This window comes from Borostomias antarcticus (assembly GCF_949987555.1).
Source record: "Borostomias antarcticus genome assembly, chromosome: 7".
NCBI classification, from domain to species: domain Eukaryota; kingdom Metazoa; phylum Chordata; class Actinopteri; order Stomiiformes; family Stomiidae; genus Borostomias; species Borostomias antarcticus.
Genome location: NC_140240.1, coordinates 23320700 through 23392788, shown reverse-complemented (window position 1 = coordinate 23392788; position 72089 = coordinate 23320700). Strand labels below are relative to the sequence as shown.

The 72089-nt window shown below is 45.8% G+C and overlaps 4 protein-coding genes across 6 annotated transcripts; 2 read left to right on the top strand and 2 right to left on the bottom strand.

The window, feature by feature from the left end:
• Positions 1-7161: 7161 nt before the first annotated feature.
• cygb2 (cytoglobin 2) lies at positions 7162-20891 on the bottom strand (the record flags this gene model as incomplete). The annotated part of the gene is made up of 4 exons (XM_084441388.1): positions 7162-7326; positions 9386-9617; positions 20010-20328; positions 20867-20891. The coding sequence occupies 4 exons, from the start codon at positions 20889-20891 to the stop codon at positions 7162-7164; spliced, it is 741 nt and encodes a 246-aa protein (XP_084297514.1).
• Positions 20892-26742: 5851 nt separating this feature from the next.
• On the top strand, positions 26743-31057 carry LOC311311547 (uncharacterized protein). The gene is made up of 4 exons (XM_084441288.1): positions 26743-26771; positions 27429-27687; positions 29640-29854; positions 30059-31057. The coding sequence occupies exons 1-4, from the start codon at positions 26756-26758 to the stop codon at positions 30400-30402; spliced, it is 834 nt and encodes a 277-aa protein (XP_084297414.1). The 5' UTR covers positions 26743-26755; the 3' UTR covers positions 30403-31057.
• Positions 31058-31531: 474 nt separating this feature from the next.
• LOC311311407 (phosphoribosyl pyrophosphate synthase-associated protein 1-like) lies at positions 31532-45307 on the top strand. 3 transcript variants are annotated; one of them, XM_084441106.1, is made up of 11 exons: positions 31532-31872; positions 32301-32404; positions 34732-34784; positions 35206-35272; positions 36446-36618; positions 37103-37218; positions 37485-37540; positions 37940-38091; positions 42452-42522; positions 43370-43516; positions 44728-45307. In XM_084441106.1, the coding sequence occupies exons 2-11, from the start codon at positions 32322-32324 to the stop codon at positions 44884-44886; spliced, it is 1077 nt and encodes a 358-aa protein (XP_084297232.1). In that variant the 5' UTR covers positions 31532-31872; positions 32301-32321; the 3' UTR covers positions 44887-45307. The 3 variants fall into 3 exon arrangements, with proteins under 3 accessions (XP_084297232.1, XP_084297231.1, XP_084297233.1); XM_084441105.1 differs by having other exon boundaries at positions 31532-32404; XM_084441107.1 differs by lacking the exons at positions 42452-42522; positions 43370-43516; positions 44728-45307 and adding an exon at positions 38606-40916 and having other exon boundaries at positions 31532-32404.
• Positions 45308-48037: 2730 nt separating this feature from the next.
• Positions 48038-48670, bottom strand: LOC311311205 (GTP-binding protein Rhes-like; the record flags this gene model as incomplete). Its single annotated transcript, XM_084440877.1, has 1 exon — positions 48038-48670. The coding sequence occupies one exon, from the start codon at positions 48668-48670 to the stop codon at positions 48038-48040; it is 633 nt and encodes a 210-aa protein (XP_084297003.1).
• Positions 48671-72089: the final 23419 nt, after the last annotated feature.

The following is a 72089-nucleotide window of genomic DNA, read 5'->3' as shown; positions in this document are numbered from 1 at the left end:
GAAATGCACGGTCAACAGTTCAGTCTTATTAAATCAGCAGCCACGCTGTGTGTAGGTGCGATGTAAATTATGAATAGTCACAACATGCAGGACATGGATAAAATCGCTTGCGCAATGCTACTAGGTCTAAAACAGCGTCAGTGGTAGTTGCCACTGGTTTCAAGTAGGACCCAAGTCCTTTTAACAGAGTCAAGTCTTTTTAGTCAGAAATACTTAAACAGAGTGCATTAGTCATCGTCAAAACCAGTCGGGCTCGTCAGTCCATGTAATCTTGTCAAGTGGAGCTAGCTTTTGTCTAATGAGGGTTGTCTGCTAAATCAGGGATAGACTCTGCAGTAGTCTATTACCAAGCAGCCTTTGTTTATTTATCATTAGTAAGTGACCAAGGTAATTAACCTGCTCACGCACCAATTAGATTTAGGTCTTAGAAATTCTATGGCCATTTCCTAAAATAAAACAACATATTCGTATCATCAAACCATGAGTCCTTGTTTCTAACAAGAAATTGTTATTCAAAATAATCATTTAAAAAGGGGAGCGCCAACACATTATGTAAAACAGCGCCCTCTAATGGTGAAAACAAAAATTCCCTTAAATCAGGGTGAACAAATGGAAAAAATGCATTACTCAAACCAAAACAATAAATGAATAGCTTCATATGGGGTTCTCAAATCATGAACAAATATCATTTATCTAAACCGCTCTCAAAAGAACACTATGGGTGTTATAAGTTGAGCTCAAGTTCAATAACCACATTTCTGCATTTTGAGGACATAGGGTTATGAGCACTCTTAGGACGTGATGGTTCCTTGGGTCTGACAACCACTTGGTTACTATTCTTAAATTTAGCCCAGATCATATCTATCTCTTACCCACAGTCAGTTGGGCAACGTGGGGGTGAGGCGGTTGACCAGCGTCCCCACGAACCAAGTTGTCAGCCCATATAAATGGGAATTCGGTTACTCCGGTTGTATCCAAGTCTTGGAGTAGCCTCCATCACTCGTCCCGTGCCTGTCTCTCCTCTGTAAACAAACTTCAGAAATAATACGTGACACATTTATTTTACCATTCAGCTGTCTCTGTGGGCCATCAGACTCACAGACAGAGCTGCATGGGCAGTTTACATACAATAAAAGACAGACAAAATAAAAGACATTTCAATTTCTCACCACTCTTGTGGGTAACACCAATTCTTAGAAATTATGCGCCGGAGGCACATAAACATAACAAAATAAATCATAGACCGCAGTTTTGATTAATTGGAGTGATGTCTTTTCTTTTTTCTTTTTTTTCAAGAATATGTATCTGAGCATATTAAGTTAACATGACAATACAGTGAATTGAGGTTGAAGTTAGCATCATCTAACACAACTTTAAGTGGCAGTCATTTCAAATTATTAAAATACTTGCGGTTCCAACCGGTTTGGCATTTATCCGGTAGTCCAGGAACGTCAATTCTCTGTAAAACTCAAAACCAATGAATGTGCATCTGAAATCAGTAAAACATGAAATCTTAAACAAAACAAAATTCTCAAAATTGGGTTGTCAGACAAATGTATCAGACTAAGATATTGGCAAATATGAATGATTTTTCTTTTTTTTTCTCTTACCTCTACCCTCCCCCCCCCCCCCATGTCACGTACACTCTCACTCTCCCTAGAATGGGAGAGGAACCAGAGGGAGGTGTCCCAGAAGAGTAATACCCTAGGGGGGGCGTTATTTCAGACATCCCTGTTTGGGGTAAGGGTATGTAGCAGCCGTAGAGATGACAGTTGGTCGAACAACAGGAAGGGACGTTTGGACAGGAACAACGGACGTGGCCTGAACCAACAAAACTGTTTGGATAGGTGTCACAACAAGGAGGGGCCAGTATTGGGGGTTGGTTGAAATAGTTTCTTAACAAGGGACATGGCCTGAAACAACAAAACTCTTGTTTGGATAAGAGGTCAGAACAGGAAGAGGCCTATCTGTCCCTTCACTTCTCACACACACGCTTCAGTGCACTAAAAATAACTCCCATTTTAAAAGAAAATATGAGAACAAACAATGTAATAAAAAGTTACAGAAAAAAAACTAAACACGTTTAGTCAACCAAATTACTGCTGTGCTGAGAGATACTTGTTTGTTTTTTTTATCCTGTTATATATTTTTTTCCCAAGATGGCAGCCATCAGAAGCCAAAATGGTCGACCCTCGAGAAGAGAAGAGGGAACAGGAAGTCTCTCTTTTTTTTTTTTCACACAAGCAGCCACGCAGGAAGTTTAACCACGTGTGCACAGAGTTAGCTAATCACGTGGGCTAATCAACATGTGGATGAGGCAGCTAGCACATTGAATACAATAGAACAGAGAAGATAACTAGTTTGTAGCTAGTTTGAGCAGAACAAAAACAGTAGCCTAGCTAGAACGCAGCTAGCACGAAAATCAATCACAACTGTACACAAACCAAAACCCAGCATAACCCCAAAACACCCAGCATAACCATGGGTTTCAACAGTTTAACAGGACCTCAAATCCCAAAACAAAAACAGATCTACCTTGGCGTAGACTCAAACATACAATGGACCAAACATTGAAGAAGCCTCAGCTTCACATGAAACACAAAACGCAGCACAAACAAAATGAAACAAAACAAGGCCTACTCGACTCACTTAACAAAAGCAAATCACCCGGGGTTTAAAAGTTCTCGAAGTGTAACAGCCACCTCCGTGTAAGGCTTTTCGAGAGTAATAACGCTGTGTAGTACTCCACTATTCAGTACTGGGAACGCTGTAAAATGCGTCGCAAACAAAAACCTAACCCTGGTTAGATATATAGGGCAGGGAGAACATTAGGCATTTTAAGCGGGCACGCGGTCAACAACCGGCTTTTTAAGAACAGAAATGCATGTACAGAAATGCATGTACAACAACCAGGACACGTGTGCGCGACACCGGCTCGAATAAACACTATTGTCTAAGTTTTCACACAGCTGAACAAACAAAAGGACCACTCTTAACTAGGTTCAAAACAACGTACCAGACTCCAGCAAATTCCAGGCTGCCTCGGGTCTCGGGGGAAAACCGCACCAACTAGACGCGTCCCCGAGATTGAATTCCCCCCGTCCTTTGAGAAAAGGACGACACGCGTCCGTGAATGCAGCCCAAAACACACACGAAGTCCAGCAGTCGTTCCCTTTTAGAGCATTACCGTCGCCATATTGTAAAGGATTTTTATCCTTATTTTAGTTAGATTGTCAATGAACACGCTGAGTGGTCGATCAAGCTGGTTTTAAACAAAGTCAATAGTTTATTCTATGTTACGATTCTGCAGAAGCGGACCCTCGCACCGGAAGTGATTCCAGGCAAGAGTGCCGAACGTGAATAGGGTTCGTTGGTTTATACAGGAGAAGAGGAAGTGACAGTTTCAGGGGAAAGACAGGGAAGTGATGTCACACAGGGAGGGATCTGTAGTTCTGACAGACTGATCTATGAGAACGAACTACAAGGTTTAGAATTACAGTCTAGGGGGAAAACAGAACACACTGTTGAGACTTGAAATTCATTCACAGTATATATTAGACTTCACCTAAGAAGCTGTTTAGACTATGTCATCCTCTGGATTCTGTTGTTCTTTTTAGACATTATTATCTTCTGTCACGCGTGTGTGCATCTTTATCCTGACGGCAGGCTGGCTGCCCAAATGAGTCCCGGCCTCCAGCGCTCCCTGGAATGACAGTTGACAATGACAAGATGTGATGGTGACAGTCGGGGTCCTGCCAACCACGTCAAATACAGAGAGCTCGAGGGAGAGAGACGGCGTTTTCCCCCGCTAGAGTCCGTGAACCACAGGTGCCCGGCAGACGGGGTGAATAGATAATCTGTTTAAGTAGGCCTATTTAAGGGGCTATATACAGGTATTACGTATTTTGTTTCCGTGATAGTTATGCAGAGCATGAAGTGTCACAGGTGACTGACCACGAGTTTTGGCTATTCTATGCAGCCTCGCGGCGCTAGGCCCGCTCGCAAAAAAAATGAAATTGCGTCGGAGACGAGCGACAGTTATCTCTGACGGTTGTGAGAACACTGCTCTGGTTTCACAGAAAAGGACGTCGAACGACATTTCTTGGGTGGACGGACGATGCGCGCTGCCTGATAGCCGGAGAGTTGAATACATAATAGTATTCCCAGAATTGAAATATGTGTAGGCCTACCTATTCCTCCCTGGATGAAGCTCCCGCCTGTTCCTCCCGATGAAAAGCAGTGCTCGGAGGTCCAAGCGGCGAACAGGCAGTCATTAATCATTGATTCGGAGCATTTAAATGCCATTATTTAATAATCAGAGCTGCCTGAAACTGAGTATGTGCACGGTAGCCTACTCCGACAGGAGGGGGCCTCTGATGTAGTTGCTAGTTAGTTTACCCAGGGTCATGTGAAAAAGAGAAACAGATGAGAAATTTAAATGCCATGGCATTAAGCATAATAGGCTAATTAGGCTACATGCGGTCTTCAATAGTTAAGGTTACAGTAGTCTGACTCAATGGATGTAGGTTTTAGGGATCAGCCTCGCCATTCGATAATTACTGCCCAATCAGTGGCTATGGATGTTCCCCCGCCCAATCAAATTCAATCCAGACTATGTGAAACAACAACAGTCTAGCAACCGCTCCACTGAAGCCAAGTGTGATTGACTAAAAGAAATACTGTTTTTTTTGGTGTGTTTTTTGTCCCCTATCTCCAAAAGGTAAAAAGTCCAGCCAGGCCTTTTTCCAGCGCTGGCACAGCGTAAACGGTGTGTGGAGATGAGGTCTGGCTATGCGAGACTAAGGTTACAGTAATAGTTACATGTCAATATGCTGTGCATGCAGCAAAGGCATACATAGATCTACAGGATTAGAAATAGTCCAGACATTCCAGGACCAGTGTAGGTAATCTCTTTATTGATAGTTTTATTAATCTTGGCCTGCAAAGATACATGGTTGCAACACTTTAGGCTATGCAAGCATTGTGGTACAGCACAAAGCCATCATCATTCGGACTGCCACCCAGTCAACAATGTAGTTAAGCAATTATAATGCTAATCATCATACAGTTTTCAAGAACGTATACAGATCACATTGTTGATAGGCTTAGATTTAGAAAAATATAAAGTTCAAACTTTACAATTGACAGAACATTTCACAACTAACATAACTACCCTCACATATGTGAAGACACCCTTATTTGCTGAAAGTGTAAAATGCGTATATGGATGTACCGTATATGTGTTATTTTATGGAAAGGTTTTCGAATAAGGTTCTGCTATATTTTGCTGTAGAGCTATGATTATGCAACAGTCTGCAGGAGGGAGATATGCAAATTGTGTGTGTGTTTGTGTGTGTGTGTGTGTATTTATATGTGTGTATGCATGTGTGTTTGTGTGTGTGTGTGTGTGTGTGTGTGTGTACATGCACCAGCAGGTGGGCAAAGCCCTCTGATGGAAACATCTGTCAGGAGAAGCAAACCTAGCTGAGCTGACAGAGGGGGGCGGAGCCAGCAGCTAGAAGGGGTTGGAGGGAGGAGCAACCGTAGGTGGCCATTTTGTGAGTTACATTCGGGTGACATGCCACACGCAGTGTTTAATAAACAGTCTGTCAGGGGAGATCAGCCAAACACAAACATCCCTCCTTGGCTGCCTTTTTAAAAACTGAGGCTCCTGAACTCAAAGGGGGTTTGGAGTCAAAATGTGTTGCTGACGTCAAATGTTTTGGTCGAGTGAGGCGAAGTGTGTGGTGTATTGTACATATTGGCAAGAGATGATTTCTTACTACTGGCCACTGCTACTGGTAGCACAGCTCTTAATTTCTCTATTAGGCATTCCTCGTGGTAGAGGTGACAAGAGTTTGCCATGCGGATTAAACCACCTGACAGTTATGAGCTCTCTCTCTAAAAAACAAAACAAAATCACGACTCTCTCCGCTATATTTGTTTTACAATCTGAATAACTACTCCTTGATGTAATAGTAGTAGCTCCACGCAATCAGCGATCACTTCCTGTAAAAGAATGCAAAAGCAATGATAGCAATGTTGACCGGACACAGCAGCGTTTGGCTATTATCGTCCAGGGGAACGGATATTTGGTGAATGGCTGGATGAGGAAGCGTTGGAGCCTCATTAGCTCCGCATTAATGCTAAATGAGGATACTGAGAGGGACCAGAAGGAAGATACGATACATCACCGGGAGCAGAGGCCCAGAGAAGATTTGATCTAGCGGCCATTTTAAATAGATTTGCTGCGTGTCCAGGGGATTGTCTGGGGCAGACTGGACTTGACGAGGTGACTTTGGATGGAGCAAGCCAATCCAAACGCTAAACAACCCTGAAGGGAAAGCGATGCTTATGGCTGGGTTGTACAGTGCTAACTGAGCCAAGTTAGTTGTTGTAGATACTTTTTGATGCTGACACAAGTTCATGCTGACACAAGTTCAAAGGACTCAATGACAGAATGAATTTCTGAAACCCTTAGTGGAGGCTTTAATGTGTGTCTCTGTCATGGAGCTCAGAGTCGCACCATGCAAGCCAACTGGCATTCCTACTGTATACATTTTACTTTATTGTGTGTTTGTGTGTGTGTGTATGTGTGTGTGTGTACGTGTGTGTGTGTATATGTTTTGGTGGGTGTTCAAAGATAGTTGCTACAGGATTCCTCTAATATGTTACTCTATTCAATTACATTTAGTACGACTTGTCAATAAAACCTTCAGATTGTCTTAAATGCATACTGTTCACAGACGGATACGTACAGTAGAATCGATAGAGCCGGGAGTTCAATGGCATATGAGCTGGACTTTAACGTCAGTGTCAAATGCCTAAAATGCAGTCACGATTCCGTTCAAAAAGCCCAACTCAATGCAGTGTCGGACGAGGCCGTAAGAATACATACGCTCACTCACTGTACAACTATACAGACGACAACTTGGGGGAAGTACACACAGTACATAAACAGTTAGAGATGGGGGGAGAGTAGAGAATACGATAATAGCTTCTATTAACAGTCACGCCTCCCAGTGCCCTGTATAAACCACTGATCTCCTCAGTCCTTTAATCAGTCCCCAAATGGGTCGGTACACAGACCAAAACTTCCTTTTGAAACCCCAGAACTCGCACGGTCCACAGAAGCACCCCCTCCCCATCGCCTGGTTCTCCTCAGACTGCGGAGCTGGAGAGCTGGACCCAGCCCACCTCCGTGTAGGCGCCCGTCACGTGCCAGTACACCGCCCCCATGAGTTTGGTCCACACCATTTGCACCTCCGCCGTGAAGCATTCTGGGAAGTCCTCTGACAGCACCTCCAGCATCACGCCACTCAGGATCTGCGAGAATGAGAGGGAGGGGGGGGGTGGTTGAAAGAACGATGAAGACGGGTGGTTGAAAAGGTGTGAGGAAGTGGATGCGGGTACAATAATGATGTAGAAAGACAGGAATGCAAAGGAGAAGAAGGAGAAGACAAATGAAAAATGAAAAAAGAACGACTGAGAAATAAGGAGGACATAACAATCACACCCTCAAACAAATAAAAATAAAAATGTCGGAACAGCAGTCTGACTACGGGGGTTCCACAAGGGTCTGTCCTGGGTCCTCTCCTTTTTTCCCTCTACACTACATCTCTGGGTTCTGTCATTCGCTCACATGGCTTCTCCTATCACTGCTATGCCGATGACTTCCAACTGGTCCTGTCACTTACCCCTTCTGACACACAAGTGGAGACACGCATAGCTGCGTGCTTGGCTGACATCTCAGAATGGATGGAGACACATCACCTCAAGCTCAACCTGGACAAAACTGAGTTGCTGTTCCTCCTGGGGAAGGGCTGCCCGCAACGGGATCTGGCCATCACCATTGAAGACACAGTGGTGACGCTGACTCAGACTGCGAGGAATCTGGGTGTGACCCTGGACGACAAACTGTCACTCTCCGCACATATCACATCCGTCACAGGCTCCTGCAGACTCCTGCTCTACAACATCAGGAGGATTCGCCCTTTCCTCACTGATGAAATGGTGCAGGTGCTCATCCAGGTCCTTGTCATCTCCCGCCTGGACTACTGCAACTCCCTCATTGCTGGGGCCCCGGCGTCAGCCATTAAACCCCCTCACACACAACTTCCCTTCTCTGTTCCCTACACTGGCTCCCTGTAGCGGCTCACATCCATCTTAAAACTCTGGTACTAGCCTACAGGGCAATGAAAGGAACAGCCTCCTCCTATCTCCAGGCCATGGTCAAACCCTATGCCCCCCCCCCCCCCCCCCCCGACTGCAACGCTCTGCTACCTCGGGGCGACTGGCTGCCCTGTCACTCAGAGGCCCCTGCGGTCGACAGACACGGTCACGGTTTTTCTCTGTCCTGGCCCCACAGTGGTGGAATGAACTGCCCACTGATGTGAGAACAGCAGAGTCGCTGCCCATCTTTTGTCGCAGACTCAAAACTCATCTCTTCAAGAAGTACAACCACAATCCTCCCTCTTAAGCACCTATTGTATTTTAGATTGCTATTCTTGCACTTTGCCTTCAGCACTAGATTATGCTTTTAGTCACTTGTTTTAGAAAGGAGATGCACTTGTGAGTTCTGGCAAGTAGTAGTACATTGGCTTTTCCTACGTTAAATGCAATTATTGTTAGCCGCCTTGGATAAAAGCGTTAGCTAAATCACTGTGATGTAATGTAAATGTAATGTAAAATCGACAAATTAATATAAAAAAAATCACTCAGGGGCTGCATTAAAAGTCATATAGACATTTTTTTCATGTAGACAAATCATTTCAAAAATACAAAAACATCCACAGAGCTTTCAGGAAGATTCAGAATAAAAGTATTGCTTCCCCCAAAAAAAATTCTGAAGTCTGAATGTATTAATTTAAGAAGTTTTGACAGGTTCGACAAGAACGTCCTGATTACCTCTGTCTGGTTTGGTTTGGTATCCGCCTCTAACAAGGCTGGGCCAATAGTAATACGACGTTGGTACCACATGGTCTGCCAGGAGTCCTAATACTATTGGCTCACAAGCCTTGGTAGAGGTTTTTTTTATCTTTATGACTAGATGACTTCTTACAGTAAATGACCACATCGAAATCTTGACTATTGTCCCTTATGAAACAAATATATATTGTGATATATTGGAAAATATAATGTAATATATCAAACAATACATTTCCACATACAGTATAGGAAACTAGTGGTTATATTTTCCAATATACTGCAATATATGAAAAGCAGAAATTCCTTCTGTATTATTAAATATATTATGTATGTATCATATATTATTCTGTATATTTCCTCCATACATACTATATAATATATGGACAGCTAATATATAGGGGAATCTATTTTCTTTGCATAAGGGGTACTTTTAAACACTGCGGCCCTCCCCTCTCACCTTGAAGTACATGGGCTCCACCTTGTGTTTGACGGCGTGGGCCTTGCCCACCAGGGCCAGCACGGAGGACACCTTCTCAGGGTCATGGAGGTTCTCCACCACCGTGTTGATGGCGTTCATCACCCGGCGGGCGTGCTGCCTCAGCTGGCAGCTGCGCTCCATCTCCTCCGGGTCCTCCATGTCCTGGAACTGGCTGAAGTAATGCTTGGCCGAGGGGAAGTTCACGAAGAACCTGGACGTGGGCGGAGGTGAAAAGAGAGGGGGAGGGAGAGAAGTTGGGAGGTTGGTGGTGAGAGAAGCGGGCGGTGGAAGGCAGAGAACACAGTGAGCAGGCCATGAAGAATGCACTCGATAGATAGATAGATAGATAGATAGACAGACAGACAGACAGACAGACAGACAGACAGACAGACAGACAGACAGACGGATAGACAGATAGATAGATAGATAGATAGATAGATAGATAGATAGATAGATAGATAGATAGATAGATAGATAGATAGATAGCAGGCCATGAATATTCTGTTTTGCACTCTATAGTAGGCTAGTGAATGTGTGTGAATGTGTGTGTGAATGAGAGGCCATTAAAGCACTTGGGATAAAAAGTGCTATACAAGTACCGTTCATTTACCATTTACCGTTTCAAAAGACGGAAACATTTGGAACTCCTGAAACTCCTGGAACTGACATCTTTTAAAACAAGCTGTGAGAGTTTTGGAGCGGTGCAGCCGCTTCAATAAGTGACACATGTCCGTCCGTCAGTCTGTCCATGTGTGTGTCAGTTCAACGTATGGATTTTACACACATCAACCAGCAGAGGGCAGTATATGGTAAATGGACTGCACTTACATAGCGCTTTTATCCAAAGCGCTTAACAATGAAGGCCTCTCATTTACCCATTCACACACCAATGGCGGCAGCTGCCATGCAAGGTGCTAGCCTGCTCATTGGGAGCAATATAGGATTCAGTAGTCAGGAGGAGCCGAGATTCGAACTGCTGACCCTAAGATCATTGGACAACCCGCTCTACCTCCTGAGCTACAGCCCCTCACCCCCCTCATAGCATAGTATAGATTGCTCATAAACCAGCACCGCTTACTTCACCGCCTGGGTGTGATTTTTTTCAGCTCATACAATTTTCTCACAATCCTGTCAGATAGTATCAACAAGCCCATGTGATGAAATGACGCCATTAGAAATCTCTAATGAGGGATGGTGTAGTCTATATATCATGTCAGTTAATGGGCTTGCCAGGACCCATTATAGTCTCCTGATTAAGTAACTGGGAGCGTCCTTAATGGGAAGCGCATACGTTTCATAACATTTGGCCGAGCCATTTAAGCTTGATTAAATAAGAATCAACTCATGAGATGAATACCCCGTAGCCATGAAGTACTTCCCTGTCACACTCCATGAAGTCACTCATGGAATCTGCGACGCGCATACAGCTTTTTTAACATATTATAACCCCGGAGCTACAGTAGGCTTTCTTAATGCACAATGTGCACAGAGTTGGGCTCCCGGGTATCTGGGTGATTGGGTTTGCAGCTGAAGTGATGTTCTGAGGGACGCCGCACGTCTGCGGAGGGGGAGCCTGCCAGCGGCGCCGTGGCGATGCGGGATGATTGGCAGATGGGAGATAACGGTGGAATGTTGCTGATGAGACAAGGGTCGTTATCAAGAATCGTTAAGTCTCTCCGAGGATAATTAGAGGCAGGTGCTGGAGAATGGAGGAACGAGGACCAGGTGGCAGTACATGTTCCTTGTGGAGATCTGTGTGTGTGTGTGTGTGTGTGTCTGTGTGTGTGTCTGTGTGTGTGTGTGAGTGTATGTGTCTGTGTGTGTGTCAGTGTGTGTGTGTGTGTGTGTTTACTTGATCCCATACGTAAGTGTAGGAAGGAGCACCCTCCATTTGAGTGCTTTAATTGGCATTGATACAGTAGGAGTCACGTACAGTACAGTAACACAGGCCATGACCACACTTTCTCAATAGTTTAAACACACCGCTTTATGTATGACGATAACATAATAGCCACAGAGTCTACAACCTCTGGCTGCCCTTTGCTTCAAAAGGGAAGTCCCACTCTAGGGATTATGGGGCTTCGCGCAGAGACCACACCGACTGGCGTTTGTGACGTCTCTGCACCAGGCTGAACTCGAAAGCGTTTACACAACGAGCTATTTTAGCTCCTTACAGCGAAGAACCCATTCCACCACCTCACTTTGGAGATGTAAGCAAGGATAAGGTGGACTAAGACTGCGGGACTCCGGCGGAAAACAAACTTTCTTTTGATTGATTTTGAGCTACGGTTACGTGCCCTTAGTCACAAGCTGACCAAACGCCAAGTGCACCAAGTGTGCACCTCATGCAATCAGAAAATACTGACGTGTGCCCCAGTGAGGCCATAAGAAGGTTTACACCATTTGTTTAAGGAAGGGAAATATCTCTTTTATCCCCCCCAAACCTTCTGTTGAAACCATTCTACCTTTGGGTGACAGGGGTGACAGACCATTCTCAAGGATAAAAGTTGAATCCAAACATCTTAATGGAACCAATCACATGTAGCCTACACACACTACAGTATCTCTCTCTCTCTCTCTCTCCTTGTACCCACACACTCCTGCCTTTGCTAACACCTCCTGACCCAGTTTGACTACACCCGTGTGACATGCTACGCTAGCTATATAAGCGGTCTCTAGCCCCCTGGCTGTCCTAGCCGAGCTTTCCCAGCTGTCGCTATGTCCACCCTCTGAGAGGAACGAAAAGGCAAGCTAGCCGTTCTTCCTGCTTCTGGAGATAAACATGAAACGTGCTGCCGCAGCTCCGTGCAAGGTGAACAACGGGACATACTCTCTTCAGAAGTCTCTTCAGGGATTTGTTCTGTGCATGTTCAGTATCAGCCCTCTACAGTTAACCTACCGTACGGCGTAAGGTGTGTAAAATTCAACACACACATTGAAAGAGACACACATATTAAGTGTGGGTAGGCAATACACTACACAAACATACAATTCATAGGCCACCATTGACAGACAGACAGTTGTGCATTTTGTCCTTCAAAAGACAGCCATGCTGTGAAACATTGCGCCCAGCGCTGGAACCTTCAGACTGGAAAACCAACATTCTCCAATATGCACAGTTACTGTGCCTGGTTGTGTATAGTCCCTGTTATTTCCCTTTTTATGCTGCTACCCCATTATCTAGTGTCTTTTTTCGTTATTCTGTATCTAGAGTCCTTTTCTTTCAAACCTTGCTGTAATTTCAACTGTTGCAATGCCAAATTTCCCTTGGGAGATCAAAGTCTGTCTATCTATCTATCTATCTATCTATCTATCTAACTAACTATCTATCTATCTATCTATCTATCTATCTATCTATCTATCTATCTATCTATCTGGTGGGGATGGGGTGCTGGAGAGTGTCAGACGTTCCTCACACTCGCTACCCCCTGACCTGACGGCGCATTTAAATGAGCACACCAAAGCAGCGCCATTAGCAGACTTGGCTTTTTTAAGTCATTTTCTAATTCTCCTAGTCTTCGGGGCTTCTCTTTTCCTGGAGGCGCCCGTCTGATTCTTGGAGGGTTTAGTGGTGCCGCGAAAATACTCACCTCCACCAAGGGGGGGGGGTGAGCATCAAAAAGTCTAGCTATGACCACTATCCCACCTCAAAACCATCACGAACCCACTCCTGGACCCCCTGCAGTTCTACAGAGCCAAAAGGTCTGTGGATGATGCAGCAAAATGGCCCTCTGCTTCATCCTTCCGCACATGGACCTACGCCAGGATGCCATTTGTGGACAGCTCCGCCTTCGGCACCATCTTCCTGCCCGGACTGGAGGACAAGCTCTCCCAGGTGCTCGTGCCTGACTCCACCTTCAAGAGGATCACCGACTTCCTCTCTGACAGCAAGCAGCACGTGGAGCTGGGGAAACACGTCTCTGACTCTTCTCCCTGAACACCAACAGCTGCACCTCACGTCAGCACTCAGTCAAGCTCCTGAAGTTTTCGGACAACACTGTCATAGAAAATTGTAATTCACTTCTAATTCACCACCTCCCTCAACCTTTCACATAGCTGTGTTAACCTAATTTATGACAGGATGACCTATCTTCAGGAGGTCAACACACCTAGACTTTGTCTGGCCTGAATAACCTTTCTTTGTTCTATTGTCCCTACAAGATTGTCCTTGCGCTCGTATGTTTTCTCAATAAACCAGACTTGACCTCTTTGAGCGAACCTTGGCAAATCCTTTTTGACTTTAGATAAAATAATTCTTCTACATACCACCCTCAATGGGCTCATCTCGGATGGGGATGAGTCTGCATACAGGTGGGAAATTGACCATCTGTTGTCCTGGTGTTGCCAAAACAACCTGGAGCTCAGTGCTCTAAAGGGGTTTGGGGAGATGTTTGTGGACTTCAGAAAGGGTGGTTGGCAACCTGCCATCCCTCCAAGACCTGCACACCTCCAGGGCCCTGAAGGGGGCAATAAAGATCATGGCCGACCCCTCAGACCCTGGACACAAACTCTTTTAACCACTCCCCTCTGGCAGGAGACTGTGGTTCATCAGGACCAAAACCTCTCGGCACAAAACCAGTTTATTCCTACTGCAACTGTAGGTGCAAGCCTACTCGGCTAAATACAATTCTTAAACTGAATCTGAAATCTTGCAGAGGTGTATGTTTTACCTTTGATGAATTTACTGCTACTCAAGTGGACATTTCTACCCTAAAACAGATACCCAAATGTTTTTTTTTTTAACCATACACGACTGCGATAGCAATTGTAGGCCTTAGAACCCATCACTGATAATACTCTCTTCCATGTCATAACTGAATAAACCATTTTACTTGTGTTATTTTGCTGATGGAAATGTACTGTAGACAGGGACAATTGTTTTGGGTCAACCATTTAATTTCACAACTGTAGAGGCCATCTTGTATGAGGGGTGGAAGTAACAAAAATTAATAAATAAATATGTTGTCGATTAAAATGCAATTGAATTAAATGTGTGATCGATTAAAATGCAATCGAATTAAATGTGTGAATGATTAAAATGCAATCAAATTCAATTATTCATTAAATTAATCATTCAATTAGTCATTAAATTAATCGTTAAACTGCACTTTTATCATTTGAGTGCGCTTTTATCATTAAAGTCCCAGTTAACCAAAATCAGAGATTTGCTTGAAAACACATTCTATGTGTTAGTGATGCATTGCTGATAACATGTAAAAATGGGATGAACCATGTGTAGTACTGAATTGTGAAGTTAGACCAGTTTTGTGTTTTTGACCAGTTTTGATTTCTGGATTTTCTGGGCGGGCTTAAAACGGTACCGGATGACGTAGAGCGGTGTTCTTAGCATATCCCCGCCCTAACACTATATAAAGCTAGAACGGATTTGAATCTTCGGTTCTCCTGCTCAATCTTGAGTCTAGAATTGGCTAGTTTTAACCAACAGTCTAGAATTAGCTAGTTTTTCTTAGTTAGCAATGCCTATGCATAAAACTAAACGAAAATGCATCCTTCCTGGATGCCAGCAGGAATGGGATGATAAGATCTCCTTCTTTCACTCCCGAGTTAAGCTGAAATGAGAAGCAAATGGTTAGCATTTTTGAAGAGCCATGGTGTTACAGAGTCTGTCACCGCTAGCGCCCGCCTCTGCAGCAAACATTTCACTCCCGAAAGCTTCTGCAATTATAATATGAGGCTTTTGGGTTTCACGGACTCACGACTGGTCCTGGTGAATTCGGCGGAGCCAACCATCTCTCTCCCCGGCCTCCATTCTCTTCCTGTCGCATCAACCTTTGGTGCCGACACCGCTGCCTTGTGTGCTTATAGCTAATTAACGTTATAACGTTAGCTAGGTAACGTAAGCAATAGGAAAATACACTGCTACGTTAATCTACAAAATGTGTCTTGACATTTATGTGGTAATGTCAGCTATGATGAATTATATGTAATCTTAGGAGGAATTATAGCTAACATTAGCTATGTAGTTTGTTGCAGATGGGAGTGTGTATATAACCTTAGTCTAGCTAACATAGCTAGCAGCACCGACCAGGCGACCACCCACCAAATAACGTTACGGATGATATATTATGACTATAAGCGTTAACTATACAGAAACTGCCTGCCATATTAGTGGCACCTGATGTGCGTATGGGTTCACCGGTAATGGTTACAGTATATTTCTCCAGCGGGAGACCGGGAAGCGGGAGCGAGGGGGATGGTTAGGTAGACCAGCTGAGCGAGGGGGATGGTTAGGTAGACCAGCTGAGCGAGGGGGATGGTTAGGTAGACCAGCTGAGCGAGGGGGATGGTTAGGTAGACCAGCTGCAGCTGGAGAAAGACGCACCCTCTCCCAGTGAAGCGGTGCTCGGCGGCTACTGGCTGAACATTCCAGTTCTGTTGGATATGAGAGGGAAAGTTGAAGCCGAGTGCTCGTTATTCTCACACATAACATTGCCAACGAGAGTGGATGAGTCTGTCCCGATTATCAACTCCGGTAGTGTACGCTTCTTCGCGCTATCAGCGCTCTTCAAGCCAGTGACTAAAAGGTACATTTTAAACAACTTTTTCCATTGATCCCAAGGGACGACAGGATCGCCTGGGAGGGATAGGAATGGGTCCGGAGGTGGCAGGGAGAAAATAGGGACAGACTCATACATTCCTTGTTGCCTGTTTTTGTATTTTGCATCTAAGGGCAGTAACACTGGCGCGTTGGTATAGAGTAGCTACAGTTTTACCTGTGTTGTTTGTCAGGAGGTAGGTTAGGAGGAAGCATCCGTGCGTTTGACTCATTAGACAAGTGTAATTTCAACTCCTCTCTGTTTTCACAAAGCTGTGCCTTCCTACCACAAAAGAGACGGCGTGCCAGTGTGACAATATGCAGACCAGAGAACGGTACTATTTGACAGGTTCTTCCCTCCACACCCCCTCCCCACGCAATTGGGTGTGGCTTCGGTGCCTTCAGCAGACACGCCCCCACAGTCTCAGACCAGAGAATGCTGCTGATTTTTAACCGATTTTGAAGCCTTATTTTATATACTTAGCGACATTTTTAATCACTCAGATTTGGCTGGGTGGTTAATGACATGTTTTCCTGTGGTGTGTGAAGCTCATAACAAAAATTTGAACTGGGTTAACCTGGACTTTAAAAGTGTGCTTTCATCATTAGTGTGCTTTTATCAGTAAACTGCACTTTTATCATTAGCGTGTGCTTTTATCATTAGATTGTGCGTTTATCATTACTGTGTGCTTTCACTTTTATCATTAGACTGCGCTTTTGCCCTTTCCCAACACACACCACTCTAACGATAAAGCCTTTATCATTCGACTGGCGTGTGTTGTATGTGTCAATCACCTGACCACGCCCACAGGCGTACAACCAGGCTATCCTTGTTGATTGGACATGTCTTTTGATGAAAAATGTCATGCGCATGACCGCAGTTTTCAAAAAATGGCGCAGGCAGCCTCTGATGTGCAGGGTTTTATTGTAAATAAACTTCGAGTCTGTCGAGATCTTGCTATCAGCGGCCCAAGCGACGACGTCCTCCTTTTCAACTTGGAATGGCTAAAATGTTTTCTTGTTAATGCACAGGCTAGCGGAGTTCAAATAAATCCAAGGGTGGTCGAGCTAGTAGCTGATGCTACAAGCGAACTTCTAACGTTACAGCTAACTGAAGCCAGTTTTTCCCATGGACGTACATGCAGACAGACGTGGTTTAGTAGGGAGACCACGTTTAAACATTTCTCAGGAAACGTTGGAGTGGTTTGTCAATTGCGGCTATTCCGCCTTTGAATAGCTGAGTGCCTTGGAGTACACCCCAATACCATCAGACAGTGATGGTAGCTAGCTTTCATTAAATCGTGTTACCTTTCTGAGGGGGAGTAAAAGAATATGTGAGACAGCCAAGTTCAAATACCTTCTAGTAAAGTTAGCTAACTGCTTGCTCCTGCAGAAAGCAGTGTCAGTGAGCTTCTGTGGTGGACTAAACCATTTTGTACATTTTGTTAAGGGGTGTGTAGGAGGCTCAACTATTTAGGGGATAAAAGATCAGTCTCTCAGACTATATTTTCAATCAATTTTAATTTAGTTATGACACTGACTCATTCATTAGAAATGACACAAGTCAGACAAAATCACAGGGGTGGCACCTGGGCCACCCCCTAGAATCGCCTGTCTGGTCGCGGTCGCAAGACCAGACATGTCCAATCGACAGGGATAGCCTGGATGTACACCATGGGCGTGGTCAGTTGATTGACACATACAACACACGCCAGTCTAATGATAAAGGCTTTATCGTTAGAGTGGTGTGTGTTGGGAAAGGGCAAAAGCGCAGTCTAATGATAAAAGTGAAAGCACACTGTTATGATAAACGTACAATCTAATGATAAAAGCACACGCTAATGATAAAAGTGCAGTTTACTGATAAAAGCACACTAATGATGAAAGCACACTTTTAATAATAAATCGCACTCAAATGACAAAAGGGCAGTTTAACGATTAATTTAATGACTAATTGAATGATTAATTTAATGAATAATTGAATTTGATTGCATTTTAATCATTCACACATTTAATTAGATAGCATTTTAATCGACAACATATTTATTTATTAATTTTTGTTACTTCCACCCCTCATAATCTTGTCTGTGTTATGAGTTTAGTTAGGCGCAGCTGCAGAGATACAATAGGCATAACAATTATCTGTTTGACTTCGGTAATGCCTTCCTGCTTCGAGCGTAGCTAATCAACAGTGCATTGTTATGATAAACATGTATAAGAATGTCATTATGATCCGAATGATTGGGACTTTCGCTGCGCTCACTGGGGAGAGCGCGCTGGCTGCAACCTTCTATTAAATCTTAGGATTCAAACTAAGCGTATACGTCTTCAACTTTGCTTTCTTCTGGGTACATGATTACGAAATGTAGATGCTTGCCGCGGTAAATATCCACGACACTACTCGAACCTTGCTCCTTGATTTCATGAAGCTGCAATATGTAGTGAGGGGAGCCTGGGGTGCCCTACTCATTGGTGCAATTGCATTTGTACGCCCTGGTGACATCAGCTCAGGCTTCCACTCTCTCTTCTCTCCGACTGCCCAAGCGGAAGGGCAGACATGCAAATAAGCATCTACGGTATACTGAACGCTCTGCTGAGATCACATACCGTTCGCCAATTGAGTATACAGTAGGCTAGCCTACGCCGTTGATCTACAGTGGTATATCCACTCGCAGAAGTGTGGAATATGACTTTGCGTGAGCACTGTGGGGTATTCGTGGCATCCGACAGGACTAGGCCAAAACAACCCATGGGACTAAGAGAGAGAGAGAGGGAGAGAGAGAGAGAGAGAAATGAGCACTGCAAGAAGGAGATAGAGATGGATGGATGGGGAGAGACACAAAACAGAAGATAGAGACAGTGATGAGAGATGATGCAATGGAGCGAGAGAGAGAGAGACAGACAGACAGAGTGCAAAAGCTTGTTGCTGTCATCCTTAGATAAGAATGTCACATGCACACACACGCACACACACACACGCACGCACACACAGGATGCTCTCAGCCCTCATCTGAGCACTCGCCTCCCGTCACCCCTACCCCAAAATAAGATCGAGGGGCCACTGTTCCATTTACGCCGGTTGCCCTGGCGACGGCACGCTGTCCATTTTAATGAGCCCTTCAAGGCGTTCCTTTTCTGGAGCACGGAGGAAAAGCGGAGATCAGAGACAAACCACCAACCTCTTTCTGAGGCACTGACACAAACATGACACGCAAGACTCCGCAAGACACACTCAACGCGAACGGTGTCAGTTCCTCTAAATATTTATATAATATTCTATACGTCGCAAACACAATTTGGAGGATTAGATTTCAAATGATTTTGCTAACGGGTATCGTTGAATGGTCAGGAGTAGCCACACACCTGTTCATCTCGTGGATTAGTGAAGGAATTATAACGTCAATGTGTGTCATTAGTGTAAATCGGATATTTTCACAGGAATTGGATTAAGAACTGGTTTAAGAGGCGTTATTAAGAGCGTTAGATGAACAGACAGAGCAATATGCTTAATGCAAGTGAATTCATGGGGCAGAATTTGGGTCTCTATCCCCTGTAGCCTACATGTCAACAGACTCTTGAGATAAAACTGAGTGTCCCCAAAGCATTTTCAATGAGGGTAGAACTAATGTTTTCTGTCTAGAACAGATTTGACAGCTCAGGTGCTGACGACAAGCATAGCAGGCGAATACAGAGCATGCAGGTTTATGTGTGTGTGAGCGTGTGTGTGAGCGTGCGGTCCAGACAGCCTATGTGCAAGCCTCCAACCTCCCAGCCTCCTCTAGTGGCAGAATGTCATAGCATGAAGTGCCCCCCCCCCCCCCCCCAGCTCTGCACAGACACACAAAACAACACGCTTCCTCGCGTGAGCGACTGCCTGTGCCGCATCTCTCCCTTTCCGCCTATAAGAACACCCTTCAACCACTCTCCTTTGAACCCTGTCCAACCCGTCCCCATCCCCCATCACAAACTTTCACACACTCTTTTAAGTCCCACCTTCTCGGTGGCGAGGTACCCCCCCCCCAGCCCCCCGTCCGCCGGCAGACCTACCTTATGAGGACCGACACCCCCACGTCGTCGCAGCTCTCGTAGACGCGTCCCCAGGTGTCCCTGACGATCTCTCTCTCAGCGTCCGTCAGCGGCTCCGGCCGCTCCGGCCGATCCCCCCCGTCCTCCTCCTCCTCCTCCTCCTCCGTCTCCCGCTCCTCTCGCTCCCCCGGCGGCGGCTGCGGCGGCGACTCCATCCGAGGCGCGGCGGCGGCGCGGGCGTGCCTGCGTTGCTGCAGCAGCTCGGAGGCGCCCAGCAGCGCGCGGGGGACGTAGGGGGCGAGGGAGGGGGGGAGGGCGACGGAGAGCTGAGACCCCACGGCTGAGTTTGGGCGGGGCGGGCGGAGGTAGGGGGTAGTGGGGGCGGCGCGCGCGGGGGGGCGGCGACCGAGTAGCGGGGGGGACGGACGATGGAAGAGGCGGCGGAGAGCCGACGGCACGCTGCCCCGACCCCCCACAGCCACCCACACCGCCACGACCACTCTCTCCTTCTCTCTCTCCTTCTCTCTCTCTTCCACCGCTTGGCTTCCCCTCCTCTTGCCTCCAAAACTTGGTCGCCCCTGTTCCTCTCCTTCTGTTTCGCTCCTCTCCTCCACTTGTGTTCTCTCTCTCTCTCTCTCTCTCTCTGTGTAACTCCCTGGTGTGGGGAGATGCTTCCTCTCTGAACTTCTGTGGTTGTGAGGACCTGATGGAATGAGAGAGGGAGTGGGAGAGAGAGGGGTGGAGAGAGGAGGAGAGATGGGTGGAGAGACAAATAGAGAAAGGGGGAGGAAGAGAGAGAGAGAGAGAGATAGAGCACCTAGGATCCTTCCTCTCTCTCCTTCCCTCCCTCTCTCTAATTGTCTCTAGCGAGCACGTACACATAGGCAGGAAGGACACGTACATGTACACACATGCGTACGCACACACGGGCACGCATGCACACACACACACAGACACACACACACACGCACACACCTCAACTGTTATTATTGACGTGATGCAGCTGTGTTGGTTCCTGAAAGGGCAAGGCAAACAAATGAGATGTGGTGTGTGTGCATGACTGTGCTTGTGTGTGTTCGTTTGTGTGTGGGTTGTGGTAGGGGACTTCTGTGCTGTCTCAAAAGGAAGCCTGTACCTACACAGGGTGACAAAAAAAAAGAAGAAAAAAAAAGAAATGTCAGTCTCTCCCTAGAGAGACAATCTCAGAACACAGCACCTGGCAGCTTGACAAGTAGGGGCTGGTGAGAGATAAGCAATTAAAGGCTTAAACGAGTAGTTTGGTATGCGCATCAATTGCCAAATTCCCTGTTATAAGGTTATTTATACTCATATACAACAGTCCATATAAAAATGTTGACCGACTTTGCACTCTTGAGATATAGCCTAGTGCTCATTGCTCATGTCACGTAGGCTACATGTAAGTATGGATCTGTCATGTATATGCTCATAGAACCATCAGCTGACCATATAATGAATCTCTATCTGGGCATATGTGTACTAGTAAGCTGTGACAATGAGCACTTATAACTCAAGAGCGCAAAGTCTGTCAGTATTTTTTAGATGGACCGTTGTACAGTATATGATCGTAAATAACCTTATAACAGGGCTTATGATACTTAATACCAACTACTCCTTGAAAAGATCGGCTGGACTTGTTCTGAGGGATGTAGCCTGTGCCATCGTCACTTATTGAAACCCTGTTTGAATCTAGCAAATGTCGCATCACGAGAGAACACTTTCCAGCCAAGACTGAACACAGGAGCGCCGTTGTGATGATTGAAGCCACTCGCTGCCGAGGAAGACAAACGTTTCACCTGCCTGTCTCCGATCTGGGCTACAGATAATCTTAGAGTAGAAAAAAAAACTTCCACATTTGACATTCCCTCACTGGCACGCCACAGAGAGCGCGGACGCTTGATAAACCGCTGGCTAGACAAAAGAACTGAGACGAGCATGTGTGTGTGTGTCAATGGGATGAGCATTGACAGGTCTATTATGCTACGGGCTTGCTATTGAGATATAGCTGCCACAGCCGTTTGAAAGACGACAGCTTTCAGCACAAAGGCGAAGGGGGCGTGTCCCTCTGTCAGCAGGCGGCGAAATAAGTCCCCTCTGTCAATCACAGATGTGACATCGGGCTACAAATAAACTCAACACGGTCATATGTGTAAATACTATTCTATAGTGATGTTTACGTACCCGTGTTGAGAGTAGCCTAGCCTACGGCTTGCCCGGGGCGGGATTCGAACCCGGTTCTCCCGCTTGTGAGGCGGACGCGCCGACAGTTCCGCCAACAGGGACGTCCCTCTTGGAGGTAGGCCTACCGTTAGTGGAGGACGCTTTCTCGAGTTACATTTACGTGAAATTTGCTCTGTAATCTCATATTTGTGACACATTACCTTAGCGGTTGATCTAGGGCTGTCATCAAAACAATTATGCCGACCCCCCCCACAAAGGATCCCAACATACGATTCCCGTATCTGCCTCTTTCCGGCGAAATATTATGTAGAAAGAGATAGGCCTATGAGTCTGTCATCCCCCAGTCCCATTATCATTTTGCCCCTTATAACTCCTTATTTCCCCATCCATAATGTTATGTTCTGTTTATATATTATATTCATGTGTCATGTCATTATTGTAATTTAATTTTCGTTATGTTTGTGGATTATTTTGGATTCTTTTAGTTGGGGCTGCAGTCTGGAAAGCGTCCGTTAAGTTGATTGTATGCTATTGCTACTGTTTGTACAGGTGGGCTACATTTTCACAGATGTCCTTACATTCTCGAATGTTTGCTGTTAGTTCTTGTATTATTTGCTCAGGTGTTGTGCCTAATTCCCACTCCCCTGCATAATCTCACTCCCCTCACGTGAACGCGCACTCGACTTTTCCGTTGGTTGTCAATGCAGCTTTGTCATTAGTTCGAGCTGCGCTATTCTTCCAACAAAACGAGTGTTTCTACGTCTCAGCAAACACCAGAACGCAGAGATGCTCAATTATCACAAAAAGCGATTGTAGCATATAATGGGTTTGAAAATGAAGACATCGTAATGCGAACATCACCGTTGGCGACCCAATGTAGCCTACGCTATAATCTTCACGCCACATAGTTTTAACGAGGCAGATATAGTTGTGGTAGGCTAGGCTATGGTTTCGGTAGTGAAAAGATACTCAAATGCAAATGCCCTCCCACAGGGGTGATTAAAGTATCTATCTATCTATCTATCTATCTATCTATCTATCTATCTATCTATCTATCTATCTATCTATCTATCTCTCTCTCAGCTTTTTAAGATCTCAGCTTTTTAAGTAAGATATGTCAGGCTCGTCCACTCCCACTTGTATCCACGACGGATGTAAAACAGAACAATTTCTGAATATTTGCTGTTATAGTAGCCTATTACCTACCCACTTCTTCAGTCACTCGTCACCACTAGCCTACACCATTCCTAGACAGCACACTTGTAGTTACAACAGGGAGCATTTTTCAGGGGGAGTCATAATTTGGCAACTGCCATGTAATAATTTAGTATCTCTATGCACTGTTTTTGTATTGTTTTTTATGAGTGTGTTTAGTTTATATTACAGTTTTCTCGATTGCTTTGCCTCATTTCTTGAAACAGAAATTATATTCTCAAAGCTCTAGGTGCATTTGGCAATATAGTCTATAGGCCTATGGTTCAGCACAACACCATAGCTCAGTTGCAAAATGTCATATCTCTCCCAAAACAGTTAATTTGTGTGTCAAAACGAAATATTTGTTTCATATAAATAGTCAGTGCCACCAAAATGCAAAGTCCCTTTGGCATTGTGTAAACACTTTTGGTCAAAATGTTTAGCTGTTTAGTCACTATAGCAGTGGACCATGGAGATATACCTCATGTCCACATTTCAGTCTCGGCCCAGTCCTTCATTGACACTGAATGGTTACTGTACTAGATGTTTTTGTCTGCTAACAGAATACAATTGTGCACCAAACTGAAAAAAAATTATTTCAAGAGTAGCCTACAAGGTTTGACATCACACATTGCACTCACACTGCCATGGAAATTGTTACTGTATTTTTATTCACATACATAGGCCTAGTGTAAAGTAACATAAAGTAACTGCCATACATCACAGTAAAACAAAATGTACAATATACAGCACAATACTGAAATGTACATACTGGAACTCTTTCACTCTATCAGAGTCCCTCTCAAATGATACCTTGCACAGTTGTTTCATGCTCATCTGATGCTTGTTCAACACCCTGTCTATTGTTGTCACCACAACAATTTTGAAGTGTTTCAGACTGTTTTTAAAAATGTTAGGGAGGGGGGAGTGAGATTTCGGCAGGTGTTGCCAAAATCTCACTCCCCATGCTAAAATGCTCCCTGTTTTAACTACAGGCTTGTAATAATAATAATAACTTTATTTGTAGAGCACCTTTCCAGAAATACATCACAAAGTGCTGTAGTCACCTCCAGTCTCCTAAAGCCATATACCACAACAAGTTTGAAGTGTGTCTGACTTTGCAAACAGTAGATGGGGGAGTCAGATTTTAAATTCAATGCAAACCTTTGTTTAGACAGGGAAACCCATTGAAACCAGGGTCTCATTCATAATGGTGCTCTGGTTACAACAACCAGTGAACATTTAGGCCTACAATAAACATGCATTACAATTATATCATAAAAAAACAATAATATAGGGCCTAAACAAAACACACTCATAAAAAACAATACAGAAACAGTGCATAGAGATACTAAATTATTACATGGCAGTTGTCAAATTATGACTCCCCCTGAAAAATGCTCCCTGTTGTAACTACAAGTGTGCTGTCTAGGAATGGTGTAGGCTAGTGGTGACGAGTGACTGAAGAAGTGGGTAGGTAATAGGCTACTATAACAGCAAATATTCAGAAATTGTTCTGTTTTACATCCGTCGTGGATACAAGTGGGAGTGGACGAGCCTGACATATCTTACTTAAAAAGCTGAGATCTTAAAAAGCTGAGATAGATAGATAGATAGATACTTTAATCACCCCTGTGGGAGGGCATTTGCATTTGAGTATCTTTTCACTACCGAAACCATAGCCTAGCCTACCACAACTATATCTGCCTCGTTAAAACTATGTGGCGTGAAGATTATAGCGTTGGCTACATTGGGTCGCCAACGGTGATGTTCGCATTACGATGTCTTCATTTCCAAACCCATTATATGCTACAATCGCTTTTTGTGATAATTGAGCAGCTCTTGTGACGTTCTGGTGTTTGCTGAGACGTAGAGACGTAGAAACACTCGTTTTGTTGGAAGAATAGCGAAGCTCGAACTATGACAAAGCTGCACTGAGAACCAGCGGAAAAGGCGAGTGCGCGTTCACGTGAGGGGAGTGAGATTATGCAGGGGAGTGGGAATTAGGCTGCGAAATAATATGTAGAAAGAGTTGGGGCTGCAGTCTGGAAAGCGTCCGTTAGCTTGATTGTATGCTATTGCTACTGTTTGTACAGGTGGGCTACATTTTCTCAGATGTTCTTACATTCTCGAATGTTTGCTGTTAGTTCTTGTATTATTTGCTCTTTCCGACGAAATATTATGTAGAAACAGTCGGGGTTGCAGTCTGGAAAGTGTCTGTTAGCTGATTGTATGCTATTGCTACTGTTTGTACAGATCAACAATTAATGGATCATTCATGACCAAAAAGATCCCACGCTGTCCGCCTGATTTCCCCTCTACACAACACAACAACGCAGAGACAGAACACGCCGGTCACACATGTTCAATAGCTGGGCCTACATATGAGTAATACTGGACAGTAGGCTACAATGTTGATCAAAAGGGTGTTTACAAGCTGCTTTGATGCTATATGCTAAATTAGACACGTAGACTGAGCCAGTCTAACACCCAGTCCTTTCAACTTCAACAACCCAAGGACCCTCTCCATGTGCGCGTAACCCTCCAGTTCATCAACGCGTCTGCTTCGACTGAGTGTTCAAATAGGTCAAGCGGTTAAGAGACATCTTAGGCTGTCTGTCTTGTCTCGGGGAGTGGGTGTCAGTCTAAGAGACAGAAAGAGGAGTCGGCCATTAGGCTGGTTATTTCATAGTCGTGACGGCGGCATGTTATAGCCTACACAGCACGTTAGGCCTTTTGGAGTCCTCACACAGCGGTGTTAATTAGAGCATTAGAGCTCAAGTCACGGTGGAGAGAGAGAGTTGGCTACAAGAGAAAGGAGAGGTGGTGTGGGTGGGCGGAGGGAAATGTGTCAGGGCCATCAGCCATTAGTGTGTGTGTGTGTGTGTGTGTGTGCGCGCGCGTGCGTGCGTGCGTGTGTGTGTGTGAGAGAGACAGAGAGACACACACACACACACACACACACACACACACACACCACACTGAGTAATCTAGTCAGAATATGCCTATGTCAACTTTACAGAGTCCAGCTTGCTTATAGCCAATATAATATTATATCCTACATTGTATTGGATGCACAGTCATACCAGATGCGTCCTCTTCAGCTGTATATAGGCCTACGCACCCTCCTCTCTCATAGAGAACCTCGACTTCTCCATCGGGTAACAGGCCTAATGCTGTCGTCTGCCGACATCTTGTGGACATTTCCGGGACCTACATGGACGTGTCTCGCCAGTTTCGCCAGATTTCCCGAGAAGTTGAGTTACACGTCAGAATGGAACCTGTACTGGTGAGTGGACGTGTACAGTGACCTCAACATTTTGTGCGTATCAGCTGATCCCGGATATCATGGCGCTATGGAACGTGTAGTGGAGATGCCGAACAATAGCGGTGAGATTGACCAAAAATACCCGCTACGTGTGACATGTTATTTGGGCTTTTTTGAAAACAAGCGAACGACATGGTAGCTCGCAATTGTAGCTGCAGCTGCTACAGTAGATACAACATGTATTGTTCGTTTCATGTTTATAACTGCGTCGTGTCGTGGTCTGCGGGTGGGTAGACGTGCAGCTCTCACTTGTGCTCGGCAGAACGATTTAACAGTTACGTCATCCGGCAGACAGGGGTTACATTTGTAACACAGGTGTAATAACCCAGTCTCCATATGTAATATATGTTGCCGATGTAGACTAATATGAAATAATATGTAGGGTAGATTGATCAACTTCATAAATATGATAATTGTATTGGCTTACATAATTGTGTGACTATAGGGCTACTACAGTTTGTATGTCAGAGTTTCCCACAATAATGAACCTCAGTTGTGACCGTACCTGGTTTATAAACCACCTTTGGAGTCACTCTATCACCTTATCAAGATCAAGTTCCCCATGTGTCAATACAACTAACCTTAACTGCCATTTATATTATCACTGTATGACGTTCACTCCCTCATTCCCATTTATCTCTCTCCCTCCCTCCCTCTCCCTCTCTCTCTCTCTCTCCCTCTCTCTCCATCTCTCTCCATCTCTCTCTCTCGTTCCCTAGGTTTCTCCCTGGCCGCCATCACTCCCCGCAAGAGGCAGGTGCGTTTCTCCGCCCGCCACGACATCCTGCTCCTCCGCGAGGTCATCGCCCAGAACCCGTTCTGCTCCAAGGAGTCGGGCCGCGTGTGGGCCCGGGTGGGGGAGATCGTCACGGCCGCCCTGCAGGACGAGAGCTTCGAGGTGGACGCCCGGCGCTGCAGGGAGCGGACCATGTTGCTGCTCGACTACTACAAGAAGCAGGACTTCCCCAGTCTCCGCAGGTGCGCTACGGCCTAGTCTCAACGCCAGACCTATGAGAGTTCTTTTGCTGGTATGCTACGTAAGCTACGCTAACTACGTTACTGCATGCTGCAGATCTCTCTATGGGTCTGGGACACTTCATGCAAAAATCTGGTGTTCAAATCCTGGCAATTCATTGGTAGCGCTGGAATCCCGGCGACACCAATCAGTAACAACTTTCGCGATCAGGCGCTTACACCCATAGATATGCCCCGCCCATCTTACCTGGGCTAGCGTCTCTCTCATTTTCTGCTACGACCTGTCACTCTTTCAATTTTGACCCGTTGATACGCCCTCAGAAACACCAGCTAGGGCAGCGATGTGGCACAGACTCTATTACAGTATGTAGTATGCGGAGCACAGCAATTCAATGTACAAGCTCCACTACTTTCTGAAATTCTACAGGCATATTTATTTCCTGTCCTATACGATTGGATGGAAGTGATTAATCAGGTGTGATCAGGTATGCCGCACACTGATTAATCACTTCCATCCAATAGTATAGGACAGGAAACAAGGATGCCTGTAGAATTTCAGGAAGTAGTGGAGCTTGTGCAAAGAGCCTATATCTGAGTCTGGAGAGTGACTAGTTACTGCCTAATAGGAGACTCCTCAGCCTTCGCAGGTGAATACGGCCTAGCAGGCCTCAGTTCTCTGGGAAGCCTGACAGGCCTCGCTCCTCTATGTAAGTTTAACCCATGTTCATTTAATTGAGGACTTGCCCAGGGCGGTACTCAAAACCACAAACTCCCGCTTGTGAGGCGGACGGACGCGCTAACAGCTGCGCCAATAGGGATGTCCCTCTTGGAGGGACTGTTAGCGCTCCCTTTGAGAAGTGAGCTTAACCAACCACTCGCTATACCAGTACCTGGGATTCATGAGGACACTTTGTCACTTGGTTTACTTACTGTTTACTGAAGGTTGTACTTAATATTAACCCTGCTTAAGATCTACATGGCCACATGAATCACCTATACTGAAGATGTGTGTTTCAGTTTCAGTTTATTTATTTGTTAGAGAGGGACAATGTACATTAAGAAACATTTTATAAAATAGAATGTAAATGTACCCAATTGTAGCCAAAAGGCTAGTTTACATTGGCAGTCCCCCTGCCAGAAATAATCGGCTAGTACCTAGTACTAGCCTAGTACTAGCCGCTAGTACCTAGTCCTCACTAAGACTAAGAAAGTGGAGCATATCACACCAGTACTAAGGGCTTTACACTGGCTTCCTGTCTGTCAAAGAATTGACTTTAAAATACTGCTGCTGGTTTATAAAGCACTGAATGGTCTAGGGCCAAAATATATTTCTGATCTGCTCATATGCTATGAACCATCCAGACCCCTCAGGTCGTCTGGCACAGGTCTGCTTTCTGTCCCCAGAGTTAAAACAAAACATGGAGAAGCAGCATTCCGTTTTTATGCTCCACATATCTGGAACAAACTTCCAGAAAACTGCAGGTCTGCTGCAACTCTTGGTTCTTTTAAAACAAGCCTGAAGACTTTTCTTTTTGCCACTGCTTTCTAAGAGGAGCTATGTTTATCAGTATACTGCACTGTAACTTTTATTCCTGTATTCTATTTGTCCTGCTTTTTGTTTAAATGTCTATAATGTCTTGCTTTTTGTTTTAATGCTTTTAATGTCTCATGTAAAGCACCTTGAATTGCCCTGTGGCTGAAATGTGCTATATAAATAAACTTGCCTTGCCTTGCCTTGCCTTAGTAAAAAAGATTGAAATGCAAGTACAAACACATTAGCAATAACATATAACATATATAATTCAACCCTTGCAATATACACAGTTCATCCCCACATAGTATACACATCAGTGTTCACATCTTTGATTATCTATCAACCAGTTCCTAAGATTATATTTGAAGGCATTGTGTCTGTGTGTGCATGGCGTGTATAGAACATGTTTTTTCCCCCCCAGGTTTGGAACAGAGCGTCTCTACGCCCAGAAAGAGGACCTGTTACACGAGGTGCTGGAGCTGGAGGCGGAGAAGGGCCTCCTGGCCAGCAGCGGCGGGGAGAGCTCCGCTTCCAAGTACCAGAATGAGGAGCTGAGGAAACGAGCCCTGGAGGAGCTGTCTCTGCCCGAGCAGGACAAGCCCATCATCATCTCTGCGCAAACAGCGCCACCCACTGGTAGGAGACCAAACCGCCGCCGTGTTTGTTTAGTAATGCCGAAAAAAGGAAGGTCAAGCCCATACTAAAACAGAGAGGACCGTACAGACATGGTCCCAGGGCGGGGAAACAACGCATCATTTGTAAACCATCCCCAGGCCATCTCTGTAAGATGTCTGCCACGGTTTTCACCGCGCCCACCTCCCCGCCCCTCTCTCCCCACAGCCCCGGCCACCCCGGAGCCCGAGGACGAGGAGCAGGAGGAGGGGCACGAGGAGCTGGCGGTGCTGGCGGCGGCGCCCACAGCCAAGCGCCCCTGCCAGTGCTGCTGCCAGACCTACTCGGAGATCCTCAGCTTCCTGGAGAAGCGCTCGGAGGCGGAGCACCGGCTCCGGGAGGAGGAGCTGGCCCTGCGGAGGGAGGAGCTGGAGGTGCAGCGCAGCAAGATCGCCCTGGAGAGGGAGCGTCTGGGCGCCGACAGGAAGGAGCGCGAGAGGAGGTTTGAACTGGAGAGCCGGGAGAGGCAGGTCATCCTGGACCTGCTGAAGGAGAAGGTGCTCAAAAGCTGAGGGATGAGGAGAAGGATGAGGACAACGACAGGGGTGGTGGATGAGGACGGACAGATAGGGTGGACACCCTCAGCCTGGACGTCCGTAGAGGGGTCTGCCTCTCCATATAGCCCCACTATCTGCGCTGGCCAAACAGCATCTGGTACAAAATCCGACCGGATTCTCATTGGTGTCCACGAATATAATAGCTTGTTCCCAGAAGTTCCTGCCGTAGCGAGATCTTCTACTCAGAATAGGAGGACAGGCGCTCGGTAGATGATTTGGGAGTTGACTGACTTGGCTTCCCAAAGGGAGGATAATACTACCACCGCTACCACTAACATCACTGTCTGTAACAGGATGTGTTGAAACTCCCATGTCACAGTATGGTGACCCATTACTAGCATCAAGCAAAATTAAAAAGTGCACTAAAGTCCCACTAGGGCCCAGAGACTGTCAGTGAACTGTGGGAGGACCACCTTCTTACACTCGATATAAGATTAACCCCATAATTATCTTATACAAAACAAAGAAACACTAAAAGCAAGCAAACACTACAGTAGTTGATGGAATTACTAGCAGTTGTTTTGGTTAACCCTTGATAGGAGCTTGTGATCCAGTCTATACCAGTTCAGTCAATAATTAATTAACTTTTTGTTAAGGTTCCAATGCATTTTACTGTAGAAAATGTCTCTATAGCTGCAAGTACTTTGTCAACCATGAGGCCTAGGGCTATTTATGATTGCATAGACAGATAATATTTTACTGTACCGTATGTGTAAGGTTTGTCTTTTCTTCTAGAAAATATATGCCCAAGATGAAAAAGCTAGTATTCAGTGAAATTACAATGCATTCGTTGAAACCATTAGTCTACTAGTAGGCCTATGAGTATTCAAACAATTCATAGACCGACATTGTCCACAATACCAATAAACATGTGTTTTTCAGAAGCTATGCATCACTTGCCAATCTTCGACTTTGACCTCGGATGTGTGCAGGGCGCTGATTGGTTAAAACTGCGCCTCATCGTAGTTCGAAGCCGCCGTCTGATTGGATCACTCGAAAGTCCATTCCGGTCCTCAACCGTCCAATGAGATTGTACCATAGCGTGTTTCTAAGCGGCCGCATTGCTACAAAGTTTACAGTTGCGACGGCTGGAAGAAACACTGACTTTTGCAACATAGTTGCATCTGTATGGGATTACTTATTGTTGTATATCGATTTTGAAGGGGTTCAGCGCGATTCTTAAGATAAAGTCGCTCTGTCCAAACCGGGAGTGCCCAGTTTTCCCCTCGGTCTTGTGTGCTAGTGGAACCGTTTTGACCATTTTTTCCGAGCTCATCATCGTCGATCGATAAGTGCCTTGTTTACTTATTATTGTAGCTCTCATAGCCTACCTGGGGGACAGGTGTTACTGCGTTTACAGATATTGTTACTTCTACTGTAATTTGTGCGTACAGTCGACGGGTTGTTCATTTTCAATAACCTCGAGTAAGTTATAAAAAGTATCCGATGATGTCGTTTTGAATGGGCGATCTGCATTCCTGTGCACCGTCGCTGATGTTTTGTGATCATATATCGGCTGTTTTTGATGTTGGTGCAATAACTAGTCGATTTCCGTTTGTGGTGGTAACATCAAACCTAAAACAGCCTGGGTTATTTAACCTTTAATGTGTTGTTTATTCATTCTGATGTAGGTAAACGTGTTCGATCCATGTAAAATAATAGTTTTGTTTGCGTTTTTTTCTGTCAAGAAGAGATAGGTCCAGTGGTCTAATTTGCATAGCCATAATAATTTTTGAGGTTTGGGGGAAAAAAGACATTGCATTGAAACTTCTCGAATCCATTATTTTTTAAACATGCCCATTCGGCGCTTTGGGCCTCACAAGTCTTGTGTCTCTTATTCTCGAACTCCGAAGCTGTCGTATGGTTACTCCAAAATGAATGTCTCAAGAAGTGGCTACCGTGTCTTCTCTGCAAATTCCACCACCGCATGTACCGAGCTCGCCAAGAAGATTACTGAGTAAGTATATGAGGTTATTACCATGGCACCTACAGTAACTGACACGCACTGTTTTTCCTGCAAACGTTTGGATCTAAACATAATTTAATTGTCTCTTTATGTCTGTGGGCTTGCATGGGATTCCCTAAAATTCGGATGACTCATGACTATCACGTGTATTCGTTTCATAAATCCAAGTAGGCTACAGTGAGCTTTTCATGAGCTTTTCATGCTCTTTTCTTACTATCTGGGTCGAGTTGTTTGTGTTACACGTAGACCCCGGTCACACACACAGACCACTATCCGGGGACACCCACGTTGTTGACAGCAGTGGGACACATCCCAGTGTGGGGTTGCTTTCAGGAGGCAGTGGACCACATGCAGTAGGCCCATTTTGCTCTGTTGGAACTATGAAGAAAAGCATTTGCCCTACTGTTCCACTGACACAGCATGCCCACTGTTCTGCCCTGCACTGCTTGTCATCTTACACCCTGCTGCCGTTTTGTGACAGAATTCGATTAAGTCAATAGGGCTTTTAAAATGTGAGAGAGTGCTTCACAGAGGCCGAGGGGCTGATTAGATTAGTGGATGCAACCCAAAGAAGATGAGTCACTGGAAACTACAAAACGACCTGTCGCTCAAAATCATCAGGAGGAGAGGAATGGCCGTCTCACTGACTTGCTAGTCCAGCAATCATAACGGCAGACAAATAGAGGTGCCAGGCCAGCGAGAACAAATCCCACTGCAACATCCTGTTTTTGCAATTCCAAGATGAAAACCAGTTCCTTCTAATCCTCAGGGTAGCTGAAGTAGCTGTAAAAACAAAAACAAAAAAAACAACCAACAACAACAAAACATGTCAGCCTTTTTCCTTGAAACGGCAAACCTGTCTATCAGCTAGCCAGCACTAATATTGCCTTACAGAGAGCTATAACCAGACTGTTTGGCAACAACACGGCCAAATACTCTTCTCTCGTCACACAGGATTGGCCAGATCATTAGAGGAAAGGGGCTTGGTCTACTGCAGACTCACACATCAGTCTCTAAATGCTGCGCTCTTGAAAAGTCTGGCATCGCGAGACTACATTTACTGTGCAGGGGTGACACGCGTCCAGGAAGTGGATGTAGGAGGAATAAAGACCACAGGAAATGTCGAGGGACAACAACAACAAAAAAAGTGCCTTGACACTCCGGATTGTGTGTGGAGAGGTCTTGTATGAGTCTCATCCCCTCTGGATGAAGGCCCTGGCTCGCTGCCCTGCTCACCCGGGATTAACCCTGTCTGGTGTCCTGGATCCCATAGCCTCCCAAAGTAACACTGGGGCTTAGCCCATAGTCATCCGGTGTGTGTTGTCTGTCCATTTATGCTTTTAATTGAATATCTGGGCTACTCTTGGCCTACACGCACCCAAGAATCCTGTTGTAGCCTCTGTCTGTGTTGTGCACGTGGACAGAGTAAGATAATGGGAGGATAATTGCAGAGGCATTAGGCATTTTTTGCTTACTGCATAATATTGTTCACTGAACTAGGCCTCTTCAAACACAATGCACTCCCTCTTCATAGAGGACCCCCCCCCCCCACTCCCTTTTGGACATCAAACCTTTTAAAGCGCCTATCCCAAGATGCACACGCTGCCTTTGTTCTTAGCTAAGCTTACTACCTGCATTAGGCTGCTTCCCACGGCTGTAATTCGGCTGACAGAGGTAGACTTAAGTGCGCTAGAGTCAACAAGTGTTGTGTCTTTGTTGTTGAGAGTACTTCTTGTGATCATCGGCATATCTTTCTCTTTAGGCTTTAACAGCTGTCAAAACCGGTTAAACCTGTGAAAACAACTCCATTTTGAACCCACCTCTTCCAGCAGCTGCCCTTCACAGTTGCCGGGCGGAAAATTGCTCAGGCGTCTCCATTTTGTCATGCCATTTAATTTTCAATTAACTGTCAGTCCATATTCAACAGCCACACTGGCTGTGCAGTACCATGTTTAGGCTACTGTGACTGTATCTTTGTTTACGCATGGTGGGCCTGCCTGTGGTGGACCCCGCCCTCGGGCTCTCCTCCGGGGGTGAGTGACCCACAGGGGAAGGGTATTATCATGGCTTTTTCACATCAGCAGACGGGGGCGAGTAGCCCGATGTCATAAACCACTCACTCTGCCACTCCCTGTAGAAAAGCGGTGCTTGCGTATGACGTATTTATGATAATATTTCAGAGAAGGGACGGAGAACAGTGAAATGGGAATGGTTAATGGATGACATGGTCAGTGTGTGTATGTATGTGTGTGTTGGTGTCTGTGTGCGCGCATGTGTGTTAAATGCCTCTCTTAGTCACTCTCCTCTTCTCCCTCCAGACGCCTTGGGGTTGAGCTGGGGAAGTCGGTTGTTTACCAAGAATCCAATAGAGGTGAGATATGTGTTGACCCCATGCCTGTTCACACGGAAGGCCTACACAACAGTGTGCCTGATCAGTCTGTTGTCCACATATTTCTATGGCCAAAATAACCCCTGTGGGTTCAGTGCCCTGTAATTATTTAACCTAGAAGAAGTCTGACTCACCGGATGCCTTTGCCGATAAGCCTTCTCATTAGTTTATTACAGCACAGTCATTGGCGGTGGTAAAAAATCCTGGCCCATTCAGTGGTGATGGGAGATCCTGCGTGTTACCGCTTTCAAAGTCCGCTTAAACGACAACAACCTCCGAGCTCTGCCGAAGACGATTGTGTGATTGGTTTAAAGAAGGTCTGGCTATGAAAGACAAACCTAGAAGTGACTTAATGTGTGTGTGTGTGTGTGTGGTGTGTTTCCCCCCCTTCCCCACCGAGCAGAGACCAGAGTGGATGTGAAGGAGTCTGTCCGGGGTCAAGACATCTTCATCATTCAAACCATCCCCAGGTGAGAAAAACAGGGTTTACTGTGTTTTCGGAAGTGAGGGGGTGCATGAGACTGACATGACACTGTCGTGACACTAAGAGGTGTACATAACGCACAAACGAACGAACGTACACACGCACTTTCATATTTCCATATCATAAGATTCCTTTGTGTGCCATGTCATGGTTATGACCGTGTCGTGTCAGTCTTATGCGCACCCCTTCAACTAAAGCGTTTTTCCTGCCTTCTATGAATCAAAGATATCACCCCTCCACACAATTCCACCGCAGTGCATCATGGGGAGTGTGGGCGGGTGTCTTCTTGTGACAGATAAAGCAAGCGTTGCTGATTCAGTTTGAGGCACAGTAGGAATGCCTCCCTTAATCTGCCCCGGCCACCTTTTGACCAGACGGGTCACCGTGAGGCTGTGTGCTTGAGCAGGAGCTAGTAACGGGAGACGGGGCGCACGAACAGACAAGTCACCGACACCAACTGAGGAGTCTCCGATTTCACACTGGGCCTGTCGAGGCCCGGAATTTACAAAAGCACTTCATGACTTCATTTGGATAGTGTACTCCATAGTTATTGAGTGTAGAACCTCTATATGTATTTCACGGTATAAAGATAGTGTGAAATTGTGTTTACGACCATCTGTGATTAGCGGTCAATATGGTGCGGCGGTTTGCCTTGAACGGTCCATAAAATGCGTGTCATTCCCAAGCAATGTGACATGCCTCCTGCTCCATGTGAAAGGGCTTCTTGTTCAACAATGGCGGCATTCTTCGATTAGATCTTGAGAAGCTTAATTATTTAGAAAAGCCTGACAGCTCTCAAGGTTATACTTACCCCTTGGCAGGTATCAGAGAGGGGCTGTGAGGGTAGCGTCCAGCGTCTCTTCTTACAATGGAGACTGCGTGCCAAGGCAACAGGCACACGCTCAAGTTGGCGGCCTGAAATGAGTCAGGTCAGAGCTGCTGGGAGTTTCCAGGCTTGAGTTCTGGAGGGCCAACGCATCTTAAAGTAGTTGGCTCTTGATGACAAGGGGCTCTATCGGTGCCTGACGCGATAATGAGCAGGAAACGGGAATGTGCGCTGCCTGCGACGGCCATTTTGAATACCTGTCACGACCCCCCCTCCCCTTCCCTGCACGTGGTCTCATGACCTCCTCCTATCACACTGCTCCCTTGTCTCCAGGGATGTGAACACGGCCATCATGGAGCTCCTGGTCATGGCCTACGCCCTGAAGACGTCTTGTGCCAAGAACATCACTGGGGTCATCCCCTACTTCCCCTACAGCAAGCAGTGCAAGATGAGGAAGAGGGGCTCCATTGTCTGCAAGCTGCTAGCGTCCATGCTAGCTAAAGCCGGTAACGTAGCTGTGCTTTCGGTTCGGAACAGTGTTTATTGACGAAGCACAGCTGAGGGCCTGCAGTGTGATTGTATAGACGCATGAATCAAGTCTCTAAACGCTGCGCTCAACTAGAGGCGGAAAACATGTATCTAGATATCTTCGCTAAAAGAGGGTGGAAACAATTTGAGAGTAAAAAAAAAAAAAATGCATTGCAGAACCAATCAAACGTCTTTAGGGCAGTTCTTCCTAATGGGCCGGTGAATGTTTTGTTTGTTTTAGTTTGTTTTGTTTTGATTTTCCACACCAGTCCCGGTAAGGCCGGTCCTTCACACTACTGGGGATGGTAGGCAGTGTCGGTAGCATCGGTATTCAGCACTGTTCTAGCAAAGATTTTCGACGGAGGTGTCTCCAGACTTTCGGAGGCGGAGGAGATCTCGAAAGTCTGGCGTCGCGAGCCTAGTAATTGTGTGGTAATGCGGCGGTTTCTGTGTTTTTAACAGGGCTAACTCACATCATCACCGTGGACCTCCACCAGAAGGAGATCCAGGGTTTCTTCAGCTTCCCCGTGGACAATCTGCGCGCCTCGCCCTTCCTCATTCAGTACATCCAGGAGGAGGTGAGGAACCGCATTACCCAGAAATCCTATCCCATCACGAGGCTTCCCTCTTAAGGCATATATCTTTTATTCCAGTCACCTTCAAATCAGTTCCCCCCCCCCCTGCTTCAGTTTGTTTGCCAGGAAGATCCATGACCTTGTCTTGAAATATGAAATGTCACGTAGTAGTATGTAATGTAAACAATAGTAGCATTGCTATGCTAATCATCATAGTTGAGAAATCTATTCCCTAGTTGGTAAGTTCCTATTTCTTCCCTTGTATGCAGATCCCAGACTACCGGAATGCAATAATCGTTGCAAAGTCCCCGTCGGCTGCCAAGAGGTAACATGGACGTTGGGAAAAGCAGGCATTTAGTAAAAGTACTGACATCCTTTAGTTTCTCTAATTATACTGCATTGTGTGTCTGCGCTTGTGTGTGTGTGTGCGCGCGCTCGCAAGCCTTACTGTTTACTAACCTTGTGAGACCATCCTGATCTCGCGAGCTCACATTCTGCTTCTCTCCGCGGATCAGTGTGGCCTCCCCCCCATCTAGAACGATTTCCAGAATTGGAAATGCGACCTGGACCAATCAGAGACTGCGTTCTAACTGCTGTTCTGTCCCCCAGTGGAACGCAGCCTCTGGTTGGGTCCGTGGAGAGAGACAGAATGTGAGCTTGCGAGGTCAGGACCGCCTCACGAGGCTACCTCACCGTTCTTGACGTGTGTGTGTGTGTGTTCCAGAGCCCAGTCCTATGCTGAGAGGCTACGGCTAGGCCTTGCTGTGTTGCACGGAGAGGCCCAGTGTTCGGAGTCGGACATGGCCGACGGCAGATACTCCCCCCCCGCCGTACGGCCCCCCTCAGGAGCTAACCCTACCGGGCTGGAGCTGCCTGGTAAGATGCCCCGTCTCACGCACACACACACACACACACACACACACACACACACACACACACACACACAGATTATGTTACAGTATGGTGTTTTGTCTCCCACGTTGGCTCATATGCACGTGTGTTGTCAGTACACAGAAAAATCAGACAGACAGACAGACAGACAGACAGACAGACAGACAGACACACACACACACACTGTGGTTCCATCCGTTGTCGGACCACTTTTTTTAAAGGCAGCAATAAAACAGGCCTGGGACAGATTTATAGCTCCCAGTGGAGTTGTGTTTTATACTAGTTAGGAAACCTTATTTGTTTTCTGTCACTTAATGTGGAATAACCTCTTTTACAATACATCAGATTACCACATTCTGTTTCTGTCAAACAGAGTCGCTTCAGAAACACAAACAGATTATTGCCAGGTACTTTACAACATACTAGAAATTTGCTCCGGTCAATGGTGCTTAATGTGGAGTAACCTTTTACGATTTTTTATTAACTCCCATCTCCTTAGTCATACTATTGCATAAAAGCCCCGACTCTTGGAGCTCCCTGGTGGCCCGTCTGGAGAAGGACCAGGCTGGGTTTCCTCCGGCTCTTGGAGGACCTCTCCCTCTCTCTCTGGAGAAGGACCAGGCTGGGTTTCCTCTCCCTCTCTCTCTAGCGGGACTGCTGCGTTCAGCATCTCCTCCCCCGTAGTACGTGTTTGCCCGGCGCCGCTCTCGGCCTTGAGAAACGCCACAGTCAGGCCAGGAGAGGCGGCCCCCTCTCCTCTCCTCTCCTCTCCTCTCCTCTCCTCTCCTCTCCTCTCCTCTCCTCTCCTCTCCTCTCCTCTCCTCTCCTCTCCTCTCCTCTCCTCTCCTCTCCTCTCCTCACTTCTCCCCTTCTCTCCCTTCCTTTCCTCTCCCCTCCCCTTCTCTCCCCTCCCCTTCTCTCCCCTCCTCACTTCTCCCCTTCTCTCCCTTCCTTTCCTCTCCTCTCCCCTCCTCTTCCCTCCTCTCCCCTACTCTCCTCTTCCCTCCCCTTCTCTCCTCTCCTCCTCCACCTCATCAACCCATCTCAGTTTATCCCCTCCCCCCTCTCCCTGCCTTCCCCCTTTTCTATTCCTTCCTCCTCCTCTCCTCAGCGTCCATCTCTCCCGCTGGTGTGCTGCTGATTTATGCTGCCTTGTCGAAAAAATGCTGCCGCAGCGCAAACCGGTGGCAAAGATGTTATAACAGAATATCAAAATAGGCTCCCTCATATTCTTACAGTAGGGAGGGAGTAGTGGAGAAATATAAAATGATTTTGTAGTGGGAGCATTAGAGGAATATTTGGCCTATCAAAATATATATCTATATCTATATACATAAAGATGTTATAAGAGAGAGAGTATCAAATTATGCTCCCCATATTCTTACAGTTTGCATGAGTGAGTAGTGGTGAAATATAAAAGGATTCTGTAGTGGGAGCATTATTTGATAAAAGATATTGGCCTATCAAAATATGAGGTCCCTGAAATCTTACATAAAGATGTTATCAAAATATGCTCCCTATATTCTTACAGTATACCTACCCCTGTTTTGAATAAAAAAAACAAAAACAAAGATGTCATAATACTGTTATATATATACTGTTATATACACGCATGCGCAGAACCGCTAGGTAGCACCGCTAGATGGGTAGCATAGATCAACAGAACGCCTGCTCACCTCTCTCTTACCTCATGTCCTGCCCCCCCCCCCCACCCCTCTCTCACCTCTAACCTCCCATGTCTCCTCTCTTCTCCGTGTCGTGTTTTAATCAGGGTAACCTTGACCTCTCGTCGCCTTTTTCCCCGCCGCCCTGAGGCAGGCCGGCGTTCGACCTTGGAACTTCAGTTTGAGAAAGATTGCAAACCAGCGCTTGCGTGTCTCGGTATCATTCGACGTCGATATCCGTACGTGTGACTCCCCCGACCGTACGCTTGTTTCCGTTACGTACGCGAGCTTAACTTTAGCTCCTCGGGAGTTGTGGTCTCGCCGCGCCTCCGTGTGTGTGTGTGTTAACCCCGCTGTGCTGTGCACTAATGCCCCCCCTCTCCCACCCATCTGTCTGGCCGCACAGGGAGACTCCAGGCTCCGTTCCCTGGCATTGAGCTCCCAAGTACGAGCGTAACCTTCTGCCCCTCTCCACCGCCCCCCTCGACTTCTGCTACCCGTCGTTGTTTTGACCTGCATGTGACGACGCGCGACCGAGGGCTTCCAAGTGCACCGACACTCCGAGGGAGGAGTCCAGACACTCCGAAATGGCGTCCGCGCACCTCAACTCCTTTCCTTTGAGCCCACTGATGGACAAACTTACTGGATAGGCATCTCTCATTTTGTTGACTTTGATGAGTTAATGAAGGTGAAAGAAAACGCCTGTTTAAATGTCAGTTAAGCATAGATTATGATCTATTTTATGGTGCGCTCTACCCACGCTAGGGGCAATGAGGTCCACAACTCCAATTAGTTCCAATACTGGATACTGGGTCATCTGTCTTTGGGAGAATGTGACTGGCGTGTGTCAACAAACTAAGTTACATTCTCTGATCAGATTCTGCTTGTTTGACCGAAGTGTGTGTGTGTGTGTGTGTAAGAAATGCAGTACTTGACGCGGTGCCACCGGTGCTCACACTATGAATTGGTTGAACATTGGTATTTTTAGACAGGACCCCACCACTTTCTCGCCCCACCGAGTGTCGACGCCATTCCTTGGAAGCCCTCCGTCCAAAATCCCTCAGTATGACGGCTCCGTCGCCTCGCACGAGTGAATGTTTTGACTTGAGGTACTGTAGGACCCGACCTCTAAATGGTGCATCATTAGCCTGGGAAACCACACTCATCGTGGGAAAAAATAGACGTTTTCACGAGAGGATCTTATCGTGACAACAACTTTTTTTTTTCCACGATGAGTGTGATTTCCCAGGCTAGTGAATGTGAAGATCTTAGTTCACAGTTTGTGCTCAGGCTATTGACGGTCACAGGTTGCAGTTTTCCAGTATTGATTGGAAAGCACTCTTATTCTCTACAGTCCCAAGACGTCACAGAAAATATATGAATCATACATTTGCTATTTATTCTATGATGTATGACAATATATTTAATTCCGAGATAGAAACTAAGCTCTTGGTTCATTGCCCACTTGTTTTTTTGTGTGTTTTTTTATGTCTTTTGTCAGTAATACATTTAACTGTGAACTAGCTTTCAGAGTTGGTTTCAGAAAATCTACAAACTCTTCTGCTATGTTTGGAATCTCTATGCTATCCTGCAAGCAATGTGGAAATGCATCGTGGCTGTCATTTGAGTGGTGCCTCAATGGATATATCGGGTTGAAACAAGTTGCTTGTCAACATTTCTACAACATACTACCTCTTGTGCTCAAATGTCATACTGTACTTTGTTTGATGAGTAGGAGAAAAGTGTTGCACGCGAGGCCCCAGGGCTGAAATGCAAATGGAGACAGTTTTTTTTTCCTACTCTCAAGTCTACTTCCAGTGATCAGCACCTCATGACAACCATTGGTGTGCGTTACTTTTTCCACATACAAACTTTGTCCGATGCCGTCTCGTAGGCCTCTTTCAAGAGTTCAAAGGTTAAGTCATCCCCATCCTACCAGGCTCTTGCCAGGTTAGTTGTGTCGACCCGATGTGGCCAATAATGGCCTTTTTGGAACTACTGAAAGGTTCCGTAGGTAGGTAGGTAGGTCTTCCTCTATACTGTGACCCTCTGGAGGGAGTGGAGCATGATGGGGTTTTGAATCACACTTGTGGATTATTTTTTTTAAATATGCAGGTGTCTTGATTTGATCGTCCTTTAGGGAGCTGGCGTTGGAGCGCGGGTTTTGATTTGGCATGGCATGGAGTTGTTGTGTGTGTGTGAGGGAGGGGGGGGGGTCTCGGAATCCTAATCATATTTTTCTTGAGGCCGGACAGTTCTACTCTCACAAGCCCTTTGCTAGCCAGTATATGGAAGGAACAGCCGACAAGTTTACTGTCCGATAAGAGTATTAATACACATCACCTTCATGGTTTTATACACACTTGTTAATCGCTCGAACATTATGACTGACCTTGAGATTGGAATACTCCCTAGCCTATCTATAGGGAATAACCACAGGGCAGAAAATACACTAGTTTGATTTAGGTTTTGGTAAAACCTCTGGGCCGTACAGCTTGTGAGGGTTAGTATCTGGGCTGGCGAGGAGGTAGAGCTGACCTGCACGGTCTTTGCAGGGATTTTAATCACGTGATCCCCTTCTCGCCCAATGTCCTCCCCTTTTTGTCTGCCTGGTCTATCCTGACGTGCTCCTTAACCGTTTTGAATGCAATGACGTGCAGCTGTCTGTCTTTACCCGGCAGTGATGATGGCGAAGGAGAAACCACCCATCACAGTGGTCGGAGACGTGGGAGGAAGGATCGCCATCATTGTTGTGAGAACCTTTTCCATGTCCATCATGTTTGTGACAGTCGGGTGTTTTGGTCCTTATCGCGGCAGTCCTCAAAAAGTGCTAGCGGTCAAATTATTATTCTTTTTATTATTTAGATATTATTATGATCAGTAAATAGTCAGTAAGTAGGAAAGCTGTTCCCCTCCATTACCTGACTGTGAAGGGTGAACAGCTCTGAATCTTTTTTTCTCTGCTTAATGATTACAGGTGTACCAACATTCACAGAAGCATATCTTATTCAAATATTTGCAGGTTTCAGTACATAGCACATCATTGAAATCAATAAATTACACTTTAATAATCTTTAAAAAAGAAAAATTACCTTGACAAAAGGACCAAAATACTCGTCACATTTGTTCATGTCTCCACATACTGTATGCAGCGACATTTGCAGTGGCATCACTAAATGTCATGATAGTGGTTCGAATCCCAGCTCCGACTGTCCACATGTCGAAGTGTCCTTGAGCAAGACACCTAACCCCAAATTGCTCCCAATGAGCAGGTTAGCACCTTGCATGGCAGCTACCGCCATTGGTGTGTGTGTGTGAATGGGTGAATGAGAGGCCATTGTAAAGCGCTTTTGAGTGCAGCTAAGGTGGAAAAGCACTATATAAGTGCAGTCCATTTACCATTTTTACCATAGGTGATAGAAATTCAATAAGTAATAAGTAGTCATCCTTCCCAGGCTAAGCTCCAGGCTATTTTACAGAAGACAGAAGCACAAATCTGAACAATCCAAACAGTGCAAACCATTTGATGTTTAAGATATTAAAACCGTGTCGCTATATCTCCGCGTTCTAAGTCCCTCCGGTCATTTTCTGTTGGTCAGGACGACATCGTGGACGACGTGGAGGACTTTGTGGCGGCGGCGGAGATCCTGAAGGAGAGGGGGGCGTACAAGATCTACGTCATGGCCACGCACGGCCTGCTGTCTGCCGAGGCCCCTAGGCTCATCGAAGAGTCCGACATCCACGAGGTATAGAACCCACAGACGTGTCGTCATGTACAGGTCATGTGTGTTTTCTGTTTATTTACATGTGAAATAATGAAAACAGAACTGCTGTGAATATTCTAGGACACAAATATCTGAGTATGTGTGGATGCACAGTTGGTTGAATACAATGTAGTCACTACACTGTTACCAACCAGGTTTTAACTGTTACCTTTGATGAAGATGAGTGTAGGGCACACATATAAAACGGAAGCTCTTATTTAGCTTTTGTAGAGACATTATTATTATTATTATACACATCACTATATTGTATTCCAAAGTCAGGCCTGCTCTGTCAATACGTTGGCTTAGTCATTGGTATCTTTTAGTCTATAAGGCCATTCTGGGTAGACTCCCCTATTATTTATCTGTCTTTCTAGCCAGAAAACATGGCACTTATGGGTCACGGTCTCAGGACACTATGCTTATGACTGTTCCTAGAGTTCAGACTGAGTTGGGAAAGAAGGCCTTTGTTTTCAGCACAATCTGCATGGAATAGCAAAAATTACAATGACTTTATTCTCACGGTGATCACACGGCGAGCGGCCACACGGCACACACACGTGCAACTTTCTGGGGTCGCTGGTGGAAATTGTTCTCTGCATTTCTCCCATCCCAAGCCGTCCTCCTCCAGGGGCAGCCATCGTTCATGGCGCCTAGGAACGAAGTCTGCATGTTTTTCGTATTGGGTTCTTTGGGAGGAAACCCTTGCGAACACGCGGAGGACATGCAAACTCCACACAGAAAGGCCCAGAGAACTTCTTGCTGTGAGGCGGCAGTACTAGGTAGCGATTTTGGGGTTCTGTGTCTTGCTCAAGGACACTTCGGCACAATGCCGGGAGCTGGGATTGAACCGGGGACCTTGCGATCCCTAGCCAGCCGCTCTACCTCCAGAGCTACGTGCTACATGATTATATGGCTTCCCTGCACTTTTACTGTGTGGCACTTATGAGCTGATCAGTTGTGTTTAATGTGTGCATGAAACTGTTTGCACTGCTGCCATTCTTAGCCAGGTCGCTCTTGAAAAATAGATTTTAATCGCAATGGGTCTAATCATGATTAAGGTTAATGAAAATTTGAAAAATCCGTTTTCCCTTTTTATTTTTAAAAAAGCTCTATTTATTTTGTGTGGTGAGGGTGATGCATGGATGTATTAATAGGGTGATGTCACGCTGCGTGTCCTTGTGCGCCCCCAGGTGGTGGTGACCAACACTGTCCCTCATGAGGTGCAAAAGCTCCAGTGTCCGAAGATCAAGACGGTGGACGTCAGCATGATCCTGGCCGAGGCCATCAGACGCATCCACAACGGGGAGTCCATGGCCTACCTGTTCCGCAACATCACTGTGGACGATTGAGTGGTCAGAAAACATAAAGAAACATGCATAGAAAAACCACATAAAAGGACCAAGGAGCTTCCTCAGCTCTGTCCCGTTCAGGCGGTCACAGTCACTACAATTGTATCTTTTCACAATACTTCACTTTCTCCATTTTTTTTTTTGTCTGGTCACGCTTTGGATTTGGACCGTTGCATATGACAAGCCAGAGGGGTGTCTGTGTGGAACAGTTTACGCCTACAGCATTTTCAATCAAATACGCCTCCATAACACCTGGTAAATCAATACATACAGAACATACCACCATACAAACGGGGCAACCAGCACAACTGATATTGCATTTCGTTTTGGGGGAAGATGTACCAATTATTCACGTTTGTTTTGTAACCCACCACCAATAGAGACACACATCTGCTTTTAGTGAATAAAAGTCTTGAATGAATACATGTTATTTATTTAATCGTCTCTCATACCTGTCTTCCTTCTGCTGCTGAAACGTTGAAATGAAATGTCACCTTTTTTTTGTACATTTTTGCCACTGCAGTCTCGAATTCACATGAGGTCACACTGCCACACTGCTAAAAGTAGACTACATAACCACAACTCTTGACAAGTTGAGGTACGGCAGCCTCGTGACTCACATTGACGATTTGTTATTTGGTTTAGCTTGTTGATACTTTGCCACGACGATACAGTGACCATACAAGTTAATATTATACAACAACAAGCATTTTAACTTGCATTTAAACAATGTAAATAAACATTGTGTCTTCCTGGATTGGGTCACGGATCCTGAACTTGTTCCAAACGCCTCAGGATTCTCCAGAACGTCTGCTGAGGAGCTTTGACCAAGTCGAGGATCAACGACAAGAGGAGACATCCTTCATCTTTCACTGGACCTGATCGTCTTTTGTTGTTGTTTATCCGTCTACAAGAGCTTACAGCTCATGAAACATTAATTTTTCTTTCAATCGTGTAGAAACCTGCATGCATAAACCAATGTTACACCAATGGAAACAATCCTAATGCTCTTTGCGTTAGCCAAGATATACAGCGGGCTGTAATGTCACTCGAAGGCCAAAATACGCACCTGCCTGACTGACAACCTCCCCTTCGGCGTCCATTATGTGAATGAGCAGAGAGAGAGTACGGAAGAGTGTTTGAACTGGGCAGAAAGAGGAACCAGACCACAACGTTCAAGAGGCTGCTTCCTCAAATTAATCAGGAAACAATGCGTCCGATGGGGAGAGGGGAAGTACGCGGAGCCCCTTACTTCCACAGCTGTCTGCGTGGACTGCACTGTGTATTATACTAATGATAGTTTAAAGGGAGTTTGCTTATGAAATGTGATATACATTTTTTTTTTGAAATTGTACACTTATGGGATTTTAATCCATAAATGCAGTAGGCCTAATTGGGACTATTTTTTGATTAATGATTCAGTAACGCTGCCATAAGAAAGACAGATAGGCCTATACATTTAAATTGGTCTTGTGTGATGAGCATCTAAATAGTTAATATTAAATGCATGTTATTCTAGTCTTATCTTTAGTAGAAACACAAACATCAGGAAGGCAGGGTCATCATGTGATCTGTATTTGATTGAATTTGCATAGAACGCTGACGCGCTCAGCATACCAGTGAGCAGATGATGGCCACCTGTTACATTAATGTTAATAATTGTTAATTGCGTTTACTGACAATAATGTCCAGCTAGACATGCATTGTAGTAGCCTACCATTTACATTTCAGTTGCCATGAACTAGGCCTCATGTCGAAAGTGTTTGAACGGGTGGAATGTGGAACATTGTCGGTAGAGGGCGACAGTGGCATTTCATACAACACGGGGAGTCATCACGGTAGGCAACCACGCTTCCAAATGAGGCCCTATTACATGTCACTCATCCTTTTTTTTTTTTTTTTTTTTTTTTTTAAACCTACCTGAATATAATTCTATGTCCATCCATCCACCATTCAATTCAGTTAAACTAGCATTAGCTTTGATGCAATGAACAGGTATCCTAGTGCAGTCGAGCGTTGTTGTTGTTGTAGTAAAGATAGGCTAATATGCCAGTACCCTGATAGGCTATGTAGTCCTATGCCGCACGAAAAGTCAGTTTCTGTTTGAAGTGTTCTCCAATATTGATGTGCAGGGACACTTTAACATAGCCCATCACATCTTGCTCCCATGCTAATTCTGAGCATCGTTTAAACAAACTTATTAAAGTAGCACGTTGGCTTGGCTTATTTCCAGAAGGAGTTCTTGAATGAGCAACAGAAGATTTGGCTTTTTCCCCCCACACGTTTTATTTTATTTTGCAGTTTGGTCACCATTCAATTAATATTTCTGAAAAGTGTACACAGTAAAGCATTAATTTAAGAACATGATACAAAAAAAAAAAGTATAAAAACATTTTGATGTTCATTTAAAAATAAAAGTGCATGTAGAGTAGACATTTGCAATTTTACCACTTTTTTTGCAAACACATCAAGTCATGCTTATAATGACAAATTAAAGATAAAACCCATACAAGCATGTACTTTTGTAAACGGAATGTGCTGCCACAGGTCAATGTCCAAATGACTATACAGTGTGCTACATCAAAGCATTTACTTTTCACAAACCCCATATAGCCTATACAATTCTTCTCACTTTTGATTCAGTACAGACGTGTAGCCTACTCTCGTCTGCTTTGCAACAGTCCAGTGTCTTATTGCACACTGCAAAATGAACACCTACAGAATACAAAAGCTATACCTTGATCTAAAACAACAGCAGCGTCTTTTACCATTTAAGTAACGTAGCAACACAGGACATTGAGTAAACACCAGAGCAACAGTCACTCTCTCCCCTCCTCCTCCACCCTACAAAATGCACTCTTTGAGTGGGTTGAGTTTTCTTCCAAAACCCTCTCAGTCTCTAGAGCCTATCCTCTCTCTCCCTATCAGATCTCCTGCTTGAGAGCTGAGAATGTTATCGGAGTTGTTTTGGCAGTTCATTTCAGCTCCGAACAGAATCAGTGCTTCACCTGATCCCTGCAGATTGTTATCAAATCTCTCTCTCTCTCTCTCTCTCTCTCTCTCGAAAGTCCAGCAGCACTACCGAGGGTCCACGGCCCCCGGCTTCTCTCCTCTCCCCCACCCCCCCCCGCCGGAACCCGCGCCAGCCGCGTTAGGAGAGGATGCAGCTATTGGTCTTGTTCATGGGCGGCCTGTCGCTCACGTCCTTGGGGAAGGTCTCCCGGCGTCTGCGCAGGGCTGGGCTCAGCCGGCTGGGCAGGTTGGCCTGCTGCAGGAGCTCCTTGAACACCTCCACCACGTTGTCGTTCTCCTTGGCCGACGCCTCCAGGTAGCTGCCGTTCCAGTCCGTCTCCACCGTGGTGGACAGGACGTCGCCGCTCGCCACCCGCCGCTCGCAGCCGGCGCGGTCGGACTTGTTGCCCACCACCACGATGGGCGTGGCCTTGTCCTCCTTGACCTCCAGGATCTCCTGGCGGAGGCTCTTGACGGCCTCCAGGGACTCGGGGTCGTCGACGGCGTAGACCAGGGCGAAGGCGTCGCTGTTGCGGATGCTCAGCTTGCGCATGGCCGGGAAGGAGTAGCTGCCGGCCGTGTCCAGGATCTCCATGGTGACCAGGACGCCACCGATGTCGTACTGCCGGCTGTGGAGCTCCTCCACCGTGCGCCGGTGCTTGGGCTCGAAAGTGTCCCGCAGGAAGCGCTGGATCAGGGCGGTCTTGCCCACGCCAGCCGCCCCCAGGAACACCAGGCGCACCTGCCTCTTCTCTGTCACCCCCAGAGACATGGCGTCAGGCCGGTCGGTTAGTCAGTCTAAAAGTGTCCTGAAACTGGCCCCTCTCTCTCTGTCGCTCTCTGTGGCTTATCTGCGGCCACAGCTGTAGAAACCCGAGACAAAAGTCGGACGCCGTCCCCAGCTGAAGTTCCTCTTTAAAATTAATTAATCAGCTGCACTCGGGCTTATTGACTAGCGTCTGAAAACTGAAGAAAGATATTTCTTGATTTTGATGAGTGCTCCGAGTTGTGGCTGCTCCCTCTGCCTCTTGTCGCCACACACAAGCCGTCCTCATTTTATGAGTGTTTTGGATGGCTGGGATTCTAGGCCGGCCAATCAGCGCGCAGCAGCCTGTCGGAGTGTAGGATTCCCGGCGGCCAATGGCAGGGCTGCATGTGAAGCGAGATTACGAGAGAAGTGTACAAACAGGAGCTGCCGGTGCAGAGAAAACGCTACGCGAGCAGAGCCCCATATTATCATTCCAGGCAGGGAGGGAAGCGCTGCCTGTTCATCCGTATGTATTCTGGCATTACGTGCGCACAGGGGAAGGAAACGTAAAAAGCATAAAGGTTTAAATCCTCTGGAGGGTAGGCTATTCTATAGAATTTTAATGCACGCTCTAGCTTGGATCTGGATGCAGGGTGGTCTTGGTGCTATTGATCGTACTGCCCCCCTCCCCCCAGCGATTGTACCTCATACACCTTTGTCGTTGTGATCGATCATTCCCCATGTAGGTGTTAATTAAAGCCCCTGGAACCAGATGCACCTTGTGTCGTGTGTTCTCTGTCAACATCTCACTGTGTGATCGATGTGCCCCTCGTTTGCCGGCACATTAAACCGCGATTGGAATGAAGAACGCTGACGGTGAAAAGCTCGGCCTCGTCTTTGCTTTGATGTGTTCGCCTACCGGGGATCGGTGTTCCTCTTGGTCTAATCTGTCACGCGAAGAATCCATGCACGTGGCCGCGAGCACGCTGACTGCTGAAAAGGTCTCGAGCGCGCGTGTGTAGGCTACTACTGAATAATATGGCAATGCTCGCGCCGTTTTTCCACACAGTATGCGCAATATAGGCCTAGGCTACGAATTAGGCATTCGTCTAGATACATCAGTTAGCCTACATTTGGCATTTTCCGCATCGCTGCCGATTCTGATCATCACTGCCATTCATCTTAATTCCATTACAAATCAGGACTGCGCCTCCAAGACGTGAACCCGTGGCTCGGGCGACCTTTGGTAGGCTAAGGGTCAAGAAGCCGTCGGTGCGGAGGGGATTTGCCAATACTATGGCATTAGCGGGAGAGTGTTGCGTCTGTCAGATGCCGTATGGGGTGAGAGGAAGCGGGCTCCACGGTCCCACCTAAATTTCCCCCCGAGGGACGTGCGGCGCCTCGTAGCCTACCCGCCCCGTCAGGTCGGCGGCGGAGCGGGAACCGCCACTATCCTCCGGGGACGCCGCTGTACCATGCCTGACGAGAGAGAGACGAGTTAAAGGAGTAGTAAAGGGAGAATGCATGTTTAGCCCTGTTTTAATGTTAGCCTACTTATGATCATATACAATGGTTCAGATCAAAACGTTGACAAAACTAGCACTTTTGAGAAAGTCTGATAATTGCTCTACCACCGTTTTGGTCATAGCCTACAATGGATGTGGGTGGGCATCTTGAAAAATCATTCAAAAACATGCTAAACTCTCAATTTCAAAGACAAGAAACTCACCAAGGTGTTAGTTGGCGTTCTGACATATAATTCGCCATAAAGTAAGATTCTAGTTCATCTGAAAAGGCTTTTAAAAAAAAGTTTTTTTTAGCATAGAACTATTTAGTTGCAGCACATACGTGTGTAAACATCCACAAACTAGGTAGCCTAGCAACATAAACAATAACAATACCTACCGTAAGTAGTTCCGCTTCCCGAATCCCCTCTTGATCTACACATCTACTACGGTCGCTTCAATACAAGTCAATGGATTTCATAAAATGATCAATAAAACCCTACAGGATCCATACTTTGCGGCGAATTTGATGTCAGAACACCAACGGACACCAATTACCCCTCGGTGAGCTTCTTGTCTTTAAAATTGAGAGTTTAACATGTTTTTGAAAGATTTTTCAAGGTGCCCATCCACATCCATTGTATGACCAAAACGGTGGTAGAGCAATTTCAGACTTTCTCAAAAGTGCTAGTTTTGTCAACGTTTTGATCTGAACTATTGTATATGATCATAAGTAACCTTAAAACAAGGCTAAACATGCATTTTCCCTTTACTACTCCTTTAATACATTTAATTGCAGCTGAAACGGTGGTGGCTTTGGGGGGGGTCAGGTATCTGGTACGCAGTGGTGCCAGTGCGCCAGCGAGACGATATGGTCCCAAAAGAGGTGTATTCCTACATTATTTTGCCGTTTGATTGACGTCTGGCATTTGATTGACACCTCTCGTCTTGTCGGAGCTGTGCGTCGTGGGTAACAGAGCCTGATCCCGCCGGAATTTCCCTCGGGGACGCCGTGACTGGCGGCGGAGCAAAGCATCGTGGGAGCGCGGTGTCATGCGTGCAGACGACGGCGGCGGAGGACCGACGCACTGTTCCCATGAGGAATTTCTAATCAGTGTTCCAGAAGGCTCAGAATGCCCGCGGTCGGGATGACCTCATAGGCCGTCCTGGCACGGTAACCCAGGGTCGAGGGGGACCCATTTTTGTCAGTTTCACCCATCCTCAACTAGGCCTAGGCCTACCCATTTCTGGGAGACATTATTTTACCCGTAGAGGGAAGGAGGGATGTTATATTGGAGCGATAATATATTAGGGGTATTTTATTAGCAGGTGGTTGTGAGATTATGTCCTCCAGTAGATCCGGCTTCATGTCACTGTGTTCTTCCTCCCCCATGGTTTATAGGAGGGGCGCGTGACCACAGATGTGTGACGCTGGCGTACATGCTACATTACCATTCCTGTAGCCCTGTCCAGAGGTCTGCTGTGACATCGGGGCATGGACATTGTCAGGTAAAAACCTCCATGAAGAGGTTGTTTTCTCTCCAAAGCTTTCCAGTAGTTGTCCGCCTCTGAGCTTGGTGTTCCCTGTCGGGATGCAGTGCCCAGGGTGAGGCCTTACCCTTTGTTGTCATTACTAATGGGACCTAATTGTCCTCTGCGTGTGTGTGTGTGTGTGTGTGTGTGTGTGTGTGTCTGAGTATGTGTGATTGGGAATCACGTGGCACGCCTTGCAGTCTTTCTCAGGGCTAATTGCCCCCCTGTTCAGCGTCCCTCAGAAAGGCCGTCTCCATCGTCTAGGCGCTTTCAGACCGTGCGCTGGAGTGTGCCACTTGATTGAGCACTCAAACACAATCACAAGGACATTCTGTACTGCAGCCATTACACAGACTGTAGTCGTGACTGAATATACACTTTTACAAACGACCATATTGCAGACTTTAACCAGATTCAGATTTCTATTCTGCCAAGGCTTCCGTCTAGGCTTGCACCTACGAGGAATTTGACTTGGTCTGTTGGCGCATGATAATAAAAACAGTACAAGACTGGACAGTGCAAAATACAATAGTGAAGGGATACAGTATAATATACAAAATAATCTACAAAAATGTACATAATAGGCAAAAACAGTGCAAGAACAAGGCAGGACAGTGTTCATTACCAATCATTAATACGCAGTTTTATGACTGTGGCCTAGTCACACATTTTCACTATTACCCATCTAAAATATCTGATCATCAAGTCCGAATTAGTGTATTTTTTAGATTCTTATTTTTATTCTAAGATGAATGGCAAAATTTGGTCCTACGTCAATATGTCCGTGTCTGTTCGATAGAGATGACGTTTGAGCCGATTCTTTCACCGGTTGGCATCAGTCCGAGAGTCACAATGGAAATGGAAATTTGAATCCCAGCTCCGGGAGCTGTTACATCTTCAGACAATAGGCTGTCTCGTGGCTCTGGTTACGGGGCCTGGGTGTATTCAGTCAGAGTGTGGTCCCCCCGGGGCCTCCAGTGTGTCGGAGTCCTATGTCTGGCCTGGGAGGAACAAGTACTGTTGTCGTCCGCGTCAAGACATCGGAGAGGTCTGATGGAACACAAAGAAACACACTTGGCCCGTGTTCAACATTGTAACAGAAGACGGTTACAGGAGACACACTTATTACAAGTATTCAAGGATGTTTATTTGTCTTGTGTACAAGATACAGACACCACATACAATGAACTGGAAAGTTCAAATGTTTTGCCATTTATGCTTTTCTGGTTGAGAAATTGTGGTCCATTAATGTTCTTGGCAAATGCCTTGAACTTGGTAAAGGTATAGGACCATAGGGGCTATAGTCACATCTCAGTTTGAAGGAACCTGAAGGACATGGTATCTAATAGTGTCAGCCACACGACAGGGTGAGTATTGACCGTGTCATGCTGCTGGGCAGAATGCATGATGGGAAATAATGCATGGAATGACTTTGAGCGAGAACATTATGGATAATCCCATAACCAGGATTCCCATCTGTCTTTGACCGCACCTCTTTGGTCAGTGATTTATAGACTTAATATCTCACCATTATGGAAAATCAATTTTCTATCACCTTATCGTTCCTTGGACACATTCCGAATGGACAATACCTGTCTATCACGGTCTCTAGGTCCCCTCCCCTGTTAATCTAGCAATATAAACCTAAGTGGGCACACTGAGATGTCCATGTCATTAGAGACCATGTTCTGGGTATTCAGGTCACATGCTGTGGCAATCAAAACCCCATCATTTTATATCACATGATTTCCTTAAGTAGCCTGCAGTAAAAAACAGATTTTTATGGTTTTAATCTTTCCTTTTACATTAGAAATGCGGGGAAATCTGATTGGGAAAGCCATGTCATACGCACAATTAGCTGAGAAAACAAAGTGTCCGTCTGCGATGCGGGAAGTCACGCGGGTGTCCGTTCCGATCGTCATGGTTATGGCAGTCTTATTATGGTAACGGCACTTAGCACTGCCAGGAAAAGGGATCTTACTGTAAGTCGTACACTACTGGTTCACGTATCCCACGTGCGTAATAGTACCAACATCAGCACGATGGATATTTCTTAGTTCTTTTCACAGACATACTGATACGGCAGCTTCTTAAAGGTATTGGCTTTTGTGTGCATGTGTGTGTGTGTGTGGCCTAGGCTTTTGTCTGGTTGTCCATAAAACATTACTAAAATGGCCGCCACCCTATGGGGCCCAACGCTCTTCTTTGTATTCACTGGGGATGGACGCTCCTGATGAAGGAAAGTGAACTGGGGTGGTGCGGGTTGTGTCAGAGGTCATTGACTGCATGTCGCACATGGCACGTCTCACCTATTAGCTCAACCCCGACAGGTGAGAGGTCAGGCACAGGTGAGAGGTCAGGCAGAAGCTCTCACAGCACCGTGTCTCAGAGTCCAGGTGGCAGGTCCAGAGAGGAGAGGAGTATCGTTTCCATGTAGAGTCAGATTCAATGTGTACCGCGTGTGTGTGTATTAAAGAGTCAACGTGTGTCAGAGCCTGTGTGTGTGTCTGTGTGCACGTGTGTGCATGACGGGGCTTGTGTATGTGTGGTCAGTGTCTGTCAGAGTCTCTGTGTGTGTATACAACCCCCCCACCAGTGACAGCCTGCTCTCTGCCTCAGCAGTTTAGGGGAAAGCTATGCCTCTGGGGGCATTCAACAACAAAACCCCACACCTCTGTGCTCTGCTAATGTCCGACAACATCATGTCTGAACCTCATGGCCGTGCGGGGGGGAAATTGCAGGCGGGGCACCTACGTAGACGCGTCGTCCTTCCTCCCGCGCCGCCTGTTACATCCACGTGGAAAGCTTATCTTTGAGTCCGTAAGTGAACGGCAGCGAGGGAGGAGGGGATTTTGTCGAGGAATCCAGGGAGAAGCAGGATCAGTGATATTAACGCATCATCCTGTGCTGTTTATATGAATTGGAATTGGTAATGCCTGCAGATCGCGGGACTGTGGGTCCGGGTGCTGAAATGACGGGAGGATATTTGAACATGACAGCGGAACCCCAAAGCCATTAATAACAATACCATCTCCCAGCCCAGCTGCATAGTCTGGGACGTTTTCAATCAAGTCATAACGTGCCTAGACTGACTCAACGGATGTAGGTTTTGGGGATGAGCCTTGTCATTCGCTTATTCCTGCCCAATAAGTGTCTTCTTAAATGTCTTCTTACGAACTTCGTAAGACCAACCCTAAGAAAGATCCCCGCCGGATTCATGAACGCGTGGAAATGTGTTCTTAAACCGCCAAAGTGTTCTCAGCTGTGCTCCCCTTCTTAATTTGAATGCGCGTTCTCGTACACCTGAATTTGCATACACAAACGCCCCTACTACAGGGTCGTGTGCACACAGAATCCCCAGACAGCGCGGAAAAAGTTGAGACGTTCCCAATTGACATGCTTGATGTTCAAGGTCACGTGCAAATTCGAAGTTTTATTCGTCACATGCAACATATCAGTAAAAAGAGCAGTGAGATGTTTCTCTGCTGGCTCTTATAATGTGCACACTAAGCTTAAGCAAGGTGGGAAAAAACAATACAAAATAACAATAGAAAACAAGACGGTATATGAACTTTTAATACAAAATGCAAAATATATAGCCTACATGAAAGGGATGGGACATGCTGAGAGCAGATGATTAAAGTGTACTGTTTAGTTAAATGCAAGAGTAGGCTACTTGTGGATCCTGATATGCCCTATCTATATTATGTAGGCCTATATTGTAGTTATGGATATTCACATGTTTATTTACGGAATGTAGATGTGTCCATTCTGACGACTATAGAATATAAGGTGCTGTTGTGCTGAGTCTGAGTATAGCGACTGAGTTTAGTGCTTATTTATTCATTCACTGCCATTTGCAGTGTCTGTGTAGGGCTTTTATTTATTTTAGCCAGATGCCTCGTAGAATCATGACTATAAATGAAACATAATTGGAAATGATACAAATATTCTCGTATTTATTATTATTATTTCAAGCCTAGGATGTCTGTAGAATTGATGTGAATGCAATCACCTCGGATTTCTCATAAATTCAGCCCTTGCGAACGGGCGCACTCCAATCTGGCCTACCTACGACTGCATTTCCGCATTCTTAAATCCTGTTCTTAGATAAGAACAAATCCAAGATAAGAAACCATTCAGGAATGCCAGAATTGTCCCTGGAACTTCGAAAGTGGAGTTAAGAAGAAATTTCTTCTTAACTGCGTTCAGGAATGAAGTCCATTGTGTTTCCGTAGAATGGAACCAGATGTGGATGGTTGAATGTACCAGATGTAGAAGGTTGAATGTACCAGATGTGGAGGGTTGAATGTACCAGATGTGGAGGATTGAATGTATCAGATGTGGATGGTTGAATGTACCAGATGTGGAGGGTTGAATGTACCAGATGTGGAGGGTTGAATGTACCAGATGTGGAGGGTTGAATGTTCCCCGTTTACAATTGATCTGCATCTGGAGTGGAGCCAGTCCCTTATGTTTATGGACAGGAGATAAGCAGAGGGCAGGCACCGTGGACCGTGGGCACACAACACACACATACACACACACAAACACGTGTGTGTGTGTATGTTGATGCCTGTATGTCCCTATGCTCTGTGTTTTGGGGGTGCTTTCACACCTGCCTTGTTTAGTTCGGTTAACCCGTACCAAAGTTTGCGTTCCCTCTTGGTGTGGTGCGTTTGGGCAGGTGCGAATGCAGCCATCGCACTCTGGTGTGCGACCGTACCAAGTGACACAAGGACCGTACCAAGTGAACTCTGCTACGGTCCTTGTGTGGTGAGAACATGATCCCACCTCGATTTGACCAAACTCTAGAAAAAAATACACATTATTGGATTATACCAGCTCCCGTAGCTAGCCGTCTGTAGTGACATCAGTGCTGTGTCACGGCACCGCCGCGTCAGCCTCGTCCACCTCCTCAGCCCCCTGACCCTGGCCCGAGCCCCGGTTCTGATGCCGGTCCCAAGCCTGTCCCTGTCTCTCCAGTGCCGGACTCCGTTTCCCCCAGCACCTCCCAGAGCCTGTAGTGGGAACTGCGGGCACGTCTGCGGTCACAAGCCAGACACGCCCCCGATCCACACCTGCCGTGCATCACCTTGATTGCCTCTCCTCCACACCAAGGGCGTAGGTTTTGTTTCAACATTGGTAGGGACCATATAACAGTGTAGCCTGCATACACAATTTCTGCTGGGGACGAGAGGTTAAACATCTTAAATATGCATATATTTATGAAATTGAATAATACTAATACAATGTTCTTAGTGTATCACATCCTGCCTGCTGCTGTGTCCCTCCACTCTCTCTCTCTCTCTCTCGACTGCTGCTGTGTTTCATATATAAAAATGATTTGATAAAAATAGAGATTTTCATTGGATTTTTAGACTGACATTCAACTCATAAATTGATATATCTGTCCATTAGGGAGTCACAAAATATCAGACATTTAGTAGGCAATACCAATTGAGAAATTCCACAATCCTGGATACCCAATTCGATATCATAGTTGGAAAAAATAAATCCCATGTACTTCAACATACAGTACACTACTTTATTTAAAACACCCTCCGGCCAATACAGTGAGAGGAAAATTATGAGATTCCAGTTAGCAAGTATACGTTAGCTAATAACTGTAAGAAAACAGGCTACACAGGGACGGGGTTGTATAAAGAAAAACAGACCTGAGTCCTCATAAAAGTAACGTTAACGGCTCTCATGGGCTGGCTAACCTCTAGATAACGTTACCTTATGAGTATTCAGTTTCCCCTATAATTGTAATAAGAACCCCTGTCAGGCTAAAACAATGTATTTATTTTTAAATTAAAACTTACGATTTTAATATCACTGAAGTTTTTTAGCATAAGTTAATGGGAATTTAATATGGCGAAAATTAGCATCACGTCTAGCACAGACTGGGTTTGACAAAGCTATAGCTAATAGCTCATCGGCTAGTATGCTGACACTAACGGTCGTTAGTTGTGAGGACGCCGTGATGTCCCATTCAATTAAATCTCTGGTGGGCAGCTAATGTAGACCTATAATAATGTAATGGCTGCTGCTATCCTAATGTTACAGGATGATAGAAGCCGTCTTAACAGTTTGCTAGCTAGCCAGCTTATAGGCTATCACCAGTTGATAATTTGCCACAATGGAAAGACAAGTGATGTTAGTTTAGGTAAAGTTAGCTAGCACCAACCAGCTGGTTTTCATGTGGCTAATGCCTAACGTTAGCTACTTAGTTTACCAGTAGCTAGCTAACCTAGCTAACGCTAATGTTACTTACAGTTACAAAGCTCCTGATATCCCTCATCCTCTTCGGAGGGGGAGGCGACATTGTGGTGGATGTACCTAAATGGTTGTCAGAATAACTGTATGGCTCGCGGTCAGCGTCTCGCTGTTGGTCTTCAGATCCAGTGAAAATGCAACAATCTATCTCAGCCAAATGAGCCAATCAAACGTGAGTTTACATTTTTTTTTTTTATATAATGGGATGGCATATTCACGTGGAGGAAAGGGGTAGGCTAACGGTCTAATGTAACTCCGAACATAATGCAAATTAACTCACTCAAAATGGTACCAATTCTGTCCTTCCAAACTATGGGAAGGCCATCTAAATGATCTAATATAACTGCACTCCAAAGATAATGCGAACAAGGTTGCTTAAAAGTTGGTAGGGACAATTTGGGCCTCCCAAAATGTTGGTAGGGACATGTCCCGACCGTCCATACGAAAACCTACACCCTTGCTCCACACCTCAACGCACCTGGTCCTGATCAGCCAATCGCCAGCAGGATAAGAAGCCGGTCCACACAGCCCTCTGTGCCAGATCGTTGACTCACCAAGTTGGTAATTAGCGGCTCCAGCCTTACCTAGCCTAAGATTTCCTAAGCCTCACCTTACCCTGTTCTCCCTGTCTTCCCAGTATCCTGCTCCTGCCTGACCCACGCCTGTACGATTACCCTGCTCCTGCCTGACCCACGCCTGTACGATTACCCCGCTCCTGCCTGACCCACGCCTGTACGACAACCCCGCTCCTGCCTGACCATCGCTTGTACGACTACCACGCTCCTGCCTGACCCACGCCTGTACGACAACCCCGCTCCTGCCTGACCATCGCCTGTACGACTACTACGTCCCCGCCTGACCCACGCCTGTCTACGGACCACATTACTGCCTGCCTCTCCCCGGATCTCAATAAACGTGCCTACGGGCTTTCACCCCAATCGTGTCTGCTCTTGGGTCCTCCATCAAAACCCTAACATGCTGAACTGGTGTAGGCGGCATTCGGGCATACCTGGATCTGCGGTAATATTGTCGGCTGATGACGATGCCACGGTTCCGGAAGATTCTTAACACACGCCTCCTCCTGCACTGTCTCAATATGCGCTTCCGCAGCAGCGACTCATTTTCAAACCGTACAGTTTGCATATAGTGGTTAATGCAGACTATATAATACAGGACGGCCAGTTCCCTGATCAGTCCCAGTAGATTTGTCTCCATTGTGCTCTTTCTCTTCACTTCTGCTTTTTTTTTACCTGATCTCCCCTGTGTAATTCTGACCAATTACAGAGCAGTTTGGGTGCTCCCTCCCCCAAAAATCTGACCAATAAGTGAAATGAGCATGTATTTTGGTCTAGGTTTGTGTCTGCGTGCATGTGTTGTGTGTGTATCTTTGTGTCTGTCTTTCTATCTGTGTATCTCTGTGTACAGTGTGTGTGTGTGTGTGTGTGTGGGCTTTCAGATGGCCTGTCGTTCCTCATCCGCCTCAGCAGAGTGATGGAGAGATCAGCTGCGCCTCGTTCCGTCGGCGTCGGGCCTGTCACATCTCCGGCGTGGCGACGCGTGAGCGCTCAGCACAGGATCAACGAAATGACCCGGAACGTTCTGGGAAAAACGATAGAGACTCTGCTCTATCCTCGTCCGTGGCTATCTCCCCCACGCACACAGAGGTGTGGCGTTTGTAATAGGATCGTGATGAGCGACAATGAGCAATCATCTGGTGTTTTGGCCGAAATGCTTGAAGGTCTAAAGAGTAAGTTGTGAAGGTCTCCATGCAGATGGATGGGTGGATGGACGGATGGATGGATGGTCACACACTGTGATGCTAACGGGCTGTGACTGTAGATACCCAGGTCTCTTGTCGACTGTTGAGAGAGAGCACGGAGCAGGGACTGGAGATTGATTGATCTGGTTACACTTGTGATGAGTCGTACTGTGCATATGTACAGTACAAGCACCTGGACAAGCCCACTTGCGGTGCATTAGTAAGAGCTTCACTGCGTGCGTGCGTGCGTGTGTGTGCCGCCTGTGTGCATAGGAAGGGTGTTATCTGTTGTGCAGTTCAGCTTGTATCTCTGTCCTGCATATTATTCTGCCCACTAAATAACCATATTCCCTTTTCAGCATGACCCCACAAAATTATTCAAATTTCACCCACCACTGCACTAAACAATTATCCTTAGCTTGATTATGCACCACTTCAGCCGACCTCCTCTGCTTCTTCACATGGCAGTACAAGTCAGCTCCGTGCAACTTATATAAAGTCTCAATTATGATGGGAAACATGACTGTTCACACTCTTTGCCTTTGAAGGGCTCTGTCCCAGAAACACACACATGGATGTGCCCACCCCAGACCATATCTGGGACAGGCTGTGCAGATATATATCACTATTACTTTTTGTTACTTTTGGCAGCTGGCAGCTGGCAGCTGAGTCACTGTGGTTCACCACTCCGCGTTTATCATGCTAATGCTAGTTACAGTGCGATAAGTATGACCGCGGCGTCACCGTTGACCTTTGTGCTCCTTTGTGCTTCAAACCGCCGTATCTAGGACGGCGTGGGTGCAGGGTACGGCACGTGTGCTCCACCCCCCCACCCCCACCCGGAGGTTGCCGTTGGCGCTGAGGGCGTTGGCGGCACGGAACAGGCGCCTTGGCTGGCTGGGTGGTAATGAAACACATTACACAGGTCCTAATGGAGTCGACTGTCACCTACTTTGAAGTGGTGATTCATGCCTGCAGCATCAGAGTTTCCTTGATGACTGCTGAACACTTTTTCTTACTGAAGGCTTTACTGAGGATGGCTGGGATGCGGGCTACTGTACAGTTACTTCACTTACTCTAGACAAACGTACTTATCATAAGTAACGGATGGATGGATGGATGGATGGATGGATGGATGGATGGATGGGCGGGCGGGCAGACAGACAGACAGACAGACAGACAGACAGACAGACAGACAGACAGACAGACAGGATCTAGGATAGGCAGGCAAGCAGATAGATGGATAGATAGATAGATAGACAGACACAGACAGACAGACAGACAGATAGATAGATAGATAGACAGACAGACAGACAGACAGACAGACAGACAGACAGACAGACAGACAGACAGACAGACGGACAGACAGCATCAATGCCATTTATAAACTACAGTCTCATAGGTATGGGTTAATAACTCTTTAAGTGTTTGCAGGAGAATAAGGGATGGGAGCGTGCCTTGTTTCTGTCCTGGAAAGTGCAACAACAGGTTATGCAAGAAACGCTTCTTTGAATGACTCAAAACACAGATTCACGAAAGCATGCTAAATGAACCATCAATGTTCATCTTCATCACCACCGCTATCAGAACTACTGCCATCACCTTGCCTGCCACCATCATCATCATCATCATCATCATTGTCTTCATCATCTTCACGGTCTCTGTCCTCCTCCTCCTCCTCCTCCTCCCCCCGGAGCAGACAGAGGAAGACTGACTCTGCCTCCAGACCTGAGTAACTGTTGTCGTCTGTCTGCTCCTCCTCGGCTCATCCCACTGACCCACTTCTCCTGACGGCTGCGGGCGGACGAGAGACAGAACCAGAGGGAGCATGAGAGGGGGGGGGAGAGGGAAAGAACACGAGACAGAGAGAGAGAGAGAGAGAACATGAGGAGGAGGAGGAGGAGGAGGAGAGTGATTGTAACAGGAGATGGTACATGGCAATGAGGAAGTGACTCTTACACGGCACTGAGGAATCCTCTGTTGGCAGCTGGGGTGATAAGCTCCTAACTCATGCCCGACACATGACCCACAATTAATGTCCTGCTTTCAGAAGTCTGCCCATGGATTTTTGTCCAGTCACTGATGGGTTAGTTTTTTCCCCCAAAGAAACCAGAACTTGTTGGGTGGCAGTGTGAAAGAGCTTCTGTTCTGAGCTGAATTGTGACATACTACTGTACTGTACTGTACATGTTATGGAGACCCAGTTCTGTTTGTTTTGTGTTCGGACCAGGATACAAGGTGCTGAGGACTCATCTCCTGTAGTTCAAAGCGAGCAAAACCCAATAACAGCAGATATAACACGCATTGAGGCTAAACAATTTTCTACTGTATCTAAAGGAAGTAAAAAATATATAATAAAAACTTTTCCAACTACCACAGTTACTTCAGGTCAACAGCTAACATTAGTGTGTCACTGTGATTCATTCATAGATCTGGGCCACTGAAACATCTTTCAAGTTCAATTGTTTTTGTAGCAAAATTCACAGGTGCAAAACCCGGCTTCAGGAAGTTCAAATACTTACCATGTATTTGCTTCATCCTTGCACTAAACCACAAAATACTTCCCCTACAGTAACTAAATGCACAGTACAAGCGTCCCTTTCTGATTGGCAGGTATTACTGTGAAATTTAAATTTCTAAGAGCACTTGATCAGGTCTGATGTTTTGCAGCCTGGGCAAATTGCATTTATTATGCAGTGTATATTTAATTGAAATTCAGCCATGGATATTTTTTATAACATCACACCCTTTGCATAAGTGCATAAGAGCCAAACTGTGTGTGCACAAATACCACAACTTCAGATAAAATCGCCACACACCCTTTCTGACTGTACTATGCAATTAGATAGGAGCTTATCACCCCAGCTGTCAAGAGGGAGTAGATTCACTTCCTCCACGCCATGTAACAGCTCCTGTTACAGTGACTGTTTTCGCCACTATCTTTCAATCGCTCTCTCCCTTCCTGCTCCCGCTGTGTCTGTCTCTCCTCCGCCCGCCACCATCAGTAGCGGGTAGTGGGAGGAGCCAGTCTTCCTCCATCTGTTCCAGGTAGGAGGAGGACAGAGACTGTGAAGGTGATGAAGACAGTGATGATGATGATGAAGGTGGCCGGCAAGATGACGATGTTAACGTTGGTGGCGGTGGTTTTGATAGCGGCGGTGATGAGGACGAACATCAATGACGTTCAGAATCACAATCGGCTTTATTGCCGGGTAGTTTTATAGTAGGAATTTGTTTTGGTCAGCTGATGCATAACTGATGGAGACAACATTAGACAGGGTGCAAGGACAAGACGGGACAGTGCGAAGACAGGACAGTGCAAATCTACTTGGAGATGGCAGGAATGATGACGGCGATAACAGCCTCGTCACGACCCCTGGCCTCCTGCTTCCGATCCAGTCTAAGTGGTGCGAATCACATTTTGCATGCTTCAAACACATGGTTAGTATTGTAACTTTCTGAAACCGGGTTTTACACCTGTGAGTTTCGCTACAAAAATAATTGAACTTGAAAGATGTTTCAGTGGCCCAGATCTACGAATGAATCACAGAGTGACACACTAACATTCGGTGTTGATCTGAAGTAACTGTGGTAGTAGGGAACATTTTTATTATATATTTTTGATTTCCTTTAGATGGAAAATTGTTTAGCCTCAAGCTGTGTCATACAGTATATGCTAAATTGGGTTTCACTCGCTTTGAACAGGAGATTACAGCCCAGCACCTTGTGGCCTGGTCAGAACACAGAACAAACAGAACTGGGTCTCCATAGCACTTACAGTACAGTATGCTCTTTCACACCGCCACTCAATCAAATGTTTCCTCATTTCTGGAAACGAATTCTGGTTTCTTTGGAAGAAAATAAACAAGTTCTGTTTTCTTTGGAAGAAAATAAACAAGTTCTGGTTTCTTTGGAAGGAAATAACCTGACAGTGACAGGACATGAATCCATGGTGACTAAATATGGGCCGCGTGCTTTGTCTCTTTACACACTGGTTGTGTGTGAGTGCGTGCATGTGTGCGTGTATGTGTGTGTGAGTGAACTTATCTACTGGACCCTGTGTTTTTTTGTGTGTTTTTTTAACTTTTCAAACGATCAGTACATGTTCTTTAGACACGGCGGTCTACAAACATAATTCTTTCAATGTTCTCTATCCCATAATAACCCAAAGCCCAGAGCTATACCCAGCCACATACATATGTAGCCTGTAGTCCCAATAAAATGCAGACACAGCTGGAGGTCACGTAATCATCACTCTCAAGCCACGTATGACTGAAACGCCATTGCCCCAAAAGGACACTCATTATTTTTGACTAAGAATAGCCTGTCATATTATGTAAATATTCAATATTTGAGATGTGAGAACAGGAGATGGGGGCTGTCAGGTCGATGAGTTATTAGTGGCTCACACCTCCTTAGGGCAAGTCATTAGCCCTGTAGGGTCACAAAATGGCCGCCGGCCCAGATTCTGAAAACTGAAGTAAAATAGAAAGATCTACTGTTTTTAAAGAGATGTTTTTTAAAGTATATATAGTAAACATGTCTCTCTTAATGCTGCTCACTGACCCTGACCAGATGTTATCAGATGTACTGTACCTTTTTTTTAGAGAGCTTCAACGATTGAGGAGACATGACCTTGTTTTACAAATGAGTTTCCCCTTTGTCATGTCTGAAAAGAGGAGGGCAGATGCTATCGGGGGAAAGAAAACATGAAAACATTTGGTCTTTTTTTTTGGAAGTGCCGCTGAACATCGGGGTGTTACACATGCGTGCATGTGTGTATGCGTGCGTGTGATGATGACGATGATGAAGAGACAGAAAAAGGACGCCAATTAGAACAGATGTGTGCTCTCTATTACCCAGGAAGGAGCTTGGACACGAACCTGTCTCCAATAATGAATGGTAATGCTGATGCTAATGAAAGCTCACTGCTGATTAAATGTGCCTCCAAGCTTGGCAGTTTGACATCTGCTTTCATGCTCGGTTTTGGTTCTGTTGAGTGACTAATGAACTGGAAATCAGGCCCTGTATTGGATAGATGGGGAAAAAAGAGGATTTGAGGATTGATGTCCTCCTACACACCTTGTCAGATTTTCACAAATCTCCCAGCTACGGATGTAAAGATAACTGGTATAATGATAAACCAGGATAAAAGTTGATTAAATGTATTGCTATAAAAGTATTATTAAAACCATAAAATTCACTGTACATACTGTCCAGCATCAACCAAAGTAGGCAACAGTCTCCAAGATGCATTGTTTTAATGTTTATGCAAACAAAAAGTGCATAGTGCTGCTAATTTTATTTGTGCTTTTCCAATATAGAACTTGGAGGAATGATTTGTGTGTATCACTAGTTTTTGAAAATTCTCAACACATTTTTGAATACCGCGATAATACTGATAACCGTGATTCACTATAATCGTGATGTGAAACTTTCATTCCGTTACATGTCTGCTCCCGGTACCCCTGCTGACATGTGATATGTGTACACAGTTTCTAAGGAACGATTGTTCATATTGCTGTGCCTGCTGTGAGACATTAGCAGTTAAAGCTACATGAAGGACAAATGTACAGGTATATCCAGTGGTTTAATCGATATACTGTATCCGACAACAAAGATATCCCAATTCGACCAGCGAAGCCAGTCAGCCTGGGATCACACAAGAGTACGGCTCCTACAGAGACACACTGTTGCCCTTGACAGCAAGGGCACCAACCAGCACCTCTCACGCAGAGCCTCACACACCAAAAATAATCAAAGATCCACACCCACTCGCCCTGACCTAGTGTATAACAACGGGTTACCAACGTGACGAGGTGTACACCCATGGGTTTCTTACCTAGCCCTTCTCCACAATGACTGCTGGAAACGGAGCACAAGGCTACAACTACAAAGACCCACACCAAACACTAGATTAACAGACAGAGCAAAAGTAGACCTACAGACAAACATAACAACCGTCGCCTGCTTTGCACAGGAAACATGACAGAATTATATAGGTGACAGGTCTTCCTCTGATTGGACGACACGGCAGCGGGGATGTCTGGACACAGGTGGAGTCGATGATTGGATTGACTGGGCACAGCGAGCACAACGACAAACACCTGGGTAAGACAGAACAGGGCGGACACATGCGAGGCTGTAACAGCCACACAGAGAAGCCTAATCAAACAACCCCACTCCCTCCCTACTCTCTCCATACAACTCACTGCTATCACACAAAACAGAAGAGCACTTTCCCCCTTTCCAGCCCCCCCCCCCCCAATGTTCTCTTATCTACAAATAATGTTGCCCCCCCCCCCACACACACACACACTCCAGCCAGAATCATTACTGTCTGCTGTGACTGATCGGGCTCGCGCAGCCCCCATCCCCAACTTGCGCTTCCAGCACCGGCTCGTCTGACAACCGCTCCCGGCACTTGAATTAAGACGACTTGTTGGCCGTACCCCTCCTCTCCACCTCCTCTCCTTTCTTCTTCTTACAAGTTATTACCATCCTCTTAAGTCACCTGTTAGTCATCCAGTCACTCCATTTGTCTCTCTCTCTATCTTTCTCTCTCTCTCTCTCTCTCTCTCTCTCCCCTGTCTCCCAGTTGATAAAACGAGGCTCTCTCTCCCCTAATGAGGTTGAAGTTAAATTACACCCGGGCTGTGGCCCAAAGTGCTTCTCTGTGGCATTTTGTGATTGGTTCTAAAACCCAATACCTCCCCTTCAGACGGTAAGGTGTCTCTGTAGGCCCCGGGGCAGATAGAGGTAATCACATCGGGCAACGTACAGGATACGGACGGCGTTCACTATGGTAAGACGAAGCGGTGCTTAGAAAGCACAGATCTCCTGATGTTCCCGATTCTAATCAGCTTAACGCTTCAGAAAGTTCCACCATGTTGTTTTAGAACAAGGCTGATATCAGTGGGTTCTGTGAGGAGGTGGCTGTCAGCGAGCCATTAAGAGGCTGGGGACGAGTCGGCATGGTCGTGACTTTTGGAATTGATTAATGCATTAAGAAAGCGAGTATAAAGTTTGCCAAAGGTATATTTGATAGGAGTGGAACTTCTGTCCTGTTTTTGCAGATATTCAGCAAACCTCCTCTGTCTCTGTCTATGATTCCAGGGAGGCGCCGCATGAATCACATAGACAGAATCTATACATTTGGCTCGTAAATGAAGCCCACCCTCACTCAACGTTATGTAAATTACACCTGTGAATCCCCTGGGTCCAAGACCTGGCTCCGGGCTATATGACATATTGTGCACATTGCACTGAATGAATGATATCTACTTTCCAATGCCTTATTATTCTCAGGAACTGGTAGTTAGGATGGTCTTATCTTTATAGGGAACTAGCTGGAGGGAAGGCCCAGCAGAGAGGGCATTCATTATGAGTTCTCTCTCTTTCTTTTTTTCTTTATGAATAAAATTGAAAACATCAGACTTCAGATTACATCAACCCCTCTTGATAATTTAGTGCTACTTAGGTAAGCCCACTACCTTAACAACTCTCAAAAAAGTCAGTATGAAATCGTCATGCTGTCAATTGGACACCATTCCCACCCCCTTCTTAAAGGAAGTACTTGAAACCGTAGGTCCCTCCATCATCTCCATTATAAATACCTCTATAGTCTCTGGTACTGTACCATCATCCTTTAAGCATGCCTTAATCCAGCCCCTTCTAAAGAAGCCTAGTCTTGACCCCCATCTTCTAACCAGGTATAGACACATTTCTAAGTGATCATTTCTATCTAAGGTTTTAGAAAAACTGATCTCCTCTCAGCTTCTTCCCCACTTGAGTAATAATAGTTTATTTGACAAATGTCAGTCAGGCTTTAGAGCCCTCCACAGTACAGAGACTGCCCTGATTAAGGTCACTAATGACTTACTTAGAATCATAGATCCGGGAATTCCTCAATTCTGGTCCTCCTAGATCTAAGTGCAGCGTTCGACACGGTCGATCACTCCGTACTGTTGAACCGATTAGAATCATGGATAGGTCTTAGTGGCTCTGCCCTTCAACTTTTGCGCTCCTACCTCACTGATAGAACCCTCTCTGTTAATTTAGGTAATGTCTCCTCCATCTCTGCCCATCTCACTTGTGGGGTCCCACAAGGGTCTATCCTTGGCCCCCTGTTATTCTCCATTTATATGCTTCCGCTAGGTCATATCATACGTAAGCATAACTTCCAATTCCACTGTTATGCTGATGACACACAGCTTTATGTTCCAATCAACACCTCCAATCCCAACTGTTTAGTGTTACTTAAGGCCTGCTTAGCGGATATTCACTGTTGGATTTCCCAGAATTTTCTTCAACTCAACCCAGACAAATCTGAGATTATTTGTTTGGTACCCCCAGGTCTCGATTACACCTACAAAATAGTCTTGGCTGTCTGTCAGCTAACGTGAAACCGGTTGCAAAAAACCTGGGTGTGATGTTTGACTCGGTACTCTGTTTTGATGCACGCAATGCAAGTAAAAAAGGTTGTTTCTGCACCTTAGAAACATTACAAAAATAAGATCAATTCTATCTAATCAAGATTTGAATAGAGTTATAAATGCCCCTATTTGCTCTAGGTTGGACTACTGCAACGCCCTCTACTCACTCAGGTCTCAGCCAAAGCTCCATACACCACCTACAGTTAGTTCAGAATGCCGCCGCTAGGCTTATTACTGGCACAAGGAGATTTGATCACATCACCCCAGTTTTAGCCACACTCCACTGGTTACCAGTTCAATTTAGAATTGATTTTAAGATTTTACTATTAACTTTTAAAGCTCTTCGCAGCCTGGCGCCAAGCTACCGAGCTACAGAGCTCCTAGTCCCATATGTGCCAAGTCGTAACTTGAGGTCCTCTGACCTGGCCCTACTTGTGGTACCCAAGTCTAGGCTGGTAACAAAGGGCGATCAGGCTTTTGCTGTCCAAGCTCCAAGACTTTGTAATCAATTACCAGCCAATCTCAAACTAGCCAGTTCATCAACATTTTTAAATCTCTTTTAAAAACTCATTTCTTCAAATTGGCTTTTTGCACTTTGTAATTGTACTTGTATTTATTCTATTCCTGTTGCCTTTGCTCTCCTTTTTGATTATTGTGGGTTCTTTATTGTCAATATTCTGTTGGCTGCTTTTAAATTGTTATTTGGTTTTTATTCTGTAAAAGCACCTTGTAACTATGTTAAGAAAAGAACTATATAAATAAAGTTATTATTATTATTATTATTATTATTTTGTTTCGCTTCCGTTTTTATCTTTCTCACCTTTTCTTTTATCTTTTCCATCAGTCTTCCTCGTACTGTCTCCATCTCACTGGAGCTACCATTCTTTATCCCTCCCTCTCTCCCCCTCTCCCCCCTCTCCCTCTCTCCCTCTCTCTCTTCCCCTCTCCCTCTTTCTCTCCCTCTCTCTCTCTCTCTCTCTCTCTCTCTCTCTCCCTCTATCTCTCCCTCTCTCTCTCCCCCTCTCTCTCCCCCTCTCCCCCCCATCTCTCCCTCTCTCTCTCCCCCCTCCCCCCCTCTCTCTCTGTCTCTCCCGTCTTTTGCGGACCAGGATAATGAGCTCCACTGTGCAGTGATGGGTTTCCATGGAGTCAAAGTAGGAAGACTTGACAACTGCGTTCACCGTTGGGCTTCATGCATGTTTTGTTTTTGTTTTTTTCAGCCAAGAAAATGAGGAGAGGAAATCATAGAAATGTCCTTGGTACAAGTCGTTCTCGCGGGTCCTGTGTTGCGCACTGCTCTGTGGCGGCGCTTCGTGACTCAGAATAACAGCCACATAAAACGGACGTTAGGGACAGACTGTCGTTCGCTGTGGGTGCGGAGAGACGCGGTGTGCAGCTACAGTGTGACAGACTGAACTCTTAATTTGCACGGAGCATCAATCGCTATTTTGTTGTTTGCGGTACGTGCTGTTCCGTAATGTGGGCTTTTGGGGCTTGGGAGTTTAGGACAGCTGCAGTGAGAAAGAGAGAGAAGACATAGGGTGGCCGGGTGGATGTGCCCGCCGCCTCCGCCCTGGGGCCCTCTTTGTGGGCGGTTCTTCCCACAACTGCAGCCTACTCTGGCTCCGGTTTCATTAATCTTTATTTAACCGGGTGTAAACCCATTGAGATTATTTTTTCCAAGAGTGACCTAGCTGAGAATGGCAGCAGTGCAAACAGTTTCATACAGTATGGCCACACACTCACATTAAAAACAATAGATCAGCTCAAAAGTGCAGGGAAGACATGTAATCATATTTCAATGAAAACAATAACAACTATCAATAGAGTCAGTTTCTATAGATTTCACCATGTCTTTAAATTCATTTAGAGCGAATGAATACATTTATTTCACAGATGTTAAAATGGCTTAAAACAAAAAATTTGACAACCATCACATATTACATTGTAGAGGAATTACACACAATTCCAGGACTTTCCATTGTGGTCCTTGTCTGTTATACTGTAGCAATGGTCTGCACAGCCAGCCCTCAAAGTACACAAATATTAAAACACAGAACTAATACATTCCCAGTACATTCCCATAAAAGAGTACAACCTATAGTTGAGCAGCTCAGCAGTGATCCCTTCACTGCTTTTTAAAATGACAAGTCGTGACAATTTGACTTTCAATTCAATTTGAATTTCAGTTCATTTTGCAGGCCATTCCGTGCAGAAAACATAACGGCTTTCTTTCCCAATTCGGTCTTTGGCCTGGAGCTACAACCATAGAGTTTCCATCAGAGAGTCAAGAGAATCAGCTGGAAAGAAATGTGCAAAAGTGCACACACACACACACACACACACACACACACACACACACACACACACACTTCAAGCTAACTTCAGCCAATCTTCAGACACAGCTATGAGTTTTTCAGACAGAACTGCGGAGTGAAATCAAATCAAATCAAAGCTTTATTTGTATAGCGCATTTCATACACAGAGGCAACACAATGCGCTTTACAGAGAACAAGGGAGGTGAGCATAGGTCACCATTCCAGAGGGAAGCAAAAAGCAGTATCACCCAGGGGCCAGATAAGTGAGCTGTAAAAATTGTTCCCTGACCCCTCTCAACAAGGCAATCGAGCAAGCTCCTGGAGTATGTTTGTCTAACGGCTTAGAACATTTATAAAGCAATAAATTACATTAAATTACATTTTCAGAGCAAGAAGGCCTAAAAACATCATAGGAGAGACATGGCAAACACTGGTGTATGTCTGTGTGTGCGTGAGTGTGCCTGGGCCCAGATAGAGGCAGGGGTGAAACAAAATGTGAGCTCGCAAGATCAGGATCGTCCCATGAGGTTAGTAATTTGTATGTTTCATTACAGATTCTATTGATTGTAGTGTTCTTAATTCAATTAAAAAGACACATATAGTGGACTTGGACAATGAAAGGCCAATTAGGCCACGCCCAGACTTGGGTAGGCCCCTCCCACCCTGGCGCTCCCTGAATCCTTCCTTGTGTGCATTAATGAGGCTGATTGCTAGGATCTAGGTCGGGTAATTGCTCTACAGTGTGTGTGTGTGTGCATTTCCCCCCTGGCCCTGCTCATAAATTCGAATATCGTTCGACTCTACTAAATTAATTCAAATATATTCAAACTCAATTTCATGGCACTTTTGACAGCCCTATAGTGAAGATCGTCAATTGTCCTCGCAGCTGCTAAATTATCCCGTCTTCACGCGGGGAGGGGGGGGGGGGGGGGGGCTGTGTCTGAAACAAGACAGAAACAAACAAGATGTGACAGAGACTAAGAAAGAGAGATCTGCGGAGGAGAAGAGGGATGCTAAGAGAGCGAAAGAGGAGGAAGCGAGAAACAGACACACACACACATACATACGGGGAGAGATAGGTACGGTGCCATCTTGACAGAAGCAGGTGGCGGGCTGGACGAGGCGGGCTAACTGGATGAGTGCTAAACGTGGATGAAGGTGTCAGACGTGCAGACACATCTCAACGCTAACGCCGCTCCACATTAGCCAGATTCAAGAGATTCATGATTCCTTTCATTCGTCACATGTAATGTATGGTGTACGGTCACAGCGAAACGCTGCTGCCAGCTCCAAGATTTGCCACACATTTCACAATAAGTTTCTATAAGTATAAAATTAGCTGGGATGGGATAGATAAGAATCTGGATGGATTATGTACATGCTATATGGATTTAAATAAATAAAAAACCCCGGAAAGGGGGCATTGGTGAGATATTACATGCTTATTACAAGAACACATGTACAGTACCAGCATATTACCACATATCCTTGACCAGGTCAGCGAATGGCGATGTGAGACAGAGGGAGAGTCACCGCGAAGAAGAAAACCTATTATGACATCACTCTAACGCCTGGCCCCGTATACCCTTCCCACACACACACACACACACA

Excerpts from the sequence above, each read along its gene's own strand:
- LOC311311407 (XM_084441105.1), top strand. The coding sequence starts at position 32,241 with ATGCCCATTCGGCGCTTTGGGCCTCACAAGTCTTGTGTCTCTTATTCT. Across the intron at positions 37,541-37,939 it reads TCCCCGTCGGCTGCCAAGAG|AGCCCAGTCCTATGCTGAGA; the intron begins GTAACATGGACG and ends TGTGTGTTCCAG. Across the intron at positions 38,092-42,451 it reads TACCGGGCTGGAGCTGCCTG|TGATGATGGCGAAGGAGAAA; the intron begins GTAAGATGCCCC and ends TTTACCCGGCAG.
- LOC311311547 (XM_084441288.1), top strand. Across the intron at positions 27,688-29,639 it reads GACTTCCCCAGTCTCCGCAG|GTTTGGAACAGAGCGTCTCT; the intron begins GTGCGCTACGGC and ends TTTCCCCCCCAG. Across the intron at positions 29,855-30,058 it reads GCAAACAGCGCCACCCACTG|CCCCGGCCACCCCGGAGCCC; the intron begins GTAGGAGACCAA and ends CTCTCCCCACAG.